At 37.4% G+C, this 72,089-nt stretch overlaps 1 protein-coding gene across 1 annotated transcript; it reads left to right on the forward strand.

Moving 5' to 3' along the window:
- The first annotated feature begins 25,366 nt into the window (after positions 1–25,366).
- LOC108465118 (uncharacterized) lies at positions 25,367–26,181 on the forward strand. The gene is made up of 3 exons (XM_017765435.2): positions 25,367–25,666; positions 25,823–25,960; positions 26,053–26,181. Exons 1-3 carry the CDS (start codon positions 25,367–25,369, stop codon positions 26,179–26,181), a joined length of 567 nt encoding a protein of 188 aa, XP_017620924.2.
- The last annotated feature ends 45,908 nt before the right edge of the window (positions 26,182–72,089 follow it).

Genomic DNA, 72,089 nt, shown 5'->3' on the forward strand with positions numbered 1-72,089 from the left:
AACGAGTAAAACGGCATAATCGGTAAAAATACCTAATGTTCATAACTATATGATAGAGTGGGAATTTGATGTTGTTGTAGAAGAAAAATGTTCAGCATATCATAAAACATAAGAATAAGGGCTGAAATTAAATTCCCGAGCCTAGGGGCAAAATTGTAATTTTGTAAAAGTTAGGGGGCAAAAATGTAATTTTTCTACAATGTGATTTTTGGATTGAAATAAATAGTATGAGTATTAAATGAGCTAAATGTGTTATTATAGATCAAGAAAGGCACGGGCCCGACCTCGAGCAGGGGAAAGAAAAAGTTTTGGACTAAATTGCAAAATTTCCATATTTTGCACCAAGGTAAGTTGTATGTAAATATTACAATAATTTCATGTACATTCTTATATTTCAGCCTATTATATAAATATACTAGCTGATGTTAAAATATAAATTGACTATGGGAAGAATGGAAATAAATACTGAGAGAGAGATCCGGTTGAACATTGGAGAGATCGAATGAAATAGAGGGCGTAGCTAGGTCACATGTATGATCTTGAGTGCACATCATGTGTACAGGAAAGCTACGAGACACCTGTAGTAGCTAGGTCACATGCGTGATACGAGATGTATCCCATGTAGACAAGAGAGCTACGTGAAAGATAAATGTAGCTAGGTCGCATGCGTGATTCCAAGTGAAGGACACCATGTAGACAAGAGAGCTACGTGAAAGATAAATGTAGCTAGGTCGCATGCGTGATTCCAAGTGAAGGACACCATGTAGACAAGAGAGCTACTGAGACAAATCGGCTAGGTCGCATGAGTGGTACTAAGTGTTCCCCATGTGTACAAGAGAGCCGAACTAAATGAAGTATGATGGTGAAATTTGTGTCTTTGAAACCGTTAAATATCGAGGATTGATCCGAATTGTTCAACGGGATGGTTTTGTGGTGACATTGTGGTTTGGACCTACACTTATAGTGAATGAAATGTGGTGAAAATGAATTGTGGCATATACATATATACGATAAAATGAGGTTAGCATAAAGAATGTGTGAAAGAGTGAAATTAGTATTAAAACTGTTTTTAGATGGCAGCAGTGACGTGATTTTGAAAAATCACCAAAAATAGAAGGAATATAATTAGAGGTTGAATGAGATGTGAAATTAAAGCTTAATGAGTCTACTTTCATATAAAAGAAGCAGGGCAAACAAAGAAATTCTATATTTTGAGATATTTACAATTGTAACTGACTTGCTCAGGATGAATACGTGATCCCTGTTTCCACTTTGAAAAATCATTAAAAATTGTACAAAGCAAACTAAGAAATATAGTTTACATGCCTAAATTCCTTATTGAGACTAGTTTTAAATACAACAGACTTCAGGGTTGTTTGAGTTATGTACTGAGAGAAATTCAATTCGTAGTGGACAGAGGTCAGGCCAGTCGAGCTGTGTAACAGGGGAAACTTTAACTAATAAACTGTACTAATCTGCTGAACCAAAAATTATAAAAAAATTTAGCAAGAAGCTTTATGAGTCTAGATTCAGGAAATTTTATGGATATGAATTTCGAATTTTGTAACTCGAGTTATGATTTATTTAGTGAATATGACACAGCGAGACAGCTTAATCGAAGTGGAATAAGTAGTGAAGTTAAAGTAGACATACTTGAATTGTTGTGTAAACATGTTAGATTCTTAAATTAGTATTTACATACTACTTACTAAGCTATAAGCTTACTTCGTTTTCTCTCTTTTGTCTTATAGTGTTCTCCGGTTTGCTCGAGTCAAGGATCGTGAAGATCTACCCGCACTATCATACTTTGGGGTATTTGAACTAAATGTTTTGAATTATGGCATGTATAGTAGGCAAAAATTATTTTGTTATGTGTCATATTTGTCTAGGTTTAAAATATTAGTTACTGATTTCGACCAGTTACTTTGTACAAGCCATAAAAGTTGGCTAATATTGTTCAAGATATATGTTATACGATGCATTATCAAATGGGATGACATATTTCTATCTTGGTATATGTTATGTTCGGTAATACCTTGTATCTGTTCCTACGACGAGAATCGGGTAAGGGTGTTACATTTAGTGGTATCGAGCTATGGTTTAGTCGGTTCTCGGACTAATAAAGTGTGTGTAAAAGTCTAGCTATACATGCCATAAAAATATTGTGATAGTGTGGTGACTCGATTATTCTAAAGCGTGTTTTATTTTAATATAGTAATGGATCTGAAGGAGCTGCGGTGATGATGTCTTTGCTAGTAATGCGCCGGCTCCGCACAAGGGACCGCTACCGGGAAAATAGACACTGAGACATTGGGACAAGGAGATGAGGCTCGGGCGCCTTTCTCCAAATGATGAACAATTGGTATCTTGAATTTATTCGAGCAAATCCAAATGCTCAACCTCCTCCACCCCTCCTATACCTCGGGCGATTCTCATGGCTGCTCAAGGTATAAATTTGGTAAGAATGAACAAGCCTCCGGTTGACAAGATTCAAAAACAAGGGGCGAAGAGTTTAGAGCAAAGGTTGATGATGATCCCGAGAAAGCGGAATTACGGCTTGAAAATTCTACCCGTGTATTTGATGAGCTCTCATGTACACCGAGGAATGCTTAAAGTGTCTTTGTATCACTTTTGAGAGATTGACCTACCACCGGTGGAAGACTTTGGTTGCAGTGGTGCCAAAAGAAAAAGTTACTTGGGATTTCTTCCAGGAAGAATTTAGAAAGAAATACATAAGTCAGCGATTTATTGATCAAAAACGGAAGGAGTTCCTTGAATTGAAGCAAGGAAAAATGTCTGTCGCAGAGTATGAACGCGAATTTGTAAGACTCAACAAGTATGCCCGAGAATGTGTGTCCACCGAGGCCATTATGTGTAGAAGATTTGAAGATGGGCTGAATGAGGACATTAAAGTGTTTGTAGGGATTTTGGAGTTGAAAGAATTTGTAGTATTGGTTGATCGAGCTCTTAAAGCCGAAGAATTGAACAAAGAAAGAAGAAAAGCTGCTATTGAGGCTCGAGATGTCAGAAAAAGACAGATAAGTAAGCCATTTCAATCTCAACCAAAGAGGTCCAAAGAGACAAACCCTCGAATGAGCAGTTTCAATTGGGGATTTACAGAGATCGTGGTAGAGCATATTAGGGTCTAAAGCTCAAGCTACTTGATGGCAAGTGTGGGTAATGTGCGACCTAGAAAGCCCGGGTGTCGACAATGTGGCGAGCAACATTATGGTGAGTGTTGGGGACCGAAGCGAGCTTGTTTCAGTCTTGTTCTCATGAGCATTTTATTAGAGACTGTCCGGAGAAGGTTAAAGAAGAAAGATTTGAGTGTTAAGCGAATACCACTTGCTAGTAGAGGTAGACCACCGAGAAATCTTGGAGGTGGGACTAGTAGTAGAAGCGTGATGAAAGATTTAACAGCAAGATCGAAGCTAGAGCACTGCTAGAGCTTATGCTATCGTGCTCGAGAAGATGCATCATCTCCGATGTCATTCTTGGTACATTTTCTCTTTATGATACTATTGTTATTGCATTGATTGATCCCGAGTCCACCCATTCCTATATTTGCATGAATTTAGTATCCAATAAAAAGTTGCTGTTGAATTTACCGAGTTTACGATTAAAGTGTCGAACCCTTAGGCCAATATGTGCTAGTTGACAAGGTTTGCAAGAATTGCCCATTAATGATTCAAGGTCACTTGTTTTCCGGCCAACTTGATCTTTGTTACCATTTGGTGAGTTTGACGTTATCTTGGGAATGGACCGGTTAACATTGTATGATGCTAAGGTAGATTGTAAACAAAAGACACTAGAGTTAAAATGTGAAAATGGAGAAATTCGTGGGTTGAAGCAGACGAATCAAATAAATTGCCTATGGTGATTTCGCACATGTCTGCATGCAAATACATGAGAAAAGGGTGTGAAGCTTATCCGCTTATGTAATGAATGTTGAGATGTCTCGATGAAATTTGAATCGATACCTATAGTCTGTGAGTTTCGGATGTATTTCGGAGGAATTGCAGGGTTGCCTCCAAACAGAGAGATAGATTTTGCCATTGATTTGTTGCCTGCATCTTGCACCGATCTCGATTGCTCCATATAGAATGGCTCATTGAATTAAAAGAATTGAAGGCTCGATTGCGGAGTTAACGAGACAAGGGATTTGTGAGACCGAGTTTCTCTCCTGGGGTGCTCCTGCATTATTCAGAAGAAGAAGGATGGTTCAATGAGACTTTGCATTGATTACCGTCGACAATAAGGTGACTATAAAGAACAAGTACCCATTGCCGAGGATTGATGATTTATTCGATCGGTTAAAGGGGCCACAGTGTTTTCAAAGATTGATTTGAGGTCCGGTTACTATCACCGAGAGTTAAGGAGTCGATGTGCGAAAACCGCCTTTAGGACAAGGTATGGACATTATGAGTTTCGGTGATGCCTTTTGGCTTAACAAATGCTCCACCATATTTATGGACTTAATGAATCGGATTTTCCGGCCATATTTGGATAAGTTTGTAGTAGTGTTTATAGATGACATTTTAATTTATTCTCGAGATGAGTTTGAACATGCGAACACTTGAGAACTATATTGCAGATCTTGAGAGAAAAGAAACTGTTTGCCAAGTTTAGTAAAAGTGAGTTACGGCTTCGTGAAGTCGGATTTTGGGGCATATAGTCTCGGTGATGGTATTGGTGGATCCAAGCAAGATTTCTGCGATCGTTGATTGAAACCGCCAAGAATGTATCTGAGGTTAGAAGCTTTTAGGCTTGGCGGGTATTATAGGCGTTTTGTTGAAGGATTTTCGATAATTGCCTCTCTATGACTAAATTGTTGCGAAAGAATGTTAAGTTTGAATGGACTGATAAATGTAAACGAGTTTTGAAAAGTTGAAAGCACGATTGATGAAGCACCAATTTTAGTACTGCCCGAAGTCGAAAGGAGTTAAGTAATTTATAGTGATGCATCATTGATGGGCCTTGGATGTGTGTTGATGCAAGAGGGCAAAGTAGTAGCTTATGCTTGAGGCGATTAAAACCACATGAGAAGAACTATCCTACACATGATTTGGGCGGCATTGTTGTTTTGCCTTGAAGATTTGGCGACATTATTTATACGGTGAAAAATGCGAATTTTCTTGATCACAAAAGGTTGAAGTACTTGATGAATCAAAAGGACCTAAATTTGCGGCAATGAAGATGGCTTGAATTATTAAAGGATTATGATCTAGTGATTGATTATCATCCTGAAAAGCAAATGTAGTTCTTGGCCTTGAGCGAAAAATTTCTTTTCACTTTGAGAGCCATGAACACGGGTTAGCATTGTCGATGACGGGTCAATTTTAGCGAGAGATGAGAGCTAAACCGTTATTTCTCCAGTTGATTTGTGATGCTCAAAAGAATGATAGTGAGTTGCGGATCAAGAGAACTCAATGCGAATCGAGGTTATGACTCGATTTTCGAGTTGGACCGATGAGTGTTTGATGTTTCGAGACGAATATGTGTGCCAAAAAATGATAAATTGATTGAAAAAATATTACATGAGGCGCACAATGGCATTTATCGTTCACCACAGTAGCACAAAATGTATAATGATTTAAAGAAGTCATATTGGTGGCGGTATGAAAAGGGACATTTACGAATTTGTAACTAAGTGTTTGATCATCAACAAGTAAAAGCTGAACATCAAGTACCTTGAGATTACTTCAACCGGTAATGGTGCACGAGTGGAAATGGGACAAGATTACCATGGATTTTGTAACGGTTTGCCTTTAACTCCTAAAAAGAAGGATCTTGTTTGGGTAGTGGTTGATAGATTAACAAAGTCAGCCCACTTTATACCGATGCGTCTGATTACTCACTTGATAAATTAGCGAATTATATATTGCTGAAATTGTGAAGTTGCGGAGTACCTATGTCTATAATATCGATAGAGATCCAAGATTTACCTCGAGATTTTGGAAAACAAGAAGCTTTGGGTACAAAATTGAACTTTAGTACCGCATTTCATCCACAAACAGATGGTCAAGCGGAAAGAGTAATCCGGTACTCGAAGATATGCTTAGATCTTGTGTTTTAGAATTTGGAGGTAGTTGGGAGAAATATCTATCTTTGATTGAGTTTGCCTACAATAACGCTTATCAATCAAGTATACAAATGGCACCGTCTGAAGCCTTATATGGTCGTAAGTGTCGGACTCCTTTATATTGGACCGAGCTTAGTGAGAAAGCAGATTCACGGAGTTGATCTAGTTAAAGAAACCGAAGAGAAATAAAAGTAATTGGGATTGCTTGAAAGTCGCTTCAGATCGACAAAAGTCATATGCGATTTAAAAAGAAAAGAGATTGAATTTCAAGTGGGTGATAAAGTGTTCTTGAAGGTGTCACCATGGAAAAAGATTCGAGATTTAGTCGAAAAGGCAAGTTGAGTCCGCGTTTTATTGGGCGTCTGAGATTCTTGAGAGAATTGGACCAATGGCATATCGGTTGGCCTTACCGCGAGTTAGAAAAGATTCATAACGTGTTTCATGTATCAATGTTGCGACGTTATCGTTCGATCCTTCACATGTGATTTCCCAACGAAATTGAGATTCGATCGGATATGACCTATGAGGAGGAACCAATAAAGATTTTGGCTCGAGAAGTTAAGCAGTTAAGAAACAAAAGTATAGCCTTAGTGAAAGTATTGTGGCACGACATGGGATAGAAGAGGCTACGTGGGAACTGAGGAAGCTATGAGGAAGCAAGACCCAAACCTCTTTCTGGGTAAGATTTTCGGGGACGAAAATCTCTAAAGGGGGGGAGAATTGTGACAACCCGAATTAGGGCCTAATCGGAATAGTGGTTTCGTGACCACAAATCCGAGATAGAAATAATTGTTTTATAAATATTTTGGGGTTTATGATATGATTGCATGATTGTGTGAAAATTTCGTGATGAAATTCTATGCCTAAAGTGTTTAAATTGAAAGTAGGGACTAAATCGAATAAGTTGCAAAATTTGCATACTAGAAATTTTAGTATGAAATTGTTTTGAAATATTTATTAGGAGGTCTTAAATAGCAATTCTACCAATTTTAAGTTCATGGACAAATTTAGGACATGGAAGGAATTTTGGAAAGTTTAGTAGTAAGGGTATTTTAGTCATTTTGATATTAAATGAAATAAAATGGGAAAAATAACACAAAATAGTCATCTTCCCATTTAGTTGCTGCGAAACTTCACTCTCTCCATAGCTAGGATTCTTCAACTTTCAAGCTCCATAGTAAGTGATTCTAAGCCCGTTTTTAATGTTCTTTACGTTTTTGGAATCCGGAAGCTCGATTAAGCTTATGCTAGTAATAATTTAACCTAGGGTTCATATTTGGAAAAATACCCATAGGTGAAATTTGTGTATTTTGATGTTTTATGATAGAATATGAGGTTTTAAATTGTGTTAAATAATTTGTGCTACTCGGTTTTAAGTGAAAACGAGTAAAACCGCCATAATCGGTAAAAATACCTAATGTTAATAACTATATGATAGAGTGGGAATTTGATGTTGTTGTAGAAGAGAAAATGTTCAGCATATCATAAAACATAAGAATAAGGGCTGAAATTAAATTCCGAGCCTAGGGGCAAAATTGTAATTTTGTAAAAGTTAGGGGCAAAATGTAATTTTTCTACAATGTGATTTTGGATTGAAATAAATAGTATGAGTATTAAATGAGCTAAATGTGTTATTATAGATCAAGAAAGGCACGGAACTGACCTCGAACGGGGGAAAGAAAAAGTTTTGGACTAAATTGCAAAATTTCCATATTTTGCACCAAGGTAAGTTGTATGTAAATATTACAATAATTTCATGTACATTCTTATATTTCAGCCTATTATATAAATATACTAGCTGATGTTAAAATATAAATTGACTATGGGAAGAATGGAAATAAATACTGAGAGAGAGATCCGGTTGAACATTCTGGAGAGATCGAATGAAATAGAGGGCGTAGCTAGGTCACATGTATGATGCTGAGTGCACATCATGTGTACAGAAAGCTACGAGACACCTGTAGTAGCTAGGTCACATGCGTGATACGAGATGTATCCCATGTAGACAAGAGAGCTACGTGAAAGATAAATGTAGCTAGGTCGCATGCGTGATTCCAAGTGAAGGACACCATGTAGACAAGAGAGCTACGTGAAAGATAAATGTAGCTAGGTGCATGCGTGATTCCAAGTGAAGGACACCATGTAGACAAGAGAGCTACGAGACAAATCGGCTAGGTCGCATGAGTGGTACTAAGTGTTCCCCATGTGTACAAGAGAGCCGAACTAAATGAAGTATGATGGTGGGGTCAGTGTCTTTGAAACCGTTAAATATCGAGGATTGATCCGAATTGTTCAACGGATGGTTTTGTGGTGACATTGTGGTTTGGACCTACACTTATAGTGAATGAAATGTGGTGAAAATGAATTGTGGCATATACATATATACGATAAAATGAGGTTAGCATAAAGAATGTGTGAAAGAGTGAAATTAGTATTAAAACTGTTTTTAGATGGCAGCAGTGACGTGATTTTGAAAAATCACCAAAATAGGAGGAATATAATTAGAGGTTGAATGAGATGTGAAATTAAAGCTTAATGAGTCTACTTTCATATAAAAGAAGCAGGGCAAACAAAGGAATTCTATATTTTGAGATATTTACAATTGTAACTGACTTGCTCAGGATGAATACGTGATCCCTGTTTCCACTTTGAAAAATCATTAAAAATTGTACAAAGCAAACTAAGAAATATAGTTTACATGCCTAAATTCCTTATTGAGACTAGTTTTAAATACAACAGACTTCAGGGTTGTTTGAGTTATGTACTGAGAGAAATTCAATTCGTAGTGGACAGAGGTCAGGCCAGTCGAGCTGTGTAACAGGGGAAACTTTAACTAATAAACTGTACTAATCTGCTGAACCAAAAATTATAAAAAAAATTTAGCAAGAAGCTTTATGAGTCTAGATTCAGGGAAATTTTATGGATATGAATTTCGAATTTTGTAACTCGAGTTATGATTTATTTAGTGAATATGACACAGCAGAGACAGCTTAATCGAAGTGGAATAAGTAGTGAAGTTAAAGTAGACATACTTGAATTGTTGTGTAAACATGTTAGATTCTTAAATTAGTATTTACATACTACTTACTAAGCTATAAGCTTACTTCGTTTTCTCTCTTTTGTCTTATAGTGTTCTCCGGTTTGCTCAGAGTCAAGGATCGTGAAGATCTACCGCACTATCATACTTTGGGGTATTTGAACTAAATGTTTTGAATTATGGCATGTATAGTAGGCAAAAATTATTTTGTTATGTGTCATATTTGTCTAGGTTTAAAATATTAGTTACAAGATTACTCGACCGATTACTTTGTACAAGCCATAAAAGTTGGCTAATATTGTTCAAGATATATGTTATACGATGCATTATCAAATGGGATGACATATTTCTATCTTGGTATATGTTATGTTCGGTAATACCTTGTATCCTGTTCCGGCGACGATAACGGGTAAGGGTGTTACACTTACCCGATTACTTTGGCTCTCTGTTTTATAGATTTCGCTCGATAGCAATCGGATTCGGGATCAATAAAGTCAAGTCATCCACACTATCAACGCCTCTATTTTGGTATAAATTTTGTTTGAACTTTGAAATGGCATGTATAGGACTACCTGTTAGTTTAAAAATGTGGTGATGTATATGTATACGGCCATGCGAAAATGGCTCGTAAAAAGGAAGCATGAACTTAGACTATTTGTGGTTTGTATGTATATATTTGGTGTCATGATGTGGCTATGGATTGGAAATGGGAATGTTGGTCACATGATCAGCCATTGGCATGGTTAAAATGATCATATATGAACCTATGTATGGCAAGACTAGTTGGTTCATGGAGACTACCAAATAGGTAAGACCTACCTTAAAACAGATGCTGCCAGCTGCAGTGACGTGAATGTGAAAAATCACCAAAATTCGTAGGAATGGTATTAAATAGTGAATAAGCTATGTAAATGAACCTTGATGAGTCTATTTTCATATGGAAGAAACGAAATGGTCATAGGAGTTACAGGTTAAGAGATATTGAAGCTATTGTGAAACAGGGCCAGAACGGTTTCTGGATCCCCTGTCGCAACTTTAAAAATTTACTATAAATTATCCAGAAAGAATTAGGAGACATGCCTTATATGTACAGATTCAATTTTGAGTCTAGTTTCATTAGAAACAAACGACACCAGCATTAAAGCCCTGTACAGAGAGATATTCAAGTTATACCGCGCGAAGGTCAGAGCAGTCGATCCCTGTAACATGGGTGACTTTAACTAATAAACTGTACCAATTGGCCCGACCAAAATTCTAGAAATAAATCCATGGATGGATATATGAGTCTAAATTCAGGAAAATTTACGAAACCAGTTTCGAGTTTTGAAACTCGAGATATGATTTTAAGGCGACGGTGACGCAGTCTTCCAGCCTGACTGGAAATGTCAAATTGGTGGGCAAAACATGTGAACTTGGCTTGTTAACCCCTCGTGTCCGACACGGCGATGGTCTCGGGTTCGGGTGTTACAATTTTATTGGTATCGAGCCACGGTTTAGTCGATTCTAGGACTACCGTGATGTGTTTGGGGTCTAGCTATACATGCCATTAAATGATGAATCGATAGTGTGGTGATTTCTGACAATTTGACTTTGTGTTTGTTATAGCAATGGATCCCGATCCCAACCGAGCGATAGCTGATGATGTGGAGAGTGTGGCGCCTGCTCCCGCGCAAGGGACAGCGCCGGCGGACTCTCAACCTATGGCCAGCAATCCGAATGACGAGGCTAGGCAAGCCTTTTATAGTGTGATGAACGAATGGTTTAATCAATACATTCGAACTAACACGGCTGTTCCACAACCTCCATTCCCGACAAATGCAACCCCGCACCTACAATACCTCCGGTGGCTGACCAAATAAGGTCAAGTAAGCCCCAATCGATAGGATTCAAAACATGGGGCCACTGAATTTAAGGTTACGGATGATGATGATGCCGAAGCGAGCTGTATTTTGGTTGGATAACACTATCCGGTGCTCGATGAGCTATCCTGTACACCGATGAGTGCTTAAAGTGTACCATCTCCTTGCTACGTGAGTCCGCCTACTATTGGTGGAGTACTCGACTTGTGGTGCCTAGAGAGCAAGTGACTTGGGAATTCTTTCAAACCGAGTTCCGAAAAAAGTATATCAGTCAGAGATTCATCGACCAAAAGCGGAGGGAATTTCTTGATCTTAAGCAAGGTTCTATGTCCGTTACCGACTACGAACGAAAGTTTGTGAGGCTTAGCCGATCTGTGAGAATGCATTTCGTCCGAAGCTATTATGTAAACGCAACGAGGATGGGCTGAATGATGATATAAGGATGTTCGTTGGCATTCTCGAAATATGAGAGTTCGTAGTACTTGTTGAGCGAGCTTGTAAAGTCGAAGAGCTTAGAAAGGAGAAACAAAAAGCTGATGTGGGAACTGGAGAATTCCGAAAGAGGTCCTCGGGAAAGTCTCTTCAACAAGCATCGAAGAGATTTCGAGATGATGCGAGCCGGTCTAGAGGCGTTTGGGCTTTTCTAGACGAGGACGCGATTGACCCCTGTGACCACACGAGTCACTTCGATCGCCATGGTGGAAATGATCGTCGAGAGAGGCGAGTGTCCACATTGTGGCAAATGGCATTCGGGAGCTGTTGGTTTCGTGATCGCTCTCGCTATAAGTGTGGATCGGCCGACCACTTTATGAAGGATTGCCCAAGGATGCTTGAGCGGAATGTGAGTCGAGTGGAAACCCGGGTGCTACCACCGCCGAGGTAGGCCACCTAGAAATATGGGCAATGTCGATGGCGGTCGAGAGGATCTAGAGATGCTACCATCGATCTCGAGGCTCGTGCTCTGCAAGGACTTATGCCATACGCCGCACGTGAGGATCTTGCCTCTCGGATGTCATTACGGTACTTTTACTCTTTTCAATACAAATGTGATTGCTTTGATTGACCTGGTTCTACTCATTCATATATATGTGAAACCTTAGCATCCATAAGACTTTGCCTATTGAGTCTCTTGAGTTTGTAATTCGGTGTCAAACCCTTGGGTCATTACGTGCTTGTCAACAAAGTGTGCAAGAAAAGTCCCCTAGTGTTCCGAGGTTCTTGTTTTCCGCGGACTTGATGCTTTTGCCGTTCGATGAGTTCGACGTTATTCTTGGTTTGGATTGGTTGACCATGCACGATGCGGTTGTAAATTGCAAGAGCAAGACTATCGATTTGAGGTCTTGCGAATAATGAAATAATTCGGGTTGAGTCTACGGACTTAAAGGGTTGCCACCGTAATATCGCGATGTTGGCCCGAAATATGTAAGAAAAGGGGCGAAGCGTACCTTGCGTCGTGCTTTCGATGACAAGGAATCGAAAAGAAACCCAAATCTGTGCCCGTGGTTTGTGAATACCGGATGTTTTCCCAAGAATTGCCGGGTTTACCACTGTTCGGGAAGTAGAATTTGGCATCAAATTGGTACCGGTACCACTCCATTTCGATAGCTCCGTATCGTATGGCACCAACGAATTAAAGGAGTTGAAAGCTCGGTTGCAAGAATTGGTGGATAGAGGTTTTGCTCGCCCGAGTTTTTCGCCTTGGGGTGCGCCAGTGTTGTTCGTGAAGAAGAAGGATAGAACCATGCGGCTGTGCATCGACTATCGTCAGCTTAATAAAGCGACGATAAAGAACAAGTATCCGTTGCCACGTATTGATAACTTGTTCGATCAACTGAAGGGAGCCTCGGTGTTCTCGAAAATAGATTTGAGATCGGGCTATTATCAATTGCGAATCCGAGATTCGGACGTGCCCAAGACTGCCTTCAGAACGAGGTATGGTCACTATGAGTTCCTAGTGATGCCGCTTGGGCTCACTAATGCCCCTGCGGTATTTATGGATTTAATGAATCGGATCTTTAGACCATATTTGGATCGATTCGTAGTCATGTTCATTGATGACATCTTGGTCTATTCAAGAAATGAGACCGAACATCTTGAACACTGCGGTTAGTCTTGCAAATTTTCGGGATAAGCAATTATATGCTAAGTTCAAGAAGTGTGAGTTACGGTTAAGAGAGGTTAGCTTCTTGGGTCATGTGGTATCTGCATCGGGTATTCGAGTCGACCAATAAAATTTCAGCCATACTTAATTGGAAGCCTCAGAAATATTATTGAGGTTCGAGCTTTTGGGGCTTGCTTAGGTTATTACCGACGATTTGTAAAGGATTCTCAACGATAGCCACGCCGATGACGGTTACTCCAAAAGGATGTTAAGTTCGAATGGACGGAGAAATGTCAAAAAGTTTCGATCAATGAAAACTTATCGACTAAAGCCCCAATTCTAGTGTAACCTGAGTCCGGCAAAGAGTTTGTCATCTATAGCGATGCCTCCCTACTTGGGTTAGGTTGTGTATTGATGCAAGAGGGTCGAGTTGTGGCCTATGTGTCGAGGCAATTAAAGCCATATGAGAAAAATTATCCGACTCATGATCTCGAATTGGCCGCCATCGTGTTCGCCTTAAAGATATGGTGACATTACTTATTTGGTGAAAGGTGCCATGTGTACTCGGATCACAAGAGTCTCAAATATTTGATGACCCAAAGAGACTTAAATCTCGACAAAGGCGTTGGCTCGAGCTGTTAAAGGATTATGAGTGATCATTGACTATCACCCGGAAAGGCGAATGTGGTTGCGGATGCCTTGAGTCGTAAATCATTATTAAGCTTCTGAGCGATGAGCGTGCACTTGTCATCCAATCCGATAGTGTGTTAGTAGCTGAATTGAAAGCCAAACCACTGTTGATACATCAAATTCGAGAAGCTCGAAATGTCGACGACGAGTTGGCTGCAAACGGGCCGAGTGTGTGCGAACAAGGACTCGAAATTTCAAATCGATGATGACGATTGTTTGAGGTTCAAAAGTCGTCTGTGTGTTCCAAAGAATTGAACTCATTTCGATAATTCTGAATGAAGCCCATTGTAGCGAATGGCAATCCACCCGGGAGTACGAAGATGTACAATGATTTGAAACGTCGGTTTTGGTGGCATAGTATGAAGCGAGACATCTCGACTTTGTTTGAGATGTTTAATATGTCAACAAGTGAAAGCGGAACATCGGTGCCTTGAGATTACTTCACCAATCACGATACCCGAGTGGAAATGGGATCGAGTCACAATGGACTTTGTATCTGGACCGCCATTGTCGACAAGTAAGAGGGATGCGGTTTGGGTCGTGGTAGATAGATTGACTAAGTCGGCCCACTTTATCCCCGTCGTCGGATTTTCAATGGAAAAACTAGCCGAATTATACGTTTCTCGGTTGTGAGATTACACGGGTGCCTATTTCCATCGTGTCGATAGAGATCCGAGATTTACCTCGCGATTTTGGAAAAAGTTGCAAGAAGCTTTGGGTACCAAGTTGCATTTCAAGACCGCCTTTCACCCCAAACCGATGGTCAATCCGGCGGATAATTCGGATACTTGAGGATATGTTAAGATGTTGCGTCCTCGAGTTTGGTGGTTCATGGGAGCGGTATTTTCCGTTGATTGAATTCGCTTATAACAACAACTTTCAATCAAGTATTAAGATGGCACCCTACGAGGCTTTGTACGATCGTAAATGTCGTACACCATTGTTTTGGTGAGCTTGGTGAAAGCAAGATTTTCGGTGGATTTGATTAGAGATGCTGAGCAGAAAGTGAAAGTAATCCGTGAAAGTCGAAGATAGCCTCCGATCGTCGAAAATCGTGCAGCGGATCTGAAGCGTAAGGATATCGAGTATCGGTGGGTGATAAAGTGCTTCTCAAGGTATCGCCTTGGAAAAAGATACTCGATTTGGCCGTAAGGGCAAGTTGAGCCCGAGGTTCATTGGGCCATATGAGATATCCGAGCGAGTCGGTCGATGGCATATCATTTAATTTTGCCCCGAACTCAAAAGGTTCACGATGTCTTTCACGTTTCGATGCTTGACGCTATAGATCCGATCCATCGCACGTGATTAGTCCATCGAAATTGAAATTCAAGCTAATATGAGTTATGAGGAAGAACCGATTCGTATCCTATCACGAGAAGTGAAAGAGTTGCGAAACAAGCGGGTTCCGCTAGTGAAAGTGTTATGGCTCAAGCACGGGATTGAAGAAGCTACTTGGGAGACCGAGAACTCTATGAGAGAGCGATATCCAAACCTATTTACCGGTAAGATTTTCGGGGACGAAAATTTCTTAAGTGGGGGAGAGTTGTGACAGCCCAAAATTGACCCTAGTCGGGATGTGGTTTCGGGACCACAAAACCGAGGCATAAAAATAATTTAAAATTTATTTTGATGCCTATGATATGTGTTAATTTGTGTGTGACATTTTTGATGTTTCGATTTAGTGTTATAAATGCGAATTTCACTAGAAAGGACCTAGTAGTGAACTTTGAAAGTATGATGGGGAAATGTGTGATGACTAGTTGCTCATGCATGCAAAAATAAGGGATTTGCATGTCAAATTTCCCCCAACATGAAGTGGCCGGCCATGGCAAGAGAGGATGGGCAAAACATGTCATGAAACATGTTTTGTTGGTGCATTAGGGAGAAATAATAAACAAAGGTGTATGGGTAAGAAAAGAATGAAAAAAAAAATGTGTGTGAGTGTGGTATTCCCCCCCATTGCCGTGAGTTGTAGAGAAAGAAAGAAAAATTTTGTTCATCCTTTCTTTGAGCCAAAACTAAGGAAGAAGGAGGATTTTTGCTTCATGCTTGGTTTGGAAGAGATCTAGAAGGAGATTTGGCTAAGTTTGCATCAAGATTAAGGTATGTATGAGGTTGTGTTAGGAGTTTCATGCATGTTTTGGTTGCTAACTTGATGTGCATGATAGCCATGGCTCAAATCTTTGTTATGCCATGGAAATGGTATTTGGCCAAAGTTGTTATGGTGATAAAGCCATTGCATGCTAAGTGTGAAGCTTGATGATGATGCATGCAATGATGGATTGTCTACTCTTGAGTAAGATTTTGAGCTTTCTTTTGTTTTATCATGATTGAAGTTGAAAAGGAGCATGATTGTCATATTCGCCATGATGCATTCATGAGCATGGTTCATGCTTCTTGCATGTTAGTTAAAATTTGTGTTTTGGATGGCTATGGACACCTTGAAATTGACCATGCTCATATATGTATATATATGTTTGCACATGATGTTTTGGTTATGAAGGAAGTGATGAATAAGTTTGTTTAAAGAAGAAGATGTTGAAGAATAATTGTGAAATTGCAAGCACAATTCGACCTAGCACACATATAAGTGCTTGATGCTATATTATAAGTTTTGAGCCACAATATGCAAAGCATTAACTAGTAAAATGCATGCTGTTTTTGTGAGGTATTAAGTGCATAATTGGCCTCAACATGTACATGAATATTCGGCCTTGGGTAGCCTATTGAAGGCCTTAGCATTTCCTTGATGCTCGAATAAATTGTATTGAATTGCTTGATGTAGTATAAAATGTGCATGACCATTGTGTATTCAAGCTAAAGGGTGGCCATATGACCATTTAAACTCTTTGTCATATTCGCCATAAGCTAGCACAATGAGGTTTTAATAAATTGAATTTGTTTGAATTAGCTCAAGAGCTTAGAGGGCCACAATTGGACAAGGGAAGGAGAAAGTGATCGAATAGCCAAAAAGCCGTTCGACAACATCCGAGGTAAGTCCTCAAGAAGTGACCCTACTTGAATTATGTGAAATAAAGTATGGATGTGTATTGATTATTGATTATGTGTGTATGAGTATTTGAATTCTACCCGGGCTAAGTCCCAAGGCGAATATGCTTGTGATTATATTTGCGTTTGAGCCTTAGTAACGAAAATGAAATATGTATGTCCAATGATTATTGATGTATGTGTACATGAGAAATTGAATGATATCGGGCTAAGCCGAAGACAATTATGCTGGAAATTATATCCGGTTAAGACCAAGGCAATTGTGCAAGTGGCTATATCCGGCTAAGACCGAAGGCATTCGTGCGAAGTCATTCTATCCGGGCCAAGACCAAGGCATTTGTGCACATGGTTATATCCGGTTATATTCCGAAGAATCTTGGGCTGGAGGTGAGTGTTCGTTGTTGTAATAAATTCAATTGGTACACCCGAAAAGCCCAAAGAATAAGGTACGTTTATATGTGCATTGGAAAGTCGACACATTTGAGCAACATTCGCTCAATCGACTAATGAATTTCAGTTATTGACTTGATTGATACTTTGTGAAAGTATATAATGATGAAGTGTGAAGTAAGAATGTGTATTAATGAAATGATGCATTTGGCTATGTGAATGTATTGCTGTAATTAGAGTTGATTATATTCCTTGAGACTTACTAAGCATAAAAATGCTTACCCCGTTACTTTGGCTCTCTGTTTTATAGATTTCGCTCGATAGCAATCGGATTCGGGATCAATAAAGTCGAAGTCATCCACACTATCAACGCCTCTATTTTGGTATAAATTTTGTTTGAACTTTGAAATGGCATGTATAGGACTACCCTGTTAGTTTAAAAATGTGGTGATGTATATGTATACGGCCATGCGAAAATGGCTCGTAAAAGGAAGCATGAACTTAGACTATTTGTGGTTTGTATGTATATATTTGGTGTCATGATGTGGCTATGGATTGGAAATGGGAATGTTGGTCACATGATCAGCCATTGGCATGGTTAAAATGATCATATATGAACCTATGTATGGCAAGACTAGTTGGTTCATGGAGACTACCAAATAGGTAAGACCTACCTTAAAACAGATGCTGCCAGCTGCAGTGACGTGAATGTGAAAAATCACCAAAATTCGTAGGAATGGTATTAAATAGTGAATAAGCTATGTAAATGAACCTTGATGAGTCTATTTTCATATGGAAGAAACGAAATGGTCATAGGAGTTACAGGTTAAGAGATATTGAAGCTATTGTGAAACAGGGCCAGAACGGTTTCTGGGTCCCCTGTCGCAACTTTAAAAATTTACTATAAATTATCCAGAAAGAATTAGGAGACATACCTTATATGTACAGATTCCATTTTGAGTCTAGTTTCATTAGAAACAAAAGGCACCAGCATTAAAGCCCTGTACAGAGAGATATTCAAGTTATACCGCACGAAGGTCAGAGCAGTCGATCCCTGTAACATGGGTGACTTTAACTAATAAACTGTACCAATTGGCCCGACCAAAAATTCTAGAAATAAATCCATGGATGGATATATGAGTCTAAATTCAGGGAAAATTTACGAAACCAGTTTCCGAGTTTTGAAACTCGAGATATGATTTTTAAGGCGACGGTGACGCAGTCTTCCAGCCTGACTGGAAATGTCAAATTGGTGGGCAAAACATGTGAACTTGGCTTGTTAACCCCTCGTGTCCGACATCGGCGATGGTCTCGGGTTCGGGGTGTTACAGAACCTGAGACTCTTGGTGTGGGACAGAGGCCTAGGGCTAAGGCCAGAGTTAATGGGCTAGTTAGAGCAGGGCCCCCTGCTGCTAATCCAAGGGTGCCACCTTGTGCTGACTGTGGGAGAAATTACAGAGGCGAGTGTTGGAAGAGGACAGGAGCTTGTTTCGCTTGTGGATTTATGGAGCATAGGATCAAGAATTTCCCTCGAATGCTAAGTCGAGAGCTAGTCGTGGGTCAAGGTGGTGCTCAGCCACCAAGGGGTAGACAGCTGCTGCTAAGGGGTCGTGGACAGGCCAGGGGTGGTAACGGCAATGGACGAGGGCGTGGAGCACCAGGCAGGAATGCAAGCCTTGCTAAGGCGAGACAATTAATTTTGGTTTATACTGCTCATCACCGAGAGGACGGGGATGCCCTAGATGTGATAACAGGTATGTTCCTTATATATGACTTACCTTACATTGCCTTGATTGATATTGGATCGATGCATTCATATGTTGCATGCAATATGACTGAGTCTTTGGGTGATATGTTTGAGATTATTACGAATGAGATGGCTGTGATAAGTCCGTTACAGCAGTCTGTAGGAGTGAATAAGTTGTTTAGGGAGGTACCCTTAGTAGTCCAAGGGGTTACCATTTTAGCGGATTTGATGGAGCTACCGTTTAGCGAATTCGATTTAATCTTAGGTATGGATTGGCTGGTGAAGCACTGAGCCACCTTGGATTGTGCTGCAATACGAATGGTCTTAAGAACGACAGAGGATAAGAAGGTGGTGGTAATTGGTGAACGGCAAAATTACCTATCGAATGTGATTTCAGCGTTAAAGACGGAAAAGTTAGTACGAAAGGGATGCGAAGCCTTTTTGGCTTATATTAGTGATACAGAGGATAAATCCTTATTGTTAAGGAGTTGAGAAGAGTTAGAGAATTTTCGGATGTCTTTCACAAGGGGTTGCCTAGGTTGCCACCTAGTAGAGAAGTGGAATTTGGAATCGAGTTGTTACCTGGGACGGCTCCGGTGTCTATTGCTCCTTATCAGATGGCACCAAGGGAGTTGGTAGAACTTAAGGCATAGAATTAGGAATTGTTGGATCGAGGATTGATCCGACCAAGTGTGTCTCCATGGGGAGCACTGGTGTTATTTGTGAAGAAGAAGGATGGAACCTTGTGAATGTGCATTGACTATCGATAGTTAAACAAGTTAATTGTTAAAAAAAAGTACCCTCTGCCGAGAATTGATGATTTTTTTGATTAGTTTAGGGGAGCTTCTATTTTCTCAAAGATTGATATGCGTTCAGGATATCACCAATTGAGGGTTAAGGTGGTGGATGTTCATAAGACGGCTTTCAGAACTCGTTATAGGCACTACGAGTTCTTGGTGATGCCATTCGGGCTGACGAACGCACCTGCCGCTTTTATGGATCTCATGAATTGGGTTTTCCAACCCTACTTAGATCGGTTCGTGGTAGTCTTTATAGATGACATTCTGGTGTACTCAAAAGATGATGAGGAGCATGATGTACACTTAAGGATTTTGTTGCAGACTTTGAGGGAGAAGTAGTTGTATGCTAAATTCAGTAAGTGTGAATTTTGTCTAAGCGAGGTTACTTTTCTAGGACATGTGGTGTCAGCCAAGGGGATTAAGGTGGATCCTCGAAAAATTGAAGTGGTGTTAAACTGGAAAACACCTAAGTATGTATCAAAAATTCGAAGTTTTCTGGGCTTGGTAGGATACTATAGGCGGTTTATTGAGGGCTTTTTAGTAATTGCTGCACCCTTAACTAAGTTGTTGAGGAAAGGGGTACCGTTTGTTTGGACGGACAAGCAGCAAGATAGATTTGGAAAACTTAAGAAAGTTTTAACTGAGGCCCCTGTGTTGATTCAGGCAGTACCTGGGAAGGAGTTTACGGTTTATAGTGACGCGTCACACGTGGGTTTAGGATGTGTATTGATGTAAGAAGGAAAGGTGGTTGCGTATGCTTCACGACAACTTAAGACTCACGAGGTGAATTACCCAACCCATGATTTGTTGTTAGCTGCGGTGGTGTTCGCGCTTAAAATATGGAGGTATTACTGATACGGGAAGAAGTGCATAATTTATTCAGACCACATGAGTTTGAAGTACCTCCTTACCCAAAAAGAGCTAAACCTTAGGCAACGTAGGTGGGTGGAATTATTGAAGGATGATGATTGCACGATAGAATACCACACTGGAAAAGCAAATGTGGTAGCTGACGTGTTGAGTCATAGGATTAAGTTGGACTTGAGGGCTATGCTCGCCCATTTAAGCTTGTTGAATGAGGGTAGCTTGTTGGCTAAGCTTCAAGTAAAGCTAGTGTGGGTCAAGCAGATAAGGAGCAAGTAATTAGTGGATGAGACTTTGAGTGCTCATTTTAAACAAGTAGAGAGTAGGAAGACATCGGACTTTGGGATAAATAGTGAAGGAGTATTGTGTTTCTGTGGGAGGATGTGTATACCAAGGGACGTTGATCTAAGGCAGTTCATTCTGTGGGAAGCACATGGTGGTCTCTATGCAATGCATCCTGGTGGAAACAAGATGTATCAGAATTTGCGTGAGCTTTATTGGTGGCCTGGACTTAAGCGCGAGGTTATGGAGTTCGTAGGTAAATACTTAGTTTGTCAAAAGGTGAAGGCGGAATAGTAGTTGCCCTCAGGGTTGCTTCAGCCAGTAAAGATTCCACTCTGGAAGTGGAAAAGGATCACTATGTACTTTGTTAGTGGGCCACCCTTGACGCCTACTAAGAAAGATTCGATATGGGTTATAGTGGATCGGTTAACCAAGTCTGTCCATTTTGTACTGGTTTGCATCGACTACTCGTTGCGAAAGCTGGCTAGGTTGTATATGGTAGAGATTGTAAGGTTGCATGGAGTGCCAGTGTCCATAATATCTGACAGGGACCTACGTTTCAGTTTGCGATTTTGGAAGAAGCTGCATGAGGTGTTGGGTACTAGGTTGAAATTCAGTAAGGCTTTCCACCCTCAATCTGATGGACAGTCGGAAAGGGTGATCCAAGTATTGGAAGATATGTTGAGGGGATGCGTGATTGAGTTCTGAGGTAGCTGGGAGGACTATTTACCGTTAGCCGAATTCGCATACAATAATAGTTACCAAGCAAGCATTGGGATGGTTCCATTCGAAGTATTGTATGGTAGAAGGTGTCAAACTCTAACATGTTGGACGGAGTTGGGCAAACAAAGAGTTTTGGGGCCTGAGTTAGTAGCCGATACTGAGGATAAGGTAAAATTGATTCGGGATTGTTTGAAGGAGGCCTCGGATAGGCAGAATTCGTATGCTGACCTTAAGCATCGAGAGATAGAGTTTGCAGTGGGGGACTGAGTTTTCCTTAAGGTCTCTCCTTGGAAGAAGGTATTAAGGTTTGGACGAAAGGGGAAGCTAAGCCCAAGGTTCATTGGGCCATATCGGGTTGTAAGGCGGATTTGGCCAGTCGCTTACCAGCTAGAGTTACCTCTTAAACTAAGCCAGATCCATGACGTGTTTAATGTTTCCATGCTAAGGCGATATCATTCGGATCCTTCACATGTTGTGGCAGTTGAAGAAATCGAGGTCAGGCCAGACCTAAATTTCGAGGAAGAGCCCATACAAATAATTGGTGTAGATGTCAATGAGTTGAGAAGGAAATCCGTTCCATTATTCAAAGTGCTTTGGCGGAATCACAAGGCTGATGAGGCTACTTAGGAACTTGAGGAAGTGATGCGACGTCAATATCCTCAACTGCTTGAATCAAGTAAAATTTCGAGGATGGAATTTCTTTTAGGGGGTAGTGTTTTAACACCTCAAAAATCCTGAAATCCAAAAGTCTTGAAATCTTGAATTTTCTTTTTTTTTTTTTGTGTACTTAGCAATTCCTGTTAAGTGTTAATTACGCAAGGGTAGGTCTTGGTCAAGGTTTGAGTTTGAATTAAGGGGTAGAAGAAATTATAATTTAATTATTAAAAGAATTAGGGTTGGCAAGTAGTTGGGCTTTTAAATAAAGATAGGGGAAAATAGCATCAAAAAGCCTTATGGAGGAGTGGCTAAGTGACGCCACTTAGAGTGTAGGAAGGTGGAATTAAAAGCTAGCAAGGAGGTCCAAGGTTCAAATCCTAACTTAGACTTTTTAGAAGTTTAATTTTGGCTTTTTAGAAGGTTGGAAGTGGCGTGCAAATGGACTCCAAGGGAAGTTTTCAGAAGAGAAATCTGAGGAAAAGATCAAGGGCTTATCAGGGAGAAAAACAAGGAGATAAGAAGTGAGGTGCAAGTGGAGCCGAAATGGGAACTTGGGCTTGATGGGTTCGATTATAAGGGTTATAAAAAGGTGCCAAATGCAAGGGTATGAGGCTAATGACGAAATCTTTCTCTCACCTTGTTGCCAGAAACCCTCTTCCCTAAAAGCCGAAAACCCTTTTGTTTTCTTCCTTTTCTTTCTGCCGATTTCTCTGAAATTTGAAAACCCTTGTTCTTCTTTTTATTTTCCTTGTGCCGATTTCTTTGTTTCACTTTTGGGTTTAGCCGATTCTTCTTCCTCTCTCCCTTGGTGCCGAATAAGCAATTGTTGCCATTCAAATCTCTAGAGTTAAATACTCTCTGACTGAATCTAGCGTAAGTGTTCCTCTTCCAATCGGTTTTCTTTGCTAAGTATCGAATATTGTCCCTCACTCTTTCTAATCAATTGTGGTAGGGAATTAGTATCGGATCTCGGATCTTAGCTTATTACCGAATTGCTCCTTAGGTGCTGCGGTATTTCTTTCCCATTGGCTAAGGTGGCCAAATGTTCATAGTTAAGGTAAGGGGACTTGTGTTGGATACGAGTCATCTATTATTCTTGTTTTAATGAGTAAGATTAATGCAGATTTAAGGAGTACGTGATCAAGGAAAGCTATTAAGGCTTGGTGTTCAAGGTAAGGTTAATGTGAGGTTTCAGTTTTTGGGTAGAATATGGATTAAGCATACGATTAATGGAAGGGTGATATCGTTGTAGGTTGGTCACTAAGGGAATCGCGGCACGCTTGCTTACCAGGTGTATATATACACTGCACACACACTATGAATCGGCAAAAGTCGAAATGCCGAAATGCCGAAAAGCCTAAAGTTTGGCTACGACAGTCTTGCGAGTGCGTGAACACTTGAAGGGGGAGATCAATAGGTTTCCTGAGCCCCACGGGTGATTCCGTGAACTTGGGTTGTGATTTGGCGATACGGGCTAGAATAGGATAAATTGGCCCGATGGGCTGTTGGGCCCATAATAGGTAAAAACTGAATATTGATGCTATGTGATAGGAATTTGTATGTGAACATGAATATGAATGTGACTAGGCCTAACGGGCCTTATAAATGTGATTTGGGCCTAATGGGCCATATACATGTCATTTTGGGCTTAATTGGCCTTATGAATATAATTGGGCTTAATGGGCCAGATACAGGTATGTGAATTTGTTTGGGCATTGTAAGGGGTTTTGGGGCTTATATATGATAACTACATAAGACTTAATTAATATTTTTTCAGTGGACAAGTCAAAGGGTTAAGGTGTGGCAACAGGTATATGCATGTCTAGGATTGGATCTAGGGAGAGCTTAGTACTTAAGCGGTTTTAATGACCCACCTCCTCTTCTTTGGAATCCTACCTGGTGCATAGTATTCGTTCATCTTGGCTCGCGGGACTTGTTAACGGGTCAAGGTAAGTGAAAACCATAATTAAGGGAAAATTATCGAAACGCCCCTTAGGGCGAAAATAACCAAAATACCCCTAGGTGTTGAATGTAAGTTTTATGGATGTGACGTGCATACATATGATGTTCTGCTTAAGTTGCATATAGGGTGGGAACTATGGAACGGAGGAAGTATATGAGGATCACATGGTTGCCTGACAATCGTGGATCCACCGATGGCTTTTAAAGCCCAATATGTAAATGAAGGTAGTTCCGCAACTGGGCTACCATTGGTGTGTGGGCTGGGTCGGTCGATATTTATATCCCCACATGGTGTGATGCGGGACAGAGCTGGTGTGTAGCGGATGGATAATTTGGATGGGATTGCATTGTATGTTTGATGATTTCTTTTGAATGCTTGTTTTTCATTGAGGGTTGTACACACTGAGTTTGTGAAAACTCACCCCCTCTTTTATTTTATTTTCAAGTGATGTTCAGTAGAAGGTTCGATGTTTGGAGGGACTCTGGGTGGCCGGCTAGCAAGATTATTTGGACTTGTTTTTTTTAAGCATTTAAGGTTTTTTTATTTCTTTTTAAGTGTGTTCAGACCATATTGTAATAAGGTTTTCATTATGTTATTGTTACTTGAATTATTATTATTATTTTCATTGTAATTACGAGAAGTTGAACATGGATTTATTAAATTATAGTATGATTTCTACGTTTCCACAATTAAGTTTTTTTTAAAAATCAAATGTTTTAAACAAAGCTTTCATAACTGAAAGGTTTTTTTTAGTTAATTGGGATTTCTTTTATTTTAAGAAGGGTTTTCAATGAAAACACAATTTTCGCTAAAACACTTTAATGTGACATGCCGAATTCTACCATAACATTCGGGCCGGGTTTGGGGTGTTACAAGAAGTGTATCATTTACACGGATGACAAGAGCCTCAAGTATCTCCTCACTCAGAAGGAGCTAAACCTTAGGCAGCGTAGATGGATAGAGCTGCTTAAGGATTATGACTGTTCGATTGAATACCATTCGGGTAAAGCTAATGTGGTGGCTGACGCACTGAGCTAAAGGGCTATGACTAATCTGAGAGAGATGTTTGCTCATCTCAGTTTGTTTGACGATGGTAGCTTGTTGGCAGAACTTCAAGTTAAATTGAGATGGATAGATCAGACTAAGGGTAGACAGTTGGAAGATGAGTCCCTGGGTAAAGAGTGGGGAAACTTCAGATTTTGGACTGAAGAACGAAGGGGTGCTTTGTTCTCGTGGTAGAGTCTACGTACTGAAAGATACTGACCTGAGGCAGTTTATACTGCAAGAGGCACATAGTAGCCCGTATGTGATGCATCTGGACGAAAATAAGATGTATCATGACCTTCGTGAGTTATATTGGTGGCCTGGTCTTAAGCGTAAAGTTACCAATTTTGTGGGTAAATTTCTTACTTGTCAGCAGGTTAAGGCTGAACACCAGTTACCTTCGGGATTGCATCAGCCAGTTAAGATTCCGATGTGGAAGTGGGAGAGAGTGACCATGGATTTCGTTAGTGGGCTACCCTTAACGCCTACTAAGAAGGATTCAGTATGGGTCATCGTGGATCGATTGACTAAATCTTCCCATTTCATACTTATTCGAACTGATTACTCATTGCAGAAGCTGGCTAAGCTGTATATGTCTGAAAATATAAGACTACATGGGGTACCGGTTTCCATCATATCCAATAGAAATCCTCGCTTTACGTTTTGGTTCTGGAAGAAGTTATATGAGGCTCTGGGTACAAGTTGGACTTCAGTACTGCATTTCATCTTCAGACAGATGGTCAGTCAGAGAGGGTGATTCAGATACTGGAGGACATGTTAAGGAGTTTTATAATTGACTTCCAGGGTAGTTGGGAGCATTACTTCCTGTTGGCAGAGTTTGCGTACAACAATAGCTACCAGTCTAGCGTATGGCACCTTACGAGGAATTGTATGGTCGTAGATGTTGTACTCCTTCGTGCTGGATTGAGTTAGGTGAGCGGTGAGTTTTGGGTCCTGAATTGATTTCTTATACCAAGGATAAAGTTAGATTGATTCGAGATCGACTGAAGGCGGCATCTGATAGGTAAAATTCAGATGCAGATATGAATCGTAAGGAGATTGAGTATTTAGTGAAAGACTTAGTTTTTCTCAAGGTCTCGCCATGGAAGAAGGTACTGAGGTTTGGTCGGAAGGGCAAGTTAAGTCCTAGGATCATTGGGCCCTATCGTATATTAAAGCGTGTGGGACAGGTTGCCTATCAACTTCAGTTACCTTTAGAGTTAGACTGGATTCATGATGTATTCCACATCTCTATGTTGAGGCGATATCGCTCTGATCTTGCACATATCATCTCAACTGAGGAGATTGAGGTTAGGCCAGATCTGTCTTTTGAGGAAGAGCCAATTCAGATTTTAGACCGTGATGTGAAGATTTTGGGGAGGAAGTCTGTTCCACTAGTTAAGATGCTATGGCGTAATCCCAGTTCTGAAGAAGCAACATGGGAACCCGAGGAGGTGATATGACTACAGTACCCTCATCTGTTTTAACCAGGTAAATTTCAAGGCCGAAATTTCTTTTAGAGGGTAGAGTTGTAACGCCCTAAAAAAAATCTAATTATTTATTTTTGTGTGTTGTGACGTATAAATGCATGCCTACCTTAGTGGTTGAATGTCCTGAGGGGTGTTGGAGAAGTCCTGAGTTCAAGTTGTCTTGTACAAAATTTTGTTTTGATTGAGTAAACCATGGCCTCCTGACAATAGGGTTCTTAAATAAATATGGTTAGAAGGTGTCATAAAAAGCTTGCTGGTTTAGGGGATAGTGGCATGTTAATTCTGCTAGGAGACCTGAGTTTGAGTCTTGTTTCACACAAAGGGTGTTCATTTGTTGCTGTGCCGTGTAAGAGATTGAGTGGTAGTGGAACTCCAAGGCTAAGGTTGAACATTGTCGACATTTCCCTCATCTTTTTCTGTCGGCTCTATAGCTATGGATTTCTTCTCTTTTCTCTGTTAGATCGGTTTGTTTATCATCTCTCTTTAGCTAGTATTTTAGTCGAATACTACTTCACCCTCTACTCTCTCGTCTTTGCTTTTGTGGTTAGGTTATTGAGGATTCACTGACAATCGATAAGTGCCCTTGGTGTTATTTTTTTTTTGTTTTTCCTCTCCATTATGATCTTCTGTTAATATCTTTTCTTCTCTTCCTTTTGCTGCTAGAGGCACGATTGTACCACTTTCACTTTGTCCCTATCACTCGACGTCATTTCAGCTTCCGTGGTGTGTGTAGGCTGACTATCCTTTTCTTTGAAGTGATCCTGCATTTTGTGGTAGGTCTCTGTTTTGTTTCTGTACTTTGGCTTTTGCTTACTTTCCCTTTCTGTTGGTGATCAATTATATTCAACGGTTTGAGTGGTTTAACCACTTTTGTTCATTCAAGTCAAGTACCTAATGTTTTTGGGATTAGGTTTTAAAGAGAAGGATGTTTTACATAGTTGCCAATCAGCTAATGGGATGTTTTGAATGAATGTAGGATTGTTGCTCGTGGACTTCTAACATTTTCTGCTCGATTTCGCAAACAAGTGTGTAATCATACTGCAAGAACTGTTAATCGGCAAAAGCCGAAAAATTTGTCTATAGACGCTATACGAGCATACGCTTGCTCGTGTGGTGACCCGAACGCATAAAACGTGGGCATTTAATAGAAGATACCACCATGACCGATATCATGGGCTTAGGTCATTTTGGGCCACATTGGGCTGAAATGGGCCGTGTGGGCCCTATGGGCTCGTGGGCCCCACACGGGTAAACCGCACAAACATATGGGGATTATTGGGCCAAGCTATGTTATAGGCTTTGGGCCCATTTTCACTGTTTGACCGTTAAGGTTGCACGGGTCGCCCGAGACGACTGTGGACATACTGTTGGGGTGGTAAGTACTTTTAGACCCTGTACTGATGAAATGACTGTTATACCCCTAAGAGGTAAACAGACTGATATACCTCTATGCTATGATTGACTGTATTTGAGCATGACATTTTGCATACACGTATTATATTATGGCATGACATGTTGCATGGGGGTAAGTTTGGTATATTTGGAAGAAGCGTACTATACTGGCAGCTCTACTGCAATTACTGCTTAGTGCCGTAACCAGTGCTATATTTGGAGTGTAGGGATGGATGGGTTGATTTTATCCCCACATGGAGTGTAAGGCTGGACGGAGTGGAGTGTAGAGGATGGATGGGTAGGACTTCTGTTGCATTGCTGACACTGTAACTGTAATGGGCTAAGGCCCACATTGATACTGTAACTGCTATGGGCTAAGGCCTACACTGATACTGGACTGTCACTGAAATGGGTTTAGGCCTAGACTATTCTTGTCTGATTTTGTTAAGGGATTACACACTGAGTTTTCATAACTAACCCTTCTACTTTCCTGTGCAGGTAATCCTTAAGCGGGTCGATGCTGCGAGGGACTCAATGGAGGCCACACGACTATTTTGATACTATTTTAAACTTTTTATCCTTAAGCTATTTTATTTAGGTTTTTGAAATGTAATAAGGCATCTTTAAATTTTTACTTTAAATTTGGATTTGCTTACTTAAATTTATATTTGCTAGAAGTAGGACGTGAACTTTCAAAAAGATAAGTGTTTTCAAAACACCACGCCTATACAATATCTTTCAAAAGCTTCCACACCAACAATGATTTCAAAATGTAATAACAACCTAAGATGATTAGACCTACTTGAGTTTTAATAAGAAACAGGATACTTAAAGGTTTCATTAAAAATCACTGTGAGGGTTTTTATATAGTACGGACTTTCGAGCAAATCATTGGTTTCTGAAACACACTCCAACGTGACATCACAGGTTCGGCCATAATGTCTACGCTGGGTTTCGAGTGTTATAGTTACGTAATGAAGAGTACAGTTTGATTGCGTTATGATTGTATGAATTTTAGTACGGATGATGTAACCCTCCAAACTTGGTCTAGACATCTAGGCTAGGTTTAAGGTGTTACATTTAGTGGTATAAGAGCAAGATTTATCAACACTCATACTGTATTTGGGCTCATTAAGTGTGAGAAAAGTAGCTTGGTGGTAAATTAGTATCTCACCTAATAGTGAAACACTAAAATTTTAATGAACGACCGAGCCTCCGACACTAACCCTGTAAGCAATTCTGTTATGTTATAAGGTTCATAACCATTGAACTGTTGTGGGTAAATTGCTTGATGTGAACTGGTAAAATCATCCTGCTTGTTACACCCCACACTCATACCCTACGCCGGGATAGAATACGAGGTGTTACCTAACTCGGTCACATACATTCACATGTTTCGTAGTCATCAAAATTTAGTCAAACTTCAAACTTTTCCACTCTAAATAAAAAACTCCATAATAAAGGCTTAATAAGCTCTAAATGTTCATTTAAAACCATTCGGGAATGATTCGGGTCTTCCCACAAACCTTGAAAAATGTTACTATCCACAAGAGCACGCGCCTGTATGGGAGGGGCAACACACCCGTGTGACCAATACGACATGGTCGTGCTGTTGGCCTGTGTGACTCACATGGCCTAAGCAATACAGGGACACACCCATGTCCTCTACCCGTGTGGTAATTAAATTCTAAATTCACACCTACAGGGGTTTTCACATGGCCTGGCGCACGCTCGTGTCCTTGGCCCGTGTTCTTCACACAGCCATGACATGGCCGTGTCCTAGCCCGTGTGCAAAAACCTGGACATTTGATTTCTGACGTCAGCAATTCTTAAGGGTCACACGAACAAGACACACACCCATGTACTAGGCCGTGCTTTTCACACGGCTGATACACATGGCGAGTCTCTGCCAATGCATTTACTATCATGCATACTGACTTGCAAATTTTATGTACAGGGGACATACAGCTAGATCACAAGCCCATGTAGCGACCCGTGTGTCACACACGGTCTAGACACATGCCCGTATACCTACCCGTGTGGAAAAAATGAAGCTATTTACCAAGCCTTTTTGCCACCCTTGCATACATAACTTGCATAAAATCAATCCATTCCAAAACAAGGGCACATCACATAGCCAAACTAACCACGATGGACAACTTTTTTTTTTGTGTTTTATACTCATCCGTGAAAGAAATATCTTCTATATAAATATCAAAATGAGCATTGACCATTATCCCTGGCCTTATACAAAATAAATATATTTATTCCAAGCCAACACATTTGGCTTTTTTTCAATGACACAAAACATTACATTCTAGCCCTATACATGCCATACACGAAAACAAGAAATCTAACTATAGTGAGTGCTTCAAACGATAGTGTGATCATGGCCTCCGACATCTGTTGATCCTCGAGCTATTTAGACAACACTATAAGAAAATGGAGAAGAGAGAGAGTAAGCATAAAGCTTAGTAAGAAGTATGCAAACACATAGCAACAACTATACCATTTACCAACATGCTTTTGGTATAAATCGGCATAAACATAACTTACTCATCACAAACCAATACTCATCATATAATATATATTGAACTCATGTCTCACACAGACTGAATAGGTACCTGTATCACTCACAACACAATTATACTTTTCTCTGGATTTTAAACTATAACTCTCACCGTTGAACAGTTGGGAACACCACTGGATTTCCAATGAGTCTCAATATCGGGTAGGATGTCGATGCCATGTCCCGAACATGGTCTTACACTAGCTTTACTCGTAGCTGATGCATGTCCCAGAGATGTCTTACAATGGCTTACATCTCGAGGCTAATGCATGTCTCAGACATGTCTTACACTAGCTTTCGTCTCAGTGCTGATGCCATGTCCCAAACATGGTCTTACACTGGCTTTCGTAATGTGGCCGATGCATGTCCCAAACATGTCTTACACTGGCTCACAATAGTCCATACATCATGACATGAATATCCGATTTATTTCCTATTGTTCAAACGGGAATTCTGCTATCTTAATTAGTATCATGCCTTTTTATTTCAACAATCAAGTAATTCATGCTAAATTAACTCATCGCATAAAATGACAATGTAGTTGTAACATTTGCATACAACTTACCTCGGTTACAAAATATGGTGTCTAGTCGGTCTAATCAATTTGCTTGGCTTTCCCCCGGCTAAGTTCGAAGTTTGAATTTCTTGATCTATATTAACAAGAATTCATAAATTTAATCACTTTATCGATCTAGGCACTCAATAATCTATACTTGGGCAAAATGACCATTTTGCCCCTAGACTTTTATAAAATGACCATTTTACCCCTAGGTCCGAAAATCGATTTTTATCGACTTTCCGCATATCAAAAGCCTAGTCGAACCCCTTTTTATCTTATAGAAAATCTAAAATTTTCAGTATCTCACACATTTATCATTAAATTTTCAACTTATGCAAAATAGTCCCTATTAGGGTTTTCATGAGAAATCCCTTCACAAAAGTTGTTTATTACACATCTAATACTCAAATTCTTCCATAAAATTTCAGAAAACTACACTTATGCTTTCTTAACCATTTTACAAAATAGTCCCCTTAATAAAAAGCTTATGCTTTAAGGGGTCCAAAAATGTAAAAATCATCAACAAAAAGTATGTAAATCACTTACTTGCAAGAGAAACAAGTTGCTGTGATTTTTGAAGCTCAAAACCCTTAAAAATGGCTGAAAAATTTGTGGTAGTGAAGAAGATGAGAATGTGATATAATCTTTTTCTTATTTTATTTCTATTTTAGTCAAATTAGCCACCAAACCCACCAAACTTGGACTTTTTGACCAAATTGACTCCCATGGCCGGCCATGCACTATCTTAGGTTCTAATTGTCTTTTAAAGACCCCCCGATTTAGGTTCTCTCTCTATTTGGAACCTTTAGCTATTAAAATAGGACTTTTACACTTTATGGGATTTAGTCTTTTTTTGAAATTAAGCCCCAAACGCTAAAATTACTTCACCAAATTTTTCATACACACTTATAATCATGCCATAACCCCAAAACAATTAATATAATAATTTTATTGACTTCAAATTTTTGGTTTTAAAACCACTGCTCTGACTAAGCCCAAAATCAGGTCGTTACATTTCTCACCCTTAGGGATTTTCGTCCTCGAAAATCTTACTGGTGAATAAGTTCGGGTATTGTTCTCTCATAGTGTCCTTGGGTTCCCATGTGGCTCCCTCGACTCCATGTCTATGCCACAAAACTTTCATGAGTGCTATTCTCTTATTCCTTAACTGTTTGACTTCCTGAGCCAAAATCTTGACCGACTCTTCGCCATAAGTCATGTCCGGATGAATCTCAACCTCTATTGGTGCAATCAAATACGAAAGGTCTGATCTATATCGGCGTAGCATGGACACACGAAACACATCGTGAATCTTTTCCAATTTTTGTGGCAAAGCTAATTAATAAGCAACAGGTTCTACTCTCTCAGTATCCTCATAAGGTCCTATGAAACAAGGACTCAACTTGCCTCTTCTACCAAATCTGAGAACTTTCTTCCAAGGGGATACTTTCAAAAACACTCGATCACCAACTTGAAATTCGATTAGGATTTCTGTCTATCCAATGCGGCCTTATGCAATCATGAATCACTTTAACCTTTTCTTTAGTCTCTTTGACTAAGTCGACCCCGTGAATCTTATTCTCTCTCATCTCGATCCAATATAAAGGCGTTTGACACTTACGCCCATACATAGCCTCATAAGGCGCCATATTCACACTTGACTTATAACTATTGTTGTAGGCGAATTCAACTAATGGTATGTACCTTTCCCAACTATCTTGAAACTTGAGAACACAACACCGTAACATGTCCTCTAAAATTTGAATTACTCTTTCTAACTGACCATCAGTTTGCGGGTGAAATACCGTACGAAAATTCAGTTTAGTTCCCAATGCCTCTTGTAACTTCTTGCAGAACCTCGAGGTAAACCTCAGGTTTCTATCTAAAATAATTGACAGAGGCACTCCATGAAGCCTCACAATCTCAAAAACGTACAAGTCAGCCAATTTCTCACGGGAGTAGTCTGTATGCACTGGTATAAAATGTGCCTACTTTGTTATCCTATCCACAATAACCCAAAAAACATTCTTTTTCTTCGGGGTTACTGGCAAACCCGTCACAAAATCCATAGTAATCCGATTCCACTTCCACTCAGGGACCATGATAGGCTGCATTAGACCTGAAGGTACATGGTGTTCGACCTTCACTTGCTGACACACAAGACACTTGGAAACGAACTCTAAAATGTCTCTTTTCATTCCTGACCACCAGTACATTTCCTTTAGGTCATTGTGCATTTTCACACTACCCAGGTGGATGGACAAGCAACCACTATGTGCCTCACGTAGAATCTTCTGAATAAGCTCATTGTTCTTGGGTACATGATAAGTCGTAATTTATACATATGTTTATCCCATACTTAGCATATTTTTGGATGAATTATCATCAGATTTGGGGAATTCGATGCTCCTAATCCTTTAATTTCATGTTTTATACTTAGGTGAGCATAGGAGAGTAAATGTAACACCTCTCACACGTATCCAAGTCGGGACAGGGCTCGAGGCGTTACTGGACTTAAACATTCACAACAAGCAAAATCGAGCCACAAAATTTCACCAAAAATTAAAACATCTTGAACACATGCATATCGTCCCTTATATAGATCTTAAAAACCTATAACATACATTGGGGTGGTTCGGGACTAAACTAAGTGTAGTAGCCCAAATTTGACCGGGTTGAAAATAGAATAAAAGAATTAAATAAATAAGTATTTATTTATTTAAAATGTCCATTTAAAAGTCCAATTACAAAGCCCAAGTGTTTTTTGGTTCAATACAGAAGCACTACCCGTGTACCCGGTTACACCCAAATACAATCTAAACCCAATACCTACCAGACCCTAATACCTTAACCCAATTACAAGGTGGCCTAGTTGGCCCAAATTTTTTTAAGGCAGGGAACCCTAGGGTTTCTGCCTTTTCCCTCAGCGTCGTAACAGGATCCAGAAGTTGCGCCACGTCATTAGGGCCGTTCCAACTCCCAAAGCAAGAGCCATCAATGGCCCTATCTCCTCACGTCACCCCAGCTGGCCCTAATCAATGAGCTGTCCAGAAACACTGGGGTACTCCGAACGTCACCACCGTCGGTGCACCATAATACTAGGCCTTACTTTTGACCTCGTACCTCCTTTGACGCCGAGATCTCCGCAAAAGAGACCGTCTTGTGCTCATCAGTGCACAAATAGGCATCTGCCGAGATTTGAATCCATGACAACAAGCCCAGCCATCGAGATCTTCTCGAGTTGCCTGCAAGAAAAGGAAACAAACAGCAAATACGCGAAAAACCAGAGCAGGAAATGGCAAGAAAATCACAGCATATCAGTCAAAGATACAGAAGAAACGAAATGGAAAGAAATCGTAGATTTCTTTCCCAGAATATGTAAGGGACTAAGGCTATAAAGCCTTCCCTTTCACTTGTAAAAAAGGAGGCTTATACGCACACATAGATATACAGAAAGAAAACAAGAAGCATAGATAGACAAATATACACAGAAAACGTCATAAAAATTATTGTATTCGATCAAAAGGCAGAGAAATAAAGCAGATCTTTTTGAAAGGGTAATAGATCGTCTCTTTTATTTTGTTTTCGGTTTTACTGGTTTACTTCTTTTGCATGCATAACATATTTAAGTGTTTTTTTTTAAATACAAAGGAAAGAAATAAAGAAAAGGAGAACAGTACCTGCTGTTTCACCTCGGAAAGATGAACCTTTTAGGTCCCGACCGCCATACATGGCGGAGTCGGTGATGGCGCGTGAGGGGAAACACTGTGGTCCGATGAACGGAGGACCACCGGCTAAGGGCCGGAGCTCAGGTGAGCCAGGAAGGCTCAGAGAGAATTCTCAGTTTTTTTTTTTAAAAAAAGGGGGACAAAAATGATTTTTTTGGCCTAATATCGGGCTTATATAGCCCTTTCAAAACAACCCCGTTTTGGTTTAGTCCTATAAGCCAAAAACGATGTCGTTTTAAGGCCCTAGGATCCGCGTGTTGACCCGTACCCGGGAAGGATCCGTGTGTTTTTAAATAAAGGTCTAATTGCCCTAATGGTCCTTCCATTTTTTAATTTTTTTAATTTCATTTTTAATTATTTATAAATTATCCCTAAGGTTTTATTTCAGTTTTAATTTAATCCTAATTGTGGCCACTTTAAGGTCTAGGTTAAAACGGTACTGTTCTGGGACAAGGGAGAATTTCTCGATGAGTCCGTAAGATTTAATGGCCATTTCAATTAAGTCCCAATCCGTTTCTTTTATTATCAAATTAACCACTAATTTTTATTTACATTTAATTTTAGTACCTTTATCCATTTTAGGATTATTTATAACTTATTTATTTTAAATTGTATATATATTATTTTATTTTAATATAAATATATGTATTATATATTTTATATTATTATTTACTTATATTTTATTATATTATATTACTTCATATTTTCTATTATCATATTAATATATATTTTAACATATATCATTACTTATTATTTATTATATTATATTTTTATCACATAATATTTATATATTTTTATATTATTATATTATTGTACATTTTAACAATACATTATTACATATTATTATTATCTATTATACATATATTTTTTCATGTATATTATTATTTACATTATTATTTTCATATTAAATTGATGTTAAATATTTTATTAATTATTTCCTTTATATTTTTAGAAACCTATGTATATTTTTATCCAAAACTATAGAATTAGTATTTTATATATTATTATACTATTTCAAAATTCATTATTAATTACTATGTTTTCATGTATTATTAAATATGTTTATTATCTTATATTTTACATAGTACAATATCATAGTATTTATATTTTATTATTTTATTATAATCCTAAAACTAAAGTAATTATGTATACTATATTAGCATTACATTGCCAAAATTTGATTTTAATTCACACATTTTTAAAAATTACTCACTTTATTTATATTTTAATATATATACACAACCCCTTTTATATATTATGTCAATATATTAAATGTTGAGTGTTTGGCATATTATTATTAGTTTATATATATGTGTCAAATTGTATATCATGCATCATTTTTATTAATATGTTTAAATATATGTTGAATTACATGTTTATGTGTTGTTACCTATTCTTCTTAAATATATATATTATTTTTTATGTATATTTTACTTATTTAAAATTTTCCATATTTTATTTCTTATATATGTTAGTTAATGTATGATATTTATGCTATTGTGCTTTTATTTACCTATTATTATAACATGTTATCTCGTATATGCTCCTTCATGCATCGATTTTAAAAACAAGACTCTAAAGTTTTCTAAAAATAAAAGCAATGCTTGGTGTTTGGAAGTTTCGAGAAAAGTAATGCCCTAACTTACTGGGTTGCAACTTTCTTCGTTGAGTTCAAATAATCAAGCACCCTTCTAAGTTTTTAAGGTTTTCAAAATGCACGCAACTGTCTTGGAATTTCAAAGCGTGGTGTCCTAACTTACTGGATATGACGTTTCGTTGTTTCGAGATAGGGATTTCCAAAAGGACTAACTTAGTGTCAAATGCCTTAAAAATATTGTATCCTAACTTATTGGATGTAATATTTTGATTCATTTGATACAAGTGAACCTTAATTTTCAAAGTAAAAAATATTTAAAAAAGAATTGCATCTTAAATTTTTGTTAAATTTCTGACATTAAGGACATTTTGATAATCAATTAGGTACCAATTTTTGGACGTTACGAGGGTGCTAACCCTTCCTCGTACGTAACCGGCTCCCGAACCCATTTTCTGATTTCGTGACCAAAACTAATGATTTTAAAATAAAATGTTTTAAAGGTGATCTAATCACACCTAAAAAGGTTGGTGGCGACTCCCGTTTTCATTTTCTTACAGTCGATTCCCATTTTCCAAAACTCGATTTAAAAATGGTTTCGACACCAAGAACTTTGAAAATCTTTGGGCAACTTAACTAATTTTCTTGCTTCGTTGAGTCATACGCCTGTGTGGATTGGGCCGTGTGGTCAATTTCAAGGCTATTTTTCAAGCCAATTGTCACCCTTAATTACCTACATACACTTATACATTTTCATAGCAATTGACATGGCATATTTGAGTAATTATATATTCACAATCAAGACAGAAGCATGACATTCTTACAACAACACATAACATATTACTAACCATGTATGGCAAACAAGCATATGTACATCACCAATATCAGACATAACATGAATAGCTAGATTTATAAATCAGAATCATTAGCTCACTAAAGACCAATATATTTGGCCAAATTATAATAACAAATGTTATAAAACTAGGTCCCTATACCTGCCACCCACTTGATAATTCTAGCATATGTGTTTATACTGTCAAGGTGTTGGCTTGATAGCGTGATACTGCCTCTGACGATCTCCAACCCCGAGTTAACCTGAAAACAAAAAAAGAAATGGAAAGGAGGGGGTAAGCTTTACGCTTAGTAAGTTAGCATGAAAATAATAAGCAATTTACTAACATGCTTTCCATAGTAAAACTATCCCAATTGTACATTTATACATGTTCTAGTTAAGGTATTTTCTTGAGTCACAGTCACTAAATCATTTACATCTGGAGCTACGGATCTCAAAATTAAGATTCGTAAATTTTCTCAGAAACTAGACTCATATATATTTCCACCATAAAAGTTTAAGAATTTTTTGTATAGGAAGTAAGTACAATTTATTATTTAAATTCTCCTTATTTTGCTGTTTGATAGCTTTGACCACTCTTCACTAAAATTTAATTATCTTTTGCTACTAAATTCAAATGAGGTTCTCGTTTCTTTATTCTAAAAATAAATTTAATAAGGAATCAAACCATATAAATTATGTTCCTTAACAATTTTATTCAATTTTTAATGATTTTTAAAATTTAGAACAGGGGATCACGAAATCAGTCTGAACCAGTCTTACAAAAATATAAATATATCAAAATACAGAATTCCTTTGTTTGCTCTGTTTCTTTTAAAAAATAGATTCAATAAGATTTAATTACATATCTCATTCCACTTCTAGTTCAACTTCTACTATTTTTTGTGATTTTTCAAAGTCACTCCCCTGCTGCTATTTTAGACTGTTTATCCCAAATTTCATTCCTTCACTAAAATTTCTTATTATCAACTTTCAAGATAATACTTATCCATATTCATCTTATCAAAAATTCAATCACATATCTAAATCATAATTCAAAACTCATATATTCATATTCTGGTATTATCCCACATTTTTTTTCACGTTAAATTTCGTTTAGCAAACTTGTTTCTCCCGGTGAACACTTCGAAAAGTAACAATATCCGGTGGTTTTAGCACATAGCTCCATACTATTGGGCTAACATGTAATTGTGGCATACGCACTTAGCACCACTTTTAAAATTAACATGTATAACCGTGGCATATCCACTTAGCACCACGTTACATGTTTAACCGTTGTATATCCACTTAGCACCACGTTACATGTTTAACCGTGGTATATCCACTTAGCACCACGTTAATGAATCAATATATGTAACCGTGGCGTATCCACTTAGCACCACGTTACATGTATAACCATGGTATATCCACTTAGCATCACGTTTTTTTCATTCCGAAGGTTCAACCGAGATTCCTCATTTAATCTCAATTCGTCAACCACAAATCACCGTTTGTGTCCATTAATTGAACAATACTAAAACTTATTTCGTTTGCACTCTCTTCACAAGTCCATTTCATTTCACATGTCAAACATGTACTCATGAGTTTCGAGTACATACCTGTGCTATCTCTTAGCACAACCACTCATGCAAACAGGGCAATCATATACAAGATCTCATATTCTCGATAATCACCCATTTCTTTTAAATATCATATTCCATCAAATTTCTATTAACATCAAATTCAATACAATTATAACAAATTATAATTCATGTATATCAATAATAACAAGAATAATAGGCTTATTAAATCACACGAACTTACCTCAGATCCAGAAATGACAATTTACCATTCTAGTCCATAACCTTGTATTTTTCCGATTTAAGCCTAAATCTCGATTTCCTTGATTATTAAGCTTGGAAGCTTGGCCAAACCCTAACCATGGCTGCTCTTGGTACATTCTACTATAGCAAGAAGAAAAGGACACATTTGGGGTTTAAAATTTGTCTTTTAATTCATTTTACCTCTAATAACCAAAATGCCCTTTTTACTATTCTTTCAAATTTTACCCAACAAAGGCCATTTTTGTCCAACAAGTTATACAATGGTTTAATTATCATTTAAGGACCTCCCATTTAAAATTTCATGACAATTAGACACCTCTAACATGTAAAACTTAACTTTTTTACTTTTTACAATTTAGTCCTTTTTACTAAATTGAGTGCCCAAACGTCGAAATTTTCAAATGAAATTTTCACGAAATCATTCCGTGAAATCGTAATCCATAAAAATATAATAAAAATGAAATTTTCCTTATTGGATTTATGGTCCCGAAACTACTATTCTGACTAAGCCTAAAATCGGGATGTTACAGTAAAAAGAGCGAAAAACAGGCCAAAAACGGAGAAAATGGGTCAATGTGGGAAATCAACATGGCCTGGACTTCCTCACACGGGTAGTTCACATGCCCGTGTCTATTTAATAGATTGCAACACGGCCTAAGCCACCTCAAACAGGCATGTCGTACGGGCGTGTTCCTGTCGAGCCCAAGCCTAGTTCTATTCCGAAAAGGCCATTCTTGAGGGTTTTGAAGCATTCTAAAGCCTATATAAACACCCCAGGAGGCACCTAGAAAGGACACGAGTAGGAGGCAAGGAATTACTCGAAGAAGGCTGATTGATCCATTTCACAAGCCGGTTTATCCTTCAAGACTGAAGATCTCCTTTCAATTTCCTTTGGGATTTTTGGGTTTCTTTATGTTTTGCTATTATTATTCTTCTGAGATGTTTTCTTTTACACTTATGAACTAAATCCCTTAAATACTTAAGAGGAATGAAACCTAAGACGGATCTTGTTATTATTTTTTGAATTGCATGATAAATATTTGACTTGTTCTTAATTATTAGTTCTTAAATCTTACTTTAATATTCCAGGGTATTGGTTCAAGTATTAATGTGCTTATTCAGAGGAGCAAAAGTCCCTGTCTACGAGTAGATCTAGCATAATTGAGCGGAGTTGATTGCACGCCTAGACATAGGGTGACATAATTTCGCCGGATTAAGGTGAAACCTAATAAAGGAATCCATAGATCGAGTTAATGCAACACTAGCGGTTTTAATTAGAAAGAGATTTCAATTAATCAACCTAGGGTTAGATGTTGTTAGTCTCGAGAGAGATAATAATATAACTTAGGATTTCTACGGATTAAGTCAAGTGAATAAATCATCTGATTCAGAGTCAATTAACAAGTGAAGTCTAGGTGGATTTTTCCCTTGGGTATTGTCCAAATCAATCAGTTTTTCCCAAAAGTATTTCCCCAATTTTCCTCCTGTGCATTCTTAGTTTAGTTAATTAATTTAGATAAAACAAACCCCTTTATTTTTAGGCTAGATAATAAAAAGAGAGTTAATACTAGTACTTTTAGTTCCTTTGGGTTCGACATCCCGGTCTTGCCATAAGTTATACTACTGTTCGGTAAGGTGCGCTTGCCTTAGTCGTGATAATAGTTAGTTTTCAGGAACTGACATTCATAAATTATAAAACTTATCATGATTTACATCCAACCAGCATAAAAATTCAATTTTTGAATATTATACATCCATTGCTATCAATACGAATTTCGAATTCATTTCCCCTCTCACATTAGGCCATCTTAGCTTGCAACTCCTCATCACCTTTTTGAGCTTTATGGATCTCTTGTAGAAATGTCGGTCTAGCTTTCAAATTTGCTAGAACCGAATCATTGTTAGACACAGTCAACTGAGTATTCATGATTTTTAAGGCGAGCAATGATTTTCTACTCAAAGCGTCAGCGACTACATTCGCCTTTCCCGAGTGATAGTCAATCGTCAGCTCATAATCCTTTATTAGCTCTAGCCACCTTCGTTTCCGTAGATTCAAATCCTTTTGAGTCATTAAATACTTGAGACTTTTGTGATCGGTAAATACTCTGCATTTCTCGCCATACAAATGGTGTCTCTAAATTTTCAACGCGAACACGATAGCTACCAACTCTAAATCGTGCGTCAGGTAGTTTTTTTATGTGGCTTCAGGTGTCTCGAAGCGTAAGCTATAAGCTTACCTTCTTTCATAAGCACACACCCTAAAGTATTCAAGGAGGCATCGCTATATATCACAAATTCTTTTCCCGACTCCGGTTGCACTAACACTGGCGCTTCGGTCAACAAAGCCTTTAATTTCTTGAAATTTTGTTGGCACTTTTCTGTCCATTTGAACTTAACATCTTTTTGTAGTAGCCTTGTCATATAAGTAGCTATCATGGAGAATTCATTTACAAACCCTTTATAGTATCTGGGCAAACCCAAAAAGCTTTGAACCTCTGTCACATTCCTCGGTGGTTTCCACTCAACAATAGCCGAAATCTTACTTGGGTCAACTCTAATCGCATCTCCCGACACGATGTGTCCTAATAATCCAACCTTTTTAAGCCAAAATTCACTCTTACTGAACTTGGCGTATAATTGCTTATCTCTCAAAGTTTATTAAACTATCATCAGATGCTCCACGTGCTCACTCTCATCACGCGAGTAAATTAGTATGTCGTTAATAAAGACCACTACGAACTTATCCAAATATGGCCAAAAAATGTGGTTCATCAAATCCATAAACACTGCCGGGGCATTAGTCAAACCAAAGGGAATGACGAGGAACTCATAATGCCCGTACCTCGCCCGAAACACAGTCTTCGGTACATATTGCTCTGTAACTCTTAGCTGATAATAGCCAGACCTCAAATCAATCTTAGAAAACACGGTGGCTCCCTTCAATTGATTAAAAAAACATCGATCCTTGGCAAAGGATACTTGGTATTCACAATTACCTTATTGAGCTGTCTATAGTCGATACATAACCTCATTGACCCGTCTTTTTTTCACAAAAAGTACCGGAGCACCCCACTGTGAATAGCTCGGTCTCGCAAAGCCCTTAGCCGTTAACTCTTGCAACTGTATCTTCAACTGTTTCAATCCCATCCGAGCCATCCTATACAGAGCGATCGAGATAGGTGTCGTACCAGGGACCAAGTCGATACCAAATTCAACTTCCTTAGTTGGAGGTAATCCAAGCAACTCTTCCGGAAACACATCTATAAACTCACAAACCACTGGTACTGATTCAATCTTCGATTCAGACACTTGGGTATTCAACAAAAAAAACGAGATAAGCCTTATACCCTTTTCTTAAATACTTCTCAGCAGTCAAAGATGATATAATCACTGGCTAGTTATTCGATTCATTTGGCCCAACCCGGAGAACAATCTCGTCTTCACATTTTAACTCAATAGCTTTTCCCCCATAGATTACATTAAATTCATTAAACGATAATAACATCAAGTTAGCCGGAAAACAATGACCTCAACTTGTCAAAGGACAATTTCTACACACTTGGTCTACTAGAACATGTCTATCTAAAGGGTTGGACACTTCTATTATAACTTTAGTGGACTCTACTAGCATGTTCATACAGGATATCAATTCCATGCAAATATAAGAGTGGGTAGACCCTGGGTCAATTAAAGCAACAATAAACATATCATGGATAGAGAAGGTACCCGTGATCATGTTAGGAGACTCTACCTCTTCACGGGCATGAAAAGCATAAGTCCTTGTAGGCGCTCTGCCATTGGACTGCACTGCAGCATCTCTTGGTGCACTTCTGCTGGTAGCCCCGCTCCTAGGGTTTTATGGTGGTCTATCCCTCAAAGGAGCATTACTTGCTCTCACATCTTGCTTTTTCTCTTTGTCATCAAGCTCGGGACAGGTTGGGATGAAGTGGTCCAGTAACCCACATTCGAAGCACCCTTTTTCTTTGCCTCGGTACTCGCCGAAATGGCGCCTACCACATTGCAGACATTCTGGCCTATATGGCTGAGCACTGTCGACACTCGTGATAGAAATGGTCTGGGCTCTAGAAGCCGTGTTCTGTTGGTTCTTGTTCCTATTCGAGAACCCCACTGAGGCATTCGATCGGGTAGTGAGTTCCTTAGATTTCTTAGATGAGGACTGATGCAATTTCTCCATCTGTATTTTTCTTGAGTCATGTGACTCAATAGCTGCTTTTCTCCTCTCTTTAACTAACTCTTTCGCTTTGCATGCTCTCTTAACGAGTACCACAAATTCCCTTAACTCTAAGATGTTGACAAATACTTAAATATCCTCATCTAGATGATCCTCAAACCTCTTACACATGGTGGCTTCAGTGGATACGCATTCCCGTGCGTACTTGCTGAGTTTTACAAACTCACGTTAATATTTCACCACTGTCTTACTGCCTTGCTTCAACTCTAGAAATTTCTTCCTTTTCTGGTCTATAAACCTCTGGCTAATGTACTTCTTCCGGAACTCTTCCTGAAAGAATTCCTAAGTTACTCTCTCTCTCGGTACAACTGACACGAGGGTATTCCACCAGTGGTAGGCTGAGTCTGGTAGGAGTGACACCGCACATTTTACGCACTCCTCATGCTTGCACGACAGTTCATCAAATACCTCAATGTTATTCTCCAACCACAACTGTGCTGTCTTCGGGTCATCATTTATGTTAGCCTGGAATTCCTCTGCCCCACGCTTTCGTATCTTCTCTACCGGAGGCTTCTCCCTCCTAAACACGCTCGCTCCTTGTGAAGCTACAGGAGCATATTGAGGAGTCGGAGGAGGCGGGGGAGGTTGAGTGTTCGGATTCGCACGAACAAACTCCGTATACCAAGCATCCATCATTCAGAGGAAGACATCTCTAGCCCCTCTGCCTTGGCCCATAGTCATGGGCTCACTCTCAACTGGCACAATCCCTTCAGCAGGAGCCGGCGCGTTACTCTCCATGTCATCCGCCGTAGCTCTATCCAGATCCATTTACTATATGAAAATACAATTTATAATTGTCAAGAGTCATCACACTATCAATATACAGTTATGGCATGTATTAGCTAGACTCATACTCATTCTAGGTTAGTGCTAGAACCGACTAAACCATAGCTCTCATAACACTAAATATAACACTTCACACTCATACCCTATGCCGGGATAGAATACTAGTTGGTACCTAATTCGGTCACATATATTCACATGTTTCTTAGACATCAAAATTTAGTCAAACTTAAAAATTTTCCAATCTAAATCAAAAACTCCATAATAAAGGCCTACTAGGCTTTAAACTTTCATTTAAAACCACTCCTTACCACAAACCTTAAAAAATGTTACTAGCCACAGGAGCACATGCCAGTGTGGGAAGGGCAATACGCCTGTGTGACCAATTCGACATGGTCGTCCTATTGGCCGTGTGACTCACACGGCCTAAGTAATAGAGGGACATGCCCGTGTCTTCTACCCGTGTGGAAATAAATTCTAAATTCACACCTACAAAGGTTTTTATAGGGCCTAGCGCATGCAGGTGTCTTTGGCCCTTGTTCTTCACACAGCCATGACACATCCGTGTGCAAAAACCTGGACATTCTGTTTCTAACGTCAGCAATTCTTAAGGGTCATATGGCCAAGACACATGCCCGTATGCTAGGCCGTGCTTTTGTAACACCCCCTACCCTTATTCCAAGCCTAGAATAGGGTACGAGGCATTACCAAACTTAATATGATCAATCATGTAAAAAAATAAGCCATAAAATTTTTTCTAAATTTAAAACTTTCATACATATGTTTAACGTCCCTTATATGGGCCTACGGGGCCCAAAACATACATTCAGGGTGGTTCGGGACCAAACTGTAAACATATGAAACTTTTGCAACACTTAGAAAATTTTCACACTTTGGAGAGTCACACGCTTGTGTTTTCAACCCGTGTAACTCTCTATTTATAACTTCATCACCCGTGTCAGTCGTACACTTCATATAAATAACAAGAAACGTGTATGGGCTTAATTCTCATTCAATTGTTTATATATATACACAATTTCACGTTATGTAATCATACAACATATATCAGCCATATCTCTGTAATCTAAGTATATTTTCATAACAACTTATCTTGATTTCAGACTATTTCATATTTAAGCTTAAATAACCAAAGTATTTGAAATATCATCTTTATGCAAATAGTACACATGAGGTATATAATTCTATAATTATGAATAAACACATTTATCAAACATTTTCTATATTCATATATCAATGTCTCATGTCTCCATATATCAATAACTGTCATTTTCATGAATTCCGAGTTCAATTTCATAATTATTTGTCTCGTGTTCAATTTATTCCATATCGGAATTTTATTCATTAAAACATTTGAATTATCAATACATATGGACAGTACATTCAAGATGAACAATTATATAATCACAAATGAATTCATTTATCAACCAAGTTCTATACTCGTATCTTATCAACTCGTACTTCCTTGTATCACATAATTCCATGTAACACTTACCAAACTTTGTCAAATTATTGAACGTCTTACGAAATTGAGTACTTCGTTTTCTCGATGCCATAGTTCAACTATGGTCTTACACATCTTCACATAATGATGCCATAGCCGAACTATGGTCTTACACATATTCATATATCGATGCCATATCCCAGCTATGGTCTTACATGAATCACATATCTCACTGATGCCATATCCTAGATATGGTCTTATTCAGTAGCATATATCACACTGATGCCATATCCCAGATATGGTCTTATACGGAAATCACTTGTCACTTGTCACTTGTAGCCGAAGCTACCACTATTCACTGATCAGGTAGTCGAAGCTACCATTTTTCACTAATCAGGTAGCCGGAGCTACCACTTTTCATTATTCAGGTAGTCGGAACTACCACTTTTCACTGATCAGGTAGCAGAAGCTACCACTTTTCACTGATCAGGTAGCTGAAGCTACCACTTTTCACTTGTCATTTGTCATTGATCAGATAAGTGTAGCCAAAGCTATCACTTATCACTTTCACTTTTCCTTGATCAGATAAGTGTAGCCGAAGCTATCACTTATCACTTGTTGCCATGGTCCAACCATGGTCTTTTCCTTCAATTCATCTTGTCACTGAACTGAAATGCTCAATTTGATCATTTATTCAATTTTCATGCTTTTACATTATTCACAATTTTATCATCAATACATATGAAATAACACATCATGAAATTCATAAAATTAACAAATAATCACTAAAATTTAGCCATATAAACTCACAAGTTCAATTTTTGTATTATAACAACAATCATAATTTCATAATAAATATACCAAATAAAACATTATATCATTTCTAATCCAACACTTATCGATTATGATCGGGCATGTGATCAATTTATACACGAGTCATTCATATATTTTTGTATATTTTCCTCCTCATCCTCTCCATCCACATCCTTAGTATAAACAACACACTTGTAGGTAACATTATCCATAATTTTCACTATCTACTTATTGAATATTCAAGCTGTCCATCTATGTCATAGTCACTAAATTATTTTTATCTTGAGCTACAGAACTCCAAATTAAGATCCACAAATTTTCCCAGAAACTAGACTCATATGTATTCTTACCATAAAAAATTCATAATTTTGGTTGGGCCAATTAATACAGATTTATTCATTGAAGTCTCCCTGTTCTCTTGTCGATAGTTCCGACCCTTCTTCACTAAAATTAATTATCTTCTCGTACAAGATTCGAATGATGTCCTCGTTTGTTTCTCTTGAAAATATACTCATTCAGGATTCTAAAAATATAAATTTAAGCCTCTAATTATTTTTATCCAATTTTTTTATGATTTTCCAAATTCAGAACAGGGGAACCTGAAATCATTCTGACTTTGTCTCACAAAAGTTATTGTATCTTATGATTTACAATTCCATTGCTTACATAATTTCTTTTATAAGAAACTAGACTAAATAAGCTTTAATTTCATATTTTATTTATCCTCTAATTCTATTTCTACAATTATTGGTGATTTTTCAAATTTAAACTACTGTTGCTGCCCAAAACAGTTTTAGTGCAAAATGTTGATTTCCATTTTACCCCAAATTTCACAATTCATACAATTCAGTCCTTGCTCAATTAACCCCTCCATTAAGATAATTTTCTCAATTAATAATTTTTATAGACATTATAAGTTATTTCATAACTATTGAAATTTAGAATTTCCGCATAAAACTCTAACTTCAGACTCTTTTACAATTAGGTCCCAAACATTCACTTTCTATTCAATTCTTTCAATAAAATCAGAATATAAACAATTTAAAGCTCTAATTCCATGCCAAATCATCATATACTTCCATCACTCATCCATAACAACTTCAAAAATTAGACATGGAATAAAAAATTAATGAAATAGTAAGTTGGACCCAATTGTAAAAGTCCAAAAACATAAAAATGTCAAGGAGAAAGCAAGAATTAAACTTACATGAAGCTAGAGTATGAAAACCAGCTTGAACCCTCCTCCATGGCTATTTTTAAGCTGATGAATATGAAGCGGAATGAAGAGAATTCTGGATATTCCAATTTAGTCCCATTTTTATTTAGCCAATTTTGTCAATTTTCCAATTTTGCCCTTATTTCACCCATTTCCTGATTTTTCTCAGCTATTGCCGCCCAAAATATCTCCTTTGGGCTTATTTGCACTTTAGGTCCATTCTCATTTGACAATTGAGCTATTTAATCCTTTTAGCAACTTTTACACCCTTTTTAATTTAGTCCTTTTTATTTAATTAACCACCTAAACGTCAAAATTTTCTGACTAAATTGTATTACTACCTCACCAACACTCCATAAATATTTTTAAAAATATTTATGGCTCGATTTATGAAGTCGAGGTCTCGATACCTCATTCTCGACCCAATGTACCTAATTAATTCTTTTAAATCACTAAATTCACTAATTCAAAAATGCTTTTATATTCACATTTGACTCATAGGTATTAATTTATTAAATTTTCAACTCACCCGTTGGATTTAGTGATCTCAAATCTCTATTCCCGATACCACTGAAAATTAGGCTGTTATAGATTTTCATACGCTAAGACACACGGTCGTGTGTCTGCCTGTGCATTTACTATCATGAATAATGACTTACAAATTTTACGTGCAGGGGACACACGGCCAGGTCACAAGCCTATGTGGCAGCCTGTGTGTCACACACATCCTAGGCACACGCCCGTGTGCCTACCCATGTGGACAAAATAAGGCTATTTACCAAGCCTGTTTCGATAAGCTCAAGTTTCTTCTGATACAGGCTCCAGTTTTAGTCCAACTGAAATCAAGCCAGGAGTTTGTGCTTTGACACAGGCTCCTATTTTAGTCCAACCAAAATCTAGCTGGGAGTTTGTCGTTTATAGTGATGCTTCACATGTTGGTTTAGGATGTGTAGTTATGCAAGACGGTAAGGTGGTCGCTTATGCATCGCGGCAGCTGAAGACACACGAGGGTAACTATCCTATGCACAATATTTAACTAGTTGCGGTCGTGTTTGGTTTGAAGATCTGAAAACATTATCTGTATGGGGAAAGGTATATTGTTTATACCGATCATAAGAGTCTCAAATATTTATTAAACTAAAAAAAGTTAAATCTTTGGCAGTGCTAGTAGGTAGAGTTACTTAAAGATTATGATTGCACGATAGAATACCATCCGGGTAAGGCTAATATGGTAGCTGACACATTTAGCCATAGAGCAATGACTGATTTGAGAGCAATGTTCGCTCGTCTAAGTTTGGTTGATGAGAGAGGATTGTTGGTAGAATTATAGGTTAAACCTAGTTAGGTGTAACAGATTCGAGCTAAACAATTGGAGGATGAGTCCTTAGTGCAATGGTTACAACGTGTTAGTCCAAATGTGAACTCTGATTTTAGCTTGAATAACGATGACGTGTTATGCTTTAAAGGTCAGATTTGTGTACCCAATGATTAGGATTTAAGGTGTTCAATTCTACAGGAGGCGTATAACAGCCCCTATGCTATACACCCTGGTGGGAGTAAAATGTACTGGGATATCTGAGAACTCTACTGGTGGCCCAGACTAAAGCGAGTCGTAGTCGCTTTTGTGTCCCATTGTCTGATGTGTCAAAAAGTTAAGGTAGAACACTAGTTGCCATCCGATTTGCTTCAACCAATTAAAATTCCTCAATGGAAGTGGGAACAGATAAGGATGGATTTTGTTTCGGGGCTGCCTCTAACCCCCACTAAGAAGGATTTGATCTGGGTCATCATTGATCGATTGAACAAATCGGCCTACTTCATTCCTATTCGAAAAGATTAGTCCTTACAAAAGCTAGCTAAACTATAAATAGCCGAGATTGTGACACCGCATGGGATTTCGGTCTCATTCATCTCTAACAGAGACCTATGATTTACGTCTCAATTCTGGAAGAAACTCCATGGGGCCTTAGGCACCTGACTTAGTTTCAGCATTGCGTATCACTCGCAGACTAATGGATAGTCAGAATGGGTTATCCAGATCCTAGAAGATATGCTTCGGGGCTGTGTGATAGACTTCAGGGGTAGTTGGGAGGAGTATCTACCGTTGGCAGAATTTGTGTACAATAACAACTTTCAGTCTAGTATTTAGATGGGACCCTATGAGGACTTATATGGTCGTATGTGCCATACTCTATAATGTTGGACTAAATTAAGTGAACGTTAGATACTGGGTCCTGAACTGGTTTTTGAAATTGAGGACACTGTAAGAGTAATTAGGGATCGACTGAAAGCCTCGTCTGATCGGCAAAAGTCTTATGTTGATTTAAAAAGCAAAGATATTAAGCTTTCTGTTGGTGATCAAGTTTTCTTGAAGGTGTCACTGTGGAAAAAGGTCTTTCGATTTGGACGCAAAGGCAAACAAAGGACGAGATTCGTTAGGCCTTATCATATTTGAAAACTTGTCGGTCCCCTTGCATACCAATTAAAATTGCCATCGGAACTGGATCAGATTTATGATGTATTTCATGTCTCAATGCTGAGACGAAATCGGTTGAATTCATCACATATTGTTATTATCGATAAGATCAAGTTACGACTGGATTTAACCTTTGAAGAGGAACCTATCTAGATCTTGGAGCACGATGTTAAGGTGTTGAGAAAGAAAACTATTCCACTAGTGAAAATTGTATGGTGGAATCACAGTAGCGAGGAAACCACGTGGGAACCGGAGGAATCAATGTGATGATTGTATTCGTATTTGTTTGACTCAGGTAAAATTTCGAGGCCAAAATTTCTTTTAGGGGGAGAGAGTTGTAACGCCCCAAAAATTTAAGAATTTAATTGTGAGATTCTACAGTAATTAGATTTCTGTATTTATGGTTTTGTGTTCTACGATTGAGTTTAAGGTCTAGAGTTCGAGTCGCATCATTAAAAGTTTTGTTGTTTTTGGAATCAACCTATAAGTACGCGTTACCCACTTAAGTTCGATTCAGTGTGAAAGTTTAACAAGAATGAGCCTGCTGGTTCACTAGTTACACATCTGTATGTATTCTATCTAGTTCTGAGTTCAAATCCTATTGTATGCGTTAGGAATATATTTTTGTCAAGTGTCAGCAATCTGTTTGGAAGTTAGGAATTAATTAACGATAGTTTTATTTTTTTTCTTTTTCTTTTCTTTATTTCCTTATTCCTTTTCTTTGTCGTTTCAATTGTTTCTTCTTTTTCAGTTGATCATTGTGTTAATCAGAAGTGGTGAGAGAATACAGATTAACAGAAATTCTATTGTTAGCCACTGGTCTGGAGGTTGTTGGTAAGTAACTGTCAATGCAAGCATTCTCATGATTTTTATTTTTTCCTTCGCCATGTAAATTGTGTTTTACCTATCAGGCGAAGCTATTAACACTAAAGAATAGTAGCAAGACAATCTCTGTGATTGTTGCTAAAGTTTTAGTAAGTTTGGAATGTTTGAAGGTTTGGTGTCGAAACTTTCAATGTAGGAATTATGCGAGCAATCGAGATGTTCTATTGGTTAATTGGCTAAATTGTGTTACTGAGTGCTTGTTTTAGGCTTCCAAGATTTTTAGAATCATTGTCTCTTCGAAATCATTTTAGGTGCATATCAAAAACCTTAATTTTTGCAAGTTTCATCATCGAAAATGGTGGTTGTTGACACCACATGGGCAGGCACACAGGCTTGTGACTAAGCCATGTGAGCCACACGGGCATGTGGTAGGCCATATGATCGACCCTGTAACTCACTACTTGTCAATTTAGGGCCACATGGCTAGGGCATACGGGTGTGTGTCTAGGCTATGTGTGGCTATACTAGTGCGAGGTTCACACGGCCAGGTATATGGGGTGTATGCCTAGGCCGTGTAACTCACTGTTTGGGGTATAAAAACCACACGGCAAGGGTCATGGGTGTGTGTCCAGGCTGTGTAACTCACTGTTTTTGCTTTAAAACCACATGACCAAGGCACACGGGTGCCTGGCCAGGCCGTGTGGCAGGATATGGGGTCCGAGAACTATCTTTTAAGGCCGAGAATGTTACTAAACCTTGATATTGGTTTCGTCAATGTACGAATGGCTGAATTTGATTATATGAGAACTATCTGGTACCCTGAGACTGATCGGTGGATAACATAGTTGAATGTGCACTGTAAATTGAATTGTCTTATTAGTTAAGTAATGAATTAGAATGACTAAACACATGTTACAGAAGGTTGTATTCTACACTGGCATGGGGTGGGATGTTGCGAAGGAGAAAGAAATCAATTATGAAATCGTGGCTATGCCACAATGAGTATAACTTTGATTCTGACGCTTGTCATATATTAAAATAGCAGTTAAGCTGCGTATCTGTAAAATTGTCCATGAACACTTTGAGGTGTGTAGGGTTAGATGGGCATTGAATTCCTTAATGGTGTGTTGGGAGGGCTGAAGATGGTGTGTAGCGGGCGGGGATAGGAATGTAGCATTTGAATTTGATCTGCATCATATTTGAACTGAAATTGCTTATATTTGCATATGTAGCTCATTTACTCTGATTGAATTGATATTACTTCTGAAATGGACTGAATACCTGAATTTGGAATTTCACTATGAATGAAATCTAATAGGATAAATTTCTTTTACGCACTGAGTTCACAACTCACTCTTTTATTGATTGGGTTTCAGGTGGTTCCCAATCTTGATTAGGTCAGTGTCGCGGAAGCTCGGTCAACCTTCTATCTTTCTTTTAGGCATTATTATTAGGGATTGTTGTTTGATGATGTTATGGGATTTATGAAGATTTATGTTTAAATTTTGTTGTGATGAATGTTATGTAATGAATAGTTCAATTTGGCTGCGTTATGATAGTATGAATTTTAGTACGGATGATGTAACTCTCCAAACTTGGTCTGGACATCTAGGCCAGGTTTAGGGTGTTACAAATTTCAACCTAGAATGAAAATCAATAAAATCTTCAAACCATATAGGAAGAACTAAATTAAAATAAATAAGAAACGATCAATCAAGGATAGAACAGAGAATATGACATCCTAAGAAGCCTTGAAAACTTTAAGAATCCACAACTTCTTTCAATGGCTCTAATTCCCTCCCCAAGGAAGACATCTTGGAATGAAAAAGCTTGAAGATGATTCCCACAACCTAAAAGATTGTTAAAACAACTTCTAAACGAAACTCAAGAGGAATTCTTGAAGAAAAACTCAAGGAGAATTATTATTAACAAAAAAATCAATTGTTCATCTATAAGGGTGGATGGTCATGCTACTTATATACCCCTAAAATAAGTTTTCCTAACAATTATAGAATAACTAACATGATAACTCATCAAATAAAAAAACTGGACCTATTATTTAAAGACTTTGCAATTTGGGTCACTTTAATAATTTAGCCTGATATTCAATTAAATTAATTTCCAAACTTCAGGATGGGCTTGTAGACATCTTAATCGGCCATTTTTTTCAAGAACTTGGTCTTGTGATTTGTTTGCTATTTTAATTACCTCATTCAAGATCGTACATGAAATCTAATGCTCATTGGCTGCAATATTCAATTTATTGGACCAAGATTTCCAAGATTTGAAATCTTAATTTTCTTGATTCTTGAAATTGTTTGAAACATCAAAATTGGACTAAGATTTGATTTCTAGATTTTCTTGAAAACAAGAAAGTGAATCTTGATTGTCTTTTTCGGTCGTGTGTGCATCTAGGGCCTTGGTAACGAAGTCTTGGATGGTCCCATTCAACATTACTCGGATTTTCTTGGCCTTCAACCTTGTTATTGGGCCTTGAGGAAATTTGAGCCCGTCAAGTTCGTGAGCCTAATTTTGGGCTTTGTGACTCGTATCAGGAAGTTTTTGAGGTTTTAACTCTAACTTTACACCTAAATTCTTGTCTTATTAGCATGCAAATCTCAATTATAAAGCACCTTGATTTAGGTTCACATCTAATAGTCATTTGATTTTAAATTGCTTGTTGGTGTTGAATGAAACTGTTGCTATTTGACTTAATGATGTCCAAATATGTTTGCTCAATTATACAGTAATGTGCTCAAACCTAGTTGTTTAATTATGTTTCTTAAATGTGTTTAAAGGAGTTATATTTATGCTGTCCCTAATGACAATAACATGCCGTCCAATTTGTGTTAATTATACTGTTCTAAAATCACATTTAGAAGTTGTCCATTTGGTATTTTTGATGTTGTCCTAAACTAAGTTTCTTATGCTGTCCAAAAATGAAGTACAGTTGTTGACTAAATGTCCTCAAATGGATATAATAAATGTTGGTAAGTTTTTTATTATCCTCATTGGTTGTTTTGTTGTATCTTTAAATTAGTATGAGTGATGGTATAAGGAGAATGTGGGTAAAATAATTGGTTATCTAGGTAACTATTAATGCAAGCAGCGTGTGTGAATACTGTCGATATTTTTGTCCATTAATTTGAGTTGCACAATGAATTTTATCGTTGTACAAATAATTTGTTAAATGCTTATGAAATTTAAAAAGGGGCCGAATAGTGAGAAGTTAATTATTATATGTTGTGAATTGTGATGTTCGATCGATAGTTAAAGGATGTTCAAAGGCTAAATTTTATTACATTTGAAGTGTTATATGCTATAAATTATAATGTCTGAATGATAATATAATGATATTTATAAACTGCACATTATCATGTTTGAGAGTTGAACCTGGAGGTGCTTATGTTGTAACTTATGGTGTTGAAAGGCTATTGTTTTTGTGATTAAACGTTAAACCTGATTTTGTTCATACGATGGATTTACAGTAATCATTTTGATGTCAATGTGCCTTAACTAAGTTGTAAATGTGTTTAATTGTGCCTTGCATTATCGATGTTTCTATGTTCTGATGAAGGACATATTGACTTATTTTGCTGCCTAATGCCACATGATATTGTAGTATACATTTTCCGAGTTATCCCAAATAAAATGTAAGAAAGTAAGTTCGTATGTGATACCAATATTTAAACTGTTATATATTCAAATTACGTGTAATGCCCTCAAATCAACCCGTTTCACTGGATTGGGATCTTGGGTGTTACATTATTATTACAAACTTATACATACATAAAAGATACAAATTTCCAAATAAAATACATATTATTTAGTAATATTGCCCGTTAAAGTTACATTTGGGAATACATTATATATAGAACTTACAAGAGTAATTATTCATCACATTTGCTTATGCTATCCTACTTATTTATCCTCTAAGTAATATTAATGACTTAGATTATTTGGCCAACACAACTGAGTCATCCTAAGACTTAAAATTTTTTTTTGAGACTTGTTTGAAATGTTTCTATCAGACTCGGACACACCTATGCAAACCCCGCTCTGGATGCATAAGTGCCCACTTCACCACTCATTTGGCGCAGCCCTAGCATCATCCCTCCTGGCACTTTCTTTACTTGAGACATAAAACATAAAGGGGTAAGTTCGATAGAACTTAGTGAGAGAACCCTTTTTTAGCTGAGCCCTTATTCAAGGATTTCATCTTTTGTTTCTTGTTCATAACTTTGACCCTATTGTTTGTACTAACTTCACCATAACCTTTGATACTGACTTTTCTTTCTAAGCTAATTCGCACTTGCCAAATCTCAGAATATCGTGTTTGCCATTCATTCAGAGTTCACCCATAGGTGTTTTCTTCAAGTAGTCATCACGAGAACCATTCTCTAGATTATGCCGCAAAGGCATTCCTTTCTAAAGATAGCCATAAAGATTTTCCTTTCAGACTCTTACCGTAAAGGCATCCTTTGATAGAGATTGCCACAGAGGCTCTTTTTTAACAGAGATCGCCACAAAGGCTTCCTTTAACAAAGATAGCAAAAAAGGCCTCTTTTAACAAAGATAGCCATAAAACCTTCCGTTTAACAGAGATCGCCACAAAAACTTACTTTTATGAAATTTTCCACAAAGGAACTTATTTAGGTTACGCCACAAAGGTGTCTCCTTACAAACTACCAAAAAGGTATTCCTTATGAGAGATTTTCCACAAAGGCATTCCTTTAACAAAAACAACAACAATGCTCACTTTTATGAAAATTGGTGTTTTTGATGATAGGGATTCGCCTAAACTGATCATTGTGAGGTTTGCACCTCACCTTTTGGTATTCACCGAACCATCCTTTAAATCTTTTCCATATGATGCCATAGCCCAACTGTGGTCTTACACTATATGGTCTTTAGTGTGCCATGAAATTTTCCTTTTAGAGATTCATATTTTTAGTCCCGATGAACCCCTTTAGATGACTCTTGAGACCAACATAGACACTTTATGCAAACTCATAGTTGACAGACCTATTCACATTTGACTTACTCATGATAGACTCTTTCACAATAGATTTGTTCATATCATAGGAAACAACATAAACAGACTTTACTCATTCAGACACATTAACCATTGACCCTAGAGATCATATCCATATTCCATACGAATCATTCATGCAAGTTCATCAAACATACATTGCTCATAGAATCATCACATCATGCATTCTTAGCTTATTTTTGATACATTTGCAAGAGTTGGCTTAGGGACTCACCTATTAACCTTAATAGTAGCTTGGGCTCTAGTTCTAAGTTCTTCACACGGGGATTTCAACAACCATTGCCTTGGTATAAAGAAATCATCAATTAAGCTCATGATTTATACTCTAGTATAAGGAATACTTGCTTTCCGTTCTTCTAACCTGAAGATGGTAGGATTTTTTTGAAGTGAGAGAAATAGTTTGTTTTGGTTTTCTTTAAACTCAAGCTGAAAATACTCATTAGAGAAGGAAGAGAAAAAATCTCCTTTTAGTCCTGGTTAGCTATATTTATATAGCCCTTGTATGTATAATAACTTGACACGTGTTACAATCCTAGTCAAGTTGCTATATGGGTGGTTCATAGTTGTAAGGAAATGTGAAAGACAATCCACCTTTGTATTCATATAAATATTTGTGATTTCATTTCATGGTTTGTTCCTATCTAACTATTAGGACGTAACCGGGACCGTACTAGGCAAACTTAACATGCAATGCCTTTCGATGGTATCCCTAATACTCAAAATTCCTTGACAACTCACTAAGTTCTTTTCGTAGAAATTTCTCATTACTCCTAAGCTAACTATTCACCTTACCTTTTTCCACCAAAAGCATTGTTTGGGCGGATAAAACCACATCAATCTATTCTCTTCAAAGACTTACACCTAAGGGCACACTCATGAACTTCAACTGTTAGTCTAATCTAACATCTTGCCTTCTCAGGTTCTGTTCTAAAATTCTTGCAATATCCAAATATCAAGGCTTAGTCGGGCTGGGTGTAAAATTGTGGATCATGTAATGCCCCAAACATGACCTGATAAACCAGATCCTAATCTTAGGCAATACCGATCTTATACAATTAAAACTTAGTTCCACTTGTACTGATATCAATTAAATACAACTAATCAACTTTAAAATATCTTTAACAAAATATGAAAGTATAAAAAATGAATAAATCTTACTAGCAAAAATTGAGAATTTAGTTACAGCTATGACCAATTTGAGTCCTTGGTCTAATATAGCTATCTCGCGAAAAAGGTTTCAATAAAAAAATGTATCAACTTAGAATCGATTCCACTATCAAGCTCGCTCTATTTCCATAATGCCCAATACGCAACTTATTCGATGCAATCCTGGCATTATCCCTCTAAGCTAAGACCCTAGTAAAAAACCACCTAAAACATAACACATAGACGTAAGTTCGAAAGAACATACTGAGTCAAACACTTATTTACCTGAATCATACTTGCGTGTTACATTCAATGTTTCATTTATTGTCTCATCATACTTTAGGAGCTTGAAAACAAACATTTTTAGTAGGTTTGAATTATGTTTTCTTAAGTTTTTAACAAGTTAATAAAATGTGCAAATTGAGTCTTTTATCGACTTTAAGGGTTGAATGAGGCCTAAGGGTGAGCTAACGCACTTTGTGAGTGGTATCGGAGACTTTTAGGAGGTATACTAAACTGATATTGGTTGTTATGTCGCAACATAGGGAGAAAAATGGAGAAATCTCAAGACCACCTTAGTCTGAAGGTGTCATAACACACCCCAAAAGATAGCTTAAGAGGAGTGTATTGACTACTATGTCGAGACACAGGTCCTAATGTGTCGCAACATCGACTTTGGATGGGAGATAAACATCAAACATGGGCGTTTTGGTTTGCACAATCAAACTTAAAGCTCGAGAACGTTAGCTAACCTAGGGTTAAAGACGATGACCACATAAAATCTATAAATAGGCTCATTTGGCACATGTTATAGACACCATTCAATTAGCCTGATTCTAACTTTTAAATTTAGTTTAGTTTTCTTTCTTTTCTAGGTTTTTATAATTTATTTTAAGTTGTTCTTTGTTTTCAAGAGATCTGATTTGTGAATATCGTCAAACTCTATGGATTCGTTTCCATCTTTAATGCAAATTAGACATTTTTATAAACTCTACACTGTAATCCATTTATCATGTTCTCTCTTTTCATCTATTTCATATTGTTTATGGAAGCCATGAGGAACTAATCCTCTTATGGGGGATTAACAAGTGGAGGTATAATCTATTAAATATTTTGTAGGGTTACTCAATGGATCAACTGTTTGGGAAAGTAAGAACATGAAACAAACCCTAGGCCCGACAACCCCCAAAAGTCATCAAGCTGGGAATTAACCCAAACTTGGTATTGCCTATCTGTGAACACCTTAACCCCAAGCTAGCCAGGATTGTGAGGTCGAAAGATAAGTAGTCCTTGCTGACTCGTTATGTTAATGGAAGATTGGAAGATCCTGCAAGGGTAGTGAGTAGTCGATTGACGGGGAACTCAAAACTACAGTTGATAGGGAATATCGAAGTGAGCTAATCACCCGTAATGAGGATTTGATTCATTCTACTCTTCTATCTCTTGAATGTTATTTTATGTTATTTTATTTTATCATTATAGAAACCTTAAAAGCCATTTTATTATGTTCTCGTACTATAATTGATTTAGAGTGTTAATTAGATCTTTTAGTGTTTAGGTTAGACTTAATCTTGCACTTGCCTCCCTTGGGTACGATCCTTGGAGTACTCACCTACTTTGTTGTAAAACTATATTGCAACTCGACCCGTATACTTGCAGATACCACATTGTATTTCTATATTTTATTGAAGTATACACTCTAGACATTAGTACATCTGGAGGATATCAAGTTGTTGGCGTCTCTGCCATGGAGGCAACGTCACTAGATTAATTTTAATCTTTGTATTTAGAAAGAATAATTAAGAAAATTTTTGGTTATAGATACGATCTTTACTTTATTTAAGTAGCTAACTTTACTATTACTTATCTATTTTTCATAGGAAGACTCTAGCGTATATTTGGTAGCAGAACTACAACTGCCAAATTAAAAGAATCCGGTCAATAAGAGAATGGATTATATATGGTCAGACGATGAATTAGATTATGATGCTGATATTTACGAAGAAGGAGTATCTGAAGATTGGGAAATACATGAGAACTAACGATTACTAATGCTTGAATTAAGTCAACTACAAGGAGAAACCCCAGTTCTTTCCCAAGACGATAACTACCAACTTGGTATACCATCAGAAATGTACCAAAAGGTGCTAAGTCCAAAGTTAAGATAAAAAGAGAATGTCACTATAGACTTTTGTGAAGAAGGGCAACTCCCATGCTTTTATCCATCTCAACAAACAGAAGAATATTTAGACAAATGAAAAGCAACTACAAAAAGGGAAGATATAGAGTTAGTGGAGAAATGGTCAGTGAACCGAAGAATAAGATCAACATGGAACTCATAGTCCTAGAAATATTGAGTTCTGCCAATAAGGCCGAAACACAAGAGTAGTATAACACAGACCAACACAATGGTAATTATGGCTAATAATGGAAGAGTGTCTGTCAATTCAAGAATTCTTACAGCTAAATGAAAAGATACTACTAATCCCAGCTGACGAACCTAAATTGACCATCCTTTGTATGACATTAGTCCTAAACCAGACACCTAGAGATTTGACGGCCTAGGAATTTTTTGGATGCTGAACAAAATTGGAAAGAATATATAGACAGGACCTATGATCATATAACAAAACTCAATCAAGTTGGACAAATAATGAGCATAGGCCTTGAGCTACAAGCATCATAGAATGTTCGGGCATTACAGTAGCCATGCAAGAAAGCTATCTATAAACAAACGGAAGAACTTAAAAGTCCACGAATGGACGAATTGAAAATCTATAAAATTATAATCCAAGCGACTTAGTGCAAAATTCCTTGCTAACCCTTTTACCAACATTTGTACCAATCATCACCTCAAGTACACCTGAAAAACTATTCTGGATCGATGAGATGAGCAAAGATATAATAAGCGACAAGTATGTCCATACTTTCTAACCTTCTTATGAAGCAATAATTCTAAGCACAGGCTAAAGTGGTTGAGTGGTTACATGGCTTCTCAAATAATTAATAGCTATGATCTATGAAAAAAATTATCAGTTGTTTAGGCAGGTGATCGCGTGATTCGTAACAAGTAATAAATATTTATAATGAAGATCAAACCTAGACTAACTATTATTGCAATGTAGGTAAGTGTACCTATCGAACAGTAGTATAGTTTTAGCAAGACCGGATTGTCGAACCCAAATGAACTAAAAGTACTAGTAATGATTGTCTTTTTATTATCTAGCCTAAGAATAGTGGGGTTTTGTTTTAATTAACTAATTATCTAAACTAAGAACGCACAGAGAAAAGAATTGGGGAATTGCTTTCGGGCAAATCGATTGACTTGAGACAATATGTAATAACCCAAAATTGGGTCTAGTTGGAACAGAGGTTTCGGGACCACAAAATCCAAGATAGAAATAATTATTTTATGATTATTTTGAGGTCTATGATATGATTGCATGATTGTGTGAAAATTTCGTGAAGAAATTCTATGCATAAAGTGCTCAATTTGAAGTTAGGGACTAAATTGAATAAGTTGCAAAACTTGCATTCTAGAAGTTTCTAGTATGAAATTGCTTTGAAATATTAATTAGGAGGTCTTAAATAGCAATTTGAATGGACAAAAATTGGACATGGATGGAATTTTTGAAAGTTTAGTAAGGAAAGGCATTTTGGTCATTTGGTAATTAAAAGAAATAAAAAGGGAAAATAAAGCCAAAATTGACTCATCTTTTTCATGGAGGCCAAAATTAGCATGGGGGAAGCCATGGCTAGGGTTTTCAAGCTTTCCAAGCTCAATAGTAAGTCCGTTCTAACCCCGTTTTTCATGTTCTTTACGTTTTTGGAATCTCGGTAATTTGATTAAGCTTATTTTAGCAATAATTTAAGCTAGGGTTCATATTTGGAAAAATACCCATAGGTGAAATGTGTTTATTTTGATGTTTTATGATAGAATATGAGGTTTTAAATTATGTTAGACAACTTGTGCTACTCGATTTTGAGTGAAAACGAGTAAAAGAGCTTAATCGGTAAAAATACCTAATAGTCATAAGTATATGTTAGAGTGAGAATTTGATATTGCCATAGAAGAGAAAAGTGATTAGCATGTCATAAAACATAAGAATAAGGGATGAAGTTTAATTCCCGAGCCTAGGGGCAGAAGTGTAAATATACAAAAGTTTAGGGGAAAAATTGTAAATTTTCAAAAGTTTGAGTTAAGGACTGTTTTGAATAGTACATTAATTAAGTAAAATATGATGTTTTAGATCCCGAAAAAATGAGATTTGAACCTAGAATGAGAGAAAAATTGAAAATTGGGAAAGTTGGTTAAATGACCGTTTTAGTATCGAGGTAAGTTCATATGTATAATAAGCATTAATTTATTCATGTTTCAATGTAAAATTGATATATTTACTATGATTTTCGAGGTGTTGAAAGTATGTAAGTTGATAATAATACAGCAATAATGCTATAATTTATATTTGAAAGTTAAATTTAGTGATTTAATTGAATTATGTTAAATTAAATGATTATGGTGCCAAGTTTATGAATTGATTTAAAAATATGTCTATGGTACATGATGTGCATTGAATTATCATACATAAATGTGATTTCTATGATTATGGATATTATGGGAAATTGTAAGTTCATATGATTTTTAATAAGGCAATGTGTAATTTAATGTTATTGCCTTGATATTAAATGAGATGTAAGTTTATATGTAAGTAATACATCAATTTTACTTCTATTATGATATTTTATAATAATATTGGAAATATGTTTGTGGATAGTTACTTGATTGGTGAAATTGTTGGAAAGAGAGAGAAATCTCGGTTGAACCTTCGGAAAGATTAGATGATACAGATACTATGTAGCTAGGTCATATGTATGGTGCTAAGTGCCAATCATGTGTACAAGAGAGCTACAAGACATTATGATGTAGCTAGGTCGCATGGGTAATACTATGTGTACACCATGTAGATAAGGGAGCTACAGGATATATGTAGCTAGGTCGCATGTGTAGTACTAAGTGCAGGCTACTATGCGTACCCGATAACTTCGATCATGTGTCTAGTACTAAGTCAAGGCTACTACGTGTATCAGATAGTTAGGTCACATGTGTAGTACTAAGTGCAGGCTACTACGTGTACTGGATAATTGGTCGCATGTGTAGTACTAAGTGCAGGCTACTATGCGTACCAGATAGTTTGGCTACATATGTGGCACTTATGTGCAAACTTTCCATGTATCCGAATTATATTCCGAAGTTTTCAATGGGAGAGTCTCTATGTATTGCTTTGTGAGTGTTGTGATGAATAAGTGCAGGAACTTGGTTATGTGAATGATGTGTTCATTAAGTGACTAGGATGTGGTAAGATTATAAACAAGTAAGTTATACATGAGGATGTTTTTATGGTGATCTTGTGATCATGGGCCTATACTTGTGATGTATGAAATGTGGTGAAAATGATTTGTGATATGTATGTTAAAATGAGGTTAATATAAAGAAACTGTGAAAGAGTGAATTAGCAATAAAATAGTTTTGGACAGCAGCAGTGACGTGATTTTGAAAAATCACCAAAAATATTAGAAATTGAATCAGAGACTGAATGATATATCAAATTAAAGCTTAGTAAGTATAGTTTTATATAAAAGAAACAGAGCAAGCAAAGGAGTTCTATATTTTGAGATATTTATGTTTTTGTGAGACTAGTTCAGAATGATTACGTTATCCCCTGTTCTGACTTTGGAAAATCAAAAAATTTTGGAGAAAAATAATTAGAGGCTCAAACTTATATTTTTAAAATCCCTAATGAGTCTAGTTTTGAGATAAATTAACAAAAACATTATCTGAGTTCTTTACTATGAGATAATTAATTTTTAGTGAAGATAGGTCAGAACTATTAGAAAGTGAAACAGGGAAATTTTAATGAATAAACTGTACTAATTGGCTAAACCAAAAATTATGAAAATTTTATGGTGGAAAGATATGTGAGTCTAGTTTCAGGGGAAATTTATGGATATTAATTTATAGCTCTGTAGCTCTAATTATAAATAAGTAAGTGACTATAACTCGTGTGGACAGTTTGATGTGAGTATTTATTAGTAAATTGTGAAATCGTACTTATAAGAATGCTATATACATTAACGATGTGGAATGGAGCGGAGGAGGAGGAAAATAAATATATGTGGAATACATGGAAAGTATGGTATATGAAATATTGATATAATGAAATAAATGATATGTGTTTATAAGGAAACAGAAAGAGAATGATATGTATCATGACATGTATATATATATATATATGACTAGTCTCAATGTAATGCTTGTTGGGTATGGAGTTGAATTGAAATGTTTCAGGCAAACATTTTATTCTACGCATCTAAATTGTGGTATTTTATAAAGATATGATCTAGCTTTAAATATTAATGCTTGATGATTAAGCTGAAGATACTTGGTAAGATGATAATCTTGGTATAAATGTATAAGTGGTACTATAATAGACAAGGTAAAATGAGTATGAGAGACACATGTATGATGACATACAAATGCTATGTTTGTGGTTTAATTGAGAATGTTTAATCATTAAATGAATACCATGTTATATGCTTTTGATTTTGTATAAGAGTGTAAGAGATTAAGGTTGATCAAAGCTTGGAAAATAGCCTAGGTATATTCCACACAGGCAGAGACACGACCATGTGTCTTAGCCGTGTATGGAATACGACTTTGGGACACGGGCGTGTGGAGCCTTAAAGTATGAAATTTCCAAGATTTTCGTAAGTTCTCGATTTAGTCCTGAACCCTATCTAAAGTATGTTTTGGGCTCCGTAGACTCAAATAAGGGACTATGTGTAAGTAAATGAGCATTTTGAAATATGAATGAAATTTTATGGCCCGTATTTTAATTTAATGTTTGTATGTTTTTCCGGTAACGCCTCGTACCTTATCTCGGCCTCGGGTACGGGTAAGGGGTGTTACATAATACCTAAGGAAAAATCCACCTAGACTTTACTTGTTATTCTGGCTTCGAACCGGACAAATTATTCATTCAACTTGTTCCGTAGAGATCCCTAAGTTACGTTATTATCCCTATTTAAGACTAATAACGTCGAATCCATAAATTGAATAACCGAGACTTTTCTCTAATTAACATTTTAGGGTTGCATTAACTCGATCTATGGATCCCCTTATTAGGTTTCACCCTAATCCGACAAAATCTTGTCACCCTATTTCTAGGCGCGCTATCAACTTCGCTTAATTATGAAAAAAGTACTCTTAGATAGAGTCTATTCCTCCTCTGAATAAGAGCATGTCTTGAATCAGTATCCTAGGATATCAAAACAAGAATTAAGAACACATAATTAAGAACAAGTTAAATATTTATCATACGAATCAGAAAATAATAACAAGATTCGTCTTAGGTTTCATTCCCCCTAGATATTTAAGGGATTTAGTTCATAACTAAATAAGAAAACATCTTAGAAGAATAAAGAATACAAAACATAAAGAAAACCCAAAACTCCTAAAGGGAAATTGAGGAGAGATCTTTAGTCTTGATGATGAATCCGAGATAGATCAATCGGCTTCCTTGGGTTAATTCCTCACCCCCCTTTTCCGTCTCCCTTTTTCTCCTCTTCTAGGGTGTATTTATAGGCTTTGGAATGCCTAGAATGTAACACCCCGTACCCGAGACCGTTGTCGAAAGCAACCACGAGGTGCTAACAGACATAATTCATGTATGTTCACAGTCCATTTTAAAAATTTCCAGACAGCGGGCTAACTGCGTCACTATCACCTTAAAAATCATATCTTGAGTTCCAAAACTTGAACATCAGTTTTGTAATTTTTCCCTGAAACTAGACTCAAATATACATCTACAAATGTTTTTATAGAATTTTTGGTCGAGCCAATTAGTACATTTTATTAGTTAAATTCTCCCCTGTTACAGGGTTCAACTATACTGACCTTCCTGCATTGCGACTTAGATAACTCCTTATACAGGGCTTCAATACTTATGCCGTTTGTTTCTAATGAAACTAGACTCCAAAAGGAATCTATAAATATATGGCATGACTTCTAATTATCTCTGGTGAATTTATAATGAATTTCCAAATTCAGATCAGGGGATCCAGAAATCACTCTGGCGCTGTCCCACGAAATCTTAAATATCTCTTAAAATACGACTCATATGACAGTTTAGTTTCTTCCATATGGAAGTAGATTCATCAAGGTTCGATTACATAATTTATTCAATATTTAATTCAATTCCTCCTATTTTTAGTAATTTTTCAAATTCACACCACTGCTGCTGTCAGCATCTGCCTTTAAGGTAGACTTTACCTATTACATAGTTTCCATGATTCAACTAACCCTTTAGCATATATAGCACATAGTATGATCGTGATTAACCATTCGAATGGCCAATCATTGCCAAGCATATCCACACCTCTCAATAACCATATACATACAAAATGATTATAACATTATGCTCAAAAATATATATAAGCCATTTTCGCATGGCTATCCAAATTTGTACAATATCGAAAGGTACATGACCAACATCAAAAAAGGTAGTCCTATACATGCCATTTCAAAGTTCAACCAAAAGTGTACCAAAGGGGCTTTGATAGTGTGGATGACTTCGACTTCGACAATCCAGTCCGATGGTGACGAACCAAAATCTATAAAGCAGAGAATCAAAGAAACGAGTAAGCATTTAATGCTTAGTAAGTTTTGAGCCATGAAATTAGACACAACTAAAGTATAACATTCAGATGGCTAAGCGGATAATTTCATATGCACAAATTCTCAATATCATACTTACTTCACATTACCGACCCTTATATTCATACACAAAAGATCAATTTAGCCAAAGGCGGTAGCTCATTTATCGATCGAGCGAATACTATTTGTAAGGAATCAACCAATTCAATGCAAATCTGAAACATACCTTATCGCTGGATTTTATGAGCGTATTAATTGAAATTATTACAGCAAGATCGCTCATTCCCAAGCCGGTACCTTCGGATTTAACCGAATATAGCTACTCGCTCGAATGCCTTGGGACATAGCCGGATGTAGTAACTCAGCAAATGCCTTGGGACTTAGCCGGATATAGTAACTCGCACAAATGCCTTGGGACTTAACCCGGATATATTAACTTCGCACAAATGCCTTGGGACTTAGCGGAACTAGTCACTAGCGCAAATGCCTTCGGGACTTAGCCCGGTTATCATCCGAATATTCACGCACATATCAATAAATCATGACACATTTATATCTCATTTTCATAATTAGAGTTCAAACACAAGTCACGTATTAAGCATTAACATTTTCAGCTCAAAAGCTACATACAAAGGGCATGATTTTGATTTGCTTATAACATAATCTAATCGAATCATAATCTAAGTTTCATTACTCAAAACTTACCTCGGATGTTGTCGAATGATTTGGTGGCTATTCGATCACTTTTTCCTTTCCTTATCCAACTTTGGTCCTCTAAGCTCTTGAGCTAATTCAAACAAATTTAACTTATTAAAGTCTCATTATGCTAGCTTATGGCCGAATATGACAAGGAGTTTGATAGGTCATATAGCCACTTTTAGCTCAAATACAAAATGGTCATACGCATTTTTAATCACATTGAGTATTTTAATACAATTAATCTAACATTTCCTCATATGCACCTTTATGACCGAAAACACACATCATTAACCTAATATCAATTACTAAGCACTTTAGCAATTTCTCCTTGAGCCGATTATCCAAGTCAAGTTAGATTCATCATCATGCTTACCTATAACCGAACACATGCAACACCAATCCATCTATTCATTCATGCGTGCATCTTATTCAAGCATGTATATCTACAACCGAATTCATCATATAAATGACAATGAATTTACTCAAACAATCTCAATACCACACATGGTGCTCAAGCCCTTTTTCAATTTCAAAACTCGGCTAGTACAACTATATACACTAGTAAATCAAACACTAACAATTGCCCTTCACCTTACTACCATTTCTCATCCAAATAACGTGAACAACAACCATATTTCTCTTCTACTTCCTACCATGGCCGAATGCATCAAAACACCATACCATTTCAATTTTGGTCATGGTTAAACAAAGAACTTAATGTCTAACTCAAAAATGCTAAAAAGAAAATTCAAAAGTCATCAATCCATCCTCACATGTATCCTTACAAAGCTTCACTTTTAGCATGCAAATGACATCAACACCAATCCACCTTAGCTGAATATCATCTCCATGACATAGCAAAGATTTGAACCATGGGCTAGGTAGAACTCAAGCTAACAACTAAAAGCATGCATGAATCTCATGGAACAACATCAACATACCTTAACCTAGATACAAGTATGGCCGAACCTCTTCCTAATCCTCTTCCAAGTTTAACATGAAGCAAGAGAGCACCTTCCTTCTTCCTTCCTCCTTAGAACTTTCGGCCAAAAAATGTAAAAGGATGGACACTTTTTTTTTCTTTGTTTTCATCATTTTCCCTTCCATTATTTTATTACTATGCTCTTTATTTTATCATTCCTCCCATGAAACACCAACATAACATGTTTATGACATGTTTTGCCCAACACACTTTGTCCACCCTATTTGTCATGGCCGGCCACTACTAATTAGGGGGGAAATTGACATGCAAGTCCACCCTTTTTATTACATGCACTAATAGATCCTTATGTGTTGACCTACCATATTTTAAAAGTGTCACACATAAGTCCTATTGACTAAATTCACATGCAATTTACTAAATCGAAGCTTAAAACTTTCACACTTTCATATTCACATATTTTAGACAATAAATATCATATTCAAATAATTTGGTGACTCGGTTTAGCGGTCCTGAAACCGCTTTCCGACTAGGGTCACTTTAAGGCTGTCACAACTCTCCCCCACTTAAGAAATTTTCGTCCCCGAAAATCTTACCGGTAATTAGGTTTGGGTATCGTTCTTTCATGGCGTTCTCGGGTTCCCAAGTAGCTTCTTCCATCCCGTGTTTGAGCCATAACACTTTTACTAAAGGAACCTTTTTGTTTCGCAACTCTTTCACTTCACGAGCTAGGATACGAATTGGTTCTTCTTCATAACTCATATCGGCTTGAATTTCAACCTCGGAGGGACTTATTATGTGCGAAGGATCAGATCTGTAACGTCGAAGATGAAAGACGTCGTGAATCTTTTCAAGTTCAGGGGGCAAAATCAATCTATACGCGACTGGACCAACACGTTCGGAGATTTCGTACGGCCCAATGAATCTCGGACTCAACTTGCCCTTACGGCCAAATCTAAGTATCTTTTTCCAAGGCAAAACTTTAAGAAACACTTTATCTCCCACCTGATATTCAATGTCATTTCATTTCAAATCCGCATACAATTTCTGACGATCTGTGGCTGTAACAGCCCAAAATTGACCCTAGTCGGAAAGTGGGTTCTGGACCACTAAACCGAGTCATAAAAATAATTAAATGTTATAGTTGATGCTCATTATATGTACATATGCATGTGTGAAAATTTCATGTTTGAATTTTGTTAATTATAAGTGAATTTTGTCAAATAGGACTTATGTGAGAAAATTTAGAAATGTGCTAGGCAAATGTAGGGTGGCCTATAAGTGCATGTTGTGAAAAAAAGGTGGGTTTGCATGTCAATTTACCCAAATTTAAGCATGATGGCCGGCCATGCTATGGGTGGAAACATGTTGCAAACATGTTTAGTTAGTGGGTATGTAGAAAAAAATAAAATAAGAAACATGGGTAATAAAGAAAAAAAAGAAAAGAGAATGGTGTGGGTGTACCCCCCATTGCCGTGAGTTGAGGGAGGGAAGAAAGAAAAAAATGTTCATCATTTTCTTTCACTTCTTGTGGCATGAAAATGAGAGAGTTTGAATGCTTAATAAGGAGGGAAGAAGGAGTGCTCATGTTTTCTTTCTTTTGCAATTGTCGTAACTAGAGGAAGAAGAGGAAGCAAGATTCGGACAAGGTGGTCCTTTAGATCAAGGTATGTTCAATGATATTTTTTTTTTGGATGTTTACACAACCTTTGGGTGGTGGGTCTAAATACTATCTATCCCAAGGTTGGATTTGGGGTTGTTGGAGAGTTGGAAGTTGACAAGAAGCTTAAAAATTTTAGTTGATACCTTGATGCTATTAACATGTTAGTTGTATGGATGAACTAAGTTGCTTGTTATGTTAGCATGAAAGGGAAGATGTTAAGTCCTTTTGTTGGAGGTGCGAAGTTGGGACTAAGAAGGGAGGAGTATTCGCTAACATAGTTGAAAGGGATGTTGCCAATTTTAGAATTTGATTATGGGAGTGGCTATAATGGGCATAGAGATGTTGAACTTAAGAAACATAGCAACATGCAAATTTATATGATATCACAAATGGAGGTGAAGCTATGCTAGATTGGGAAAAAGGTTGATCAAGTGTGCATGAGAAAAATTTAGGTGTTTAGATGATGTTGTAGATAACACTATACATGTATATATATATTGACCATCAAAGTGAGTATGTAGGTGATGTTGAGTCAAATTTTGGTGCACAATCGGGTATGTATATATATATATAAGTATGCCCATTCATGATGTTACCTTTAATCATGTATATAATCGACTAAATGGGTAATTAGTAAGAGGGTTGCGAATATGCAAATATACATATGCATGTGTAATTGAATTCTAAATGTACAGCAAGATGATTAAACTAGTTTATTTATCTATTAAGCCCGAGAAGTTAAAGAAGGAGAAACAAGCAAAGGCAAAGCCAAGGACATCGAGTAGCCGGGTCGGAACCGTTATACTCAACGCAAGGTAAGTCCTTAAGCACTTGTTGTGAGAACTCCTTGGATAGATATTTTTGAGTGATTCTCCTACTTGTTAATATGACCATATGTACAATTTGAATTTAGCAAATTGCTTTACCATGATGAATTGACATAGGGCACAATGTGTGCAAAAAAATTAAGTGGCACTATGTGTGCCGATTGGGAGGTTGAAGCATGAGGAATCTCAAATGCACTATGTGTGCGATTTACTATGGCACTATGTGTGCGATTTACTATAGCACTATGTGTGCGATTTACTATGGCACTATGTGTGCAAACATAATAAGCACTATGTGTGCAATGTTTGGTTGTTGGTATAAATTGTGATGAATGAGGTAAGTGATTGAGCTATTAACTAAATATCGAATTTGAGGTTGTGCGGTGTATGCATAGATTTATCTAGTGCATCGTTGTTCCAAACTTGAGGAAATGGGTCTACATTGATTGGGCTGACTTGGCATTGAATTAATTGAAGGACTTGGCATGAGATCGAACCAAGAATTTAAGAAACTGTAGCATAGTTGTTATGATTTGAAAGAAACAAAAATGATTATTAATGTTGGATGGTAGAGTAGTGCTTATGACTTCTTGAGTTATGTACTCATTTGGTGTGCTTGTTTGTTGCTTACCTAGGTTCTTGATCCATTTTGGTGTGCTCGAGACCGACGTCAAAGTCATCACACCGGCTAGCAACTTTTGGTACTTTCTTCTTAGTGGGTCTAGGAGAGCATTTTGGCATGTATAGGCTAATATGTTTTGTTGAAAATTTGGTATGTAAACTTTTAGCCATGAGAAAATGGCTTGTATGCACCTTGGCATGGTATCATGATCATTTTGTATGTTGTTCATTAAGAGATGTGGTAATGTTTGGAATCGATTAGCCCTTGGAATGGTTAATCGTGATTATCTTTTGTGCCATGTATGTTAAAAGGGCTAGTTGAATCAAGGAAATTATGAAGTAGGTAAAATCTACCTTAATGACAGAGGTTGACAGCTGCAGTGAGGTGGATATGAAAAATCACTAAAAATAGTAGGAATGGAATTAAATAGTGAATAAATTATTTAAATGAACCTTAATGAATCTACTTTCATATGGAAGAAACGAAACGGTCATGTGAGTTGTATGTTACGAGATAATTAGGTTTTCGTGAAACAGGGTCAGAACAGTTTCTGGATTCCCTGTTCTGACTTTGGAAATTCATTGTGAATTAACCAGAGATAATTAGGAGTCATGCTATATATGTATAGATTCATATTTGGGTCTAGTTTCTATAGAAACAAACGGAATCAGTATTGAATCCCTGTACAGGGAGATATCCAGGTCGTAATGCATGAAGATCAGTGTAGTTGTACTCTGTAACAGTGGAGACTTTAACTAATAAACTGTACTAATTGGCCCAACCAAAAATTCTAGAAAAAAATTTGTAGATGCATATATGAGTATAGTTTCAGGAAAAAATTACGAAACTGATTTTCGAGTTGTATAACTCAAGTTATGATTTTTAAAGTGTTAGTGACGCAGTTAGCCGACTGCCTGGAAAAATTTTAAAATGGACTGTAAAAGTGAATGGTTTAAGCCGTTAGCCCCTCGTGTCCGATTCCGGCAGCGGACTCGGGTACGGGGCGTTACAATTTTATTGGTATCAGAGCTATGGTTTAGTCGGTTCTAGGACTACCATAGCACGTATGAGTCTAGCTATACATGCCTTAATGTTAATGTTTAAATGTGTGATGACTTCTGACGGTTAAAATTTTTTGTTTTGATTAGTAAATGGATCCCGATGTAGAGACAACCTTGGCGGATGACGTTGAAAGTGTAGCGGCTGCTCCTGCACAAGGGACGCCGCCTGTTGAACCTCAGTCATCTGCGAATAATCAAGGTGAGTGGGCTAAACAAGCCTTCTTTACCATGATGAATGAGTGGGTCGCGCAATATGCCCGAACCAATCCAGCTGTCCAACAA

This window comes from Gossypium arboreum, chromosome 2, assembly GCF_025698485.1.
Source record: "Gossypium arboreum isolate Shixiya-1 chromosome 2, ASM2569848v2, whole genome shotgun sequence".
Classification (NCBI taxonomy): domain Eukaryota; kingdom Viridiplantae; phylum Streptophyta; class Magnoliopsida; order Malvales; family Malvaceae; genus Gossypium; species Gossypium arboreum.

Coding starts and splice junctions, on each gene's coding strand:
- LOC108465118 (XM_017765435.2), top strand. CDS start 25,367: ATGAGTCCCTGGGTAAAGAGTGGGGAAACTTCAGATTTTGGACTGAAG. Junction 25,667..25,822: donor CTTCGGGATTGCATCAGCCA/GTTAAGATTCCG, acceptor TACTCATTGCAG/AAGCTGGCTAAGCTGTATAT. Junction 25,961..26,052: donor TGGGTACAAGTTGGACTTCA/GTACTGCATTTC, acceptor ATTGACTTCCAG/GGTAGTTGGGAGCATTACTT.